At 44.2% G+C, this 72089-nt stretch overlaps 1 long non-coding RNA gene across 2 annotated transcripts; it reads right to left on the bottom strand.

Annotated features, from left to right (window-relative positions):
• Positions 1-40777: 40777 nt before the first annotated feature.
• Positions 40778-59708, bottom strand: LOC142435907 (uncharacterized). 2 transcript variants are annotated; one of them, XR_012781663.1, is made up of 4 exons: positions 59604-59708; positions 59265-59308; positions 41278-41541; positions 40778-40912 (listed from the first exon to the last, which is right to left on the bottom strand). It is a non-coding gene; the product is annotated as an uncharacterized LOC142435907 (long non-coding RNA). The 2 variants fall into 2 exon arrangements; XR_012781664.1 differs by having other exon boundaries at positions 40785-40902.
• Between the last annotated feature and the right edge of the window lie 12381 nt (positions 59709-72089).

Below are 72089 nucleotides of genomic sequence, written 5' to 3'. Positions count from 1 at the left end.
GCCCACTAGGGAACCTACATAGTACATGTGCCCGTTAGTTAACCTAGATAGTCCAAGTGCCCGCATGGTAACCTAGATAGTCCAACAGCCCGGTAGGTAACCTACATACTCCAAGTACCCGCTAGGTAATGCAGATAGTCCAAGTGCCCGCTAGGTAACCTACAATGTCTAAGTGCCCGCTAGGTAATCTATATAGTCCAAATGCCCGCTAGGGAGCCTACATAGTTCAAATGCCCGCTAGGTAACCTAGATAGTCCAAGGGCCCGCTAGGTAACCCACATAGTTCTAGTGCCCCCTAGTTAACCTGCATTCTCCAAGTGCCCGATAGGGAACCTACATAGTCCAAGTGCCTGATAGGGAACCTACATAGTCCAAATGCCCTCTAGTTAACCTACATAGTCCAAGTGCCCGATAGGGAAGCTACATAATCCATGTGCCCACTAGGGAACCTACATAGTCCAAGTGCCCGTTTGGTAACCTAGATCGTCCAAATGCCCGCCAGGAAACCCACATTGTCCAAGTGCCCGCTAGGGAACTTACATAGTCCAAGTGCCCGTTAGTTAACCTAGATAGTCCAAGTGCCCGCTTGGTAACCTAGATAGTCCAACAGACCGCTAGGTAACCTACATACTCCAAGAACCAGCTAGGTAACGTAGATAGTTCATGTGCCAGCTAGGTAACCTAGATAGTCCAAGTGCCCGCTAGGTAACCTACAGAGTCTAAGTGCCCGCTAGGTTTTCTATATAGTCCAAATGCCCGCTAGGGAACCTACATAGTCCAAGTGCCTGCTAGGTAACCTAGATAATCCAAGTGCCCAGTAATTAACCTATATCGTCCAAGTGCCCGCTAGTTAACCTACATAGTCCAAGTTCCCGTTAGGTAACCTAGATAGTACAAGTGCCCGCAAGGTAACCTACATAGTCCAAGTGCCCGCTAGGTAACCTAGATATTCCAAGTTCCTGTTAGCTAACCTAGATAATCCAAGTGCCCGCTAGGTAACCTACATAGCCCAAGTGCCATTTCGTTAACCTAGAGAGTCTAAGTGCCTGCTAGGTAACCTACATAGTCCAAGGGCCCGCTAGGTAACCTATATAGTCCAAGTGCCCGCTAAGAAACCAAGATAGTCCATGTGCCCGCTAGGTAACCTACATAGTCCAAGTTCCCGCTAGGTAACCTATATAGTCCAAGTGCCCGTTACCTAACCTAGATAATCCAATTGCCCGCTATGCAACATACATAGTCCAAGTGCCCATTCGTTAACCTAGAAGTCCACGTGCCCGCTAGGTAACCTAGACTGTCCAAGTGCCCGCTATGTTACCTACATAGTCCAAATGCCCGCTAATTAACCTACATAGTCTAAGTGCCCGCTAGGTAACCTAGATAGTGCAAGTGCCCGCTAGGTAACCTACAAAGTCCAAGTGCCCGCTAGTTAACTTAGATTGTCCAAGTGCCCGTTCGTTAACCTAGATAGTCCAAGTGCCCGCTAGGTAACCTAGACAGTCCAAGTGCCTGCTAGGTAACCTACATAGTCCAAATGCCCGTTCGTTAACCTGCATAGTCCAAGGGCCCACTATTTAACCTAGATCGTCCAAGTGTCTTTGGTTAACCTACATAGTCCAAGTGCCCGCAAGGTAACCTATATAGTCCAAGTTCCAGCTATGTAACCTAGATAGTCCAAGGGCCCGCTGGTTAACCTACATAGTCCAAGTGACCGCTAGGTAACCTACAATATCTAAGTGCCCGCTAGGTAATCTATATAGTCCAAATGCCCGCTAGGGAGCCTACATAGTCCAAATGCCCGCTAGGTAACCTAGATAGTCCAAGGGCCCGCTAGGTAACCCACATAGTCCTAGTGCCCCCTAGTTAACCTACATTCTCCAAGTGCCCTATAGGGAACCTACATAATCCATGTGCCCGCTAGGGAACCTACATAGTCCAAGTGCCCGTTTGGTAACCTAGATCGTCCAAATGCCCGCCAGGAAACCCACATAGTCCAAGTGCCCGCTAGGGAACTTACATAGTCCAAGGGCCCGCTAGGGAACCTACATAGTCCAAGTGCCCGTTAGTTAACCTAGATAGTCCAAGTGCCCGCTTGGTAACCTAGATAGTCCAACAGACCGCTAGGTAACCTACATACTCCAAGAACCCGCTAGGTAACGTAGATAGTTCATGTGCCAGCTAGGTAACCTACATAGTACAAGTGCCCGCTAGGGAACCTACATAGTCCAAGGGCCTACTAGGTAACCTAGATAATCCAAGCGCCCGCTAATTAACCTATATCGTCCAAGTTTCCGCTAGTTAACCTACATAGTCCAAGTTCCCGTTAGGTAACCTAGATAGTACAAGTGCCATTTCGTTAACCTAGATAGTCCACGTGCCTGCTAGGTAACCTACATAGTCCAAGGGCCCGCTAGGTAACCTATATAGTACAAGTGCCCGCTAAGAAACCAAGATAGTCCAAGTGCCCGTTAGGTAACCTAGATAGTCCAAGTGCCCGCTAGGTAACCTACATAGTCCAAGTTCCCGCTAGGCAACCTAGATAGTCCAAGTGCCCGTTACCTAACCTAGATAATCCAATTGCCCGCTATGCAACATACATAGTCCAAGTGCCCATTCGTTAACCTAGAAGTCCAAGTGCCCGTAAGGTAACCTAGACTGTCCAAGTGCCCGCTAGGTTACCTACATAGTCCAAATGCCCGCTAATTAACCTACATAGTCCAAGTGCCCGTTAGGTAACCTAGATAGTGCAAGTGCCCGCTAGGTAACCTACATAGTCCAAGTGCCCGCTAGTTAACCTAGATAGTCCAAGTGCCCGTTCGTTAACCTAGATAGTCCAAGTGCCCGCTAGGTAACCTAGACAGTCCAAGTGCCTGCTAGGTAACCTACATAGTCCAAATGCCCGTTCGTTAACCTACATAGTCCAAGGGCCCACTATTTAACCTAGATCATCCAAGTGTCTTTGGTTAACCTACATAGTCCAAGTGCTCGCAAGGTAACCTATATAGTCCAAGTTCCAGCTATGTAACCTAGATAGTCCAAGGGCCCGCTAGTTAACCTACATAGTCAAAGTGCCCGCTAGTTAACCTAGATAGTCCAAGTACCCGCTAGTTAACCTAGATCGGCCAATTGTCCGCTAGTTAACCTACATAGTCCAAGTGCCCGCTAGGTAAACTAGATAGTCCAAGTGCCCGCTAAGGAACCTACATAGTCCAAGTGCACGCTAGTTAAACCAGATAGTCCAAGTGCTCGCTAGTTAACCTACATAGTCAAAGTGCCCGCTAGTTAACCTAGATAGTCCAAGTGCCCGCTAGGTAACCTACATAGTGCAAGTGTCCGCTAGTTAACCTATTGTCCAAGGGACCGCTAGTTAACCTAGATAGTCCAAGTACCCGCTAGTTAACCTAGATCGGGCAATTGTCCGCTAGTTAAACTACATAGTCCATGTGCCCGCTAGGTAACCTAGATAGTCCAAGAGCCCTTTAGGGAACCTACATAGTCCAAGTGCCCGCTAGGGAACCTACATAGTCCAATTGCCCGCTCTGGAACATACATAGTACAAGTCCCCATTAGTTAAACTAGATAATCCAAGTGCCTGCTAGTTAACCTAGATAGTCCAAGTACCCGCTAGGTAACCTACATAGTCCAAATGCCCGCTAGGGAACCTACATAGTCCAAGTGCCCGCTAGTTAACCTAGATAATCCAAGTGCCCGCTAGTTAACCTAGATAGTCCAAGTGCCCACTAGTTAACCAGGATCATCAAAGTGCCCTCTAGTTAACTTACATAGTCCAAAGGCCTGCTAGTTAACCTACATAGACCAAGGGCCCGCTAGTTAATCTAGATAGTCCAAGGGCCCGCTAGTTAACCTACATAGTCCAAGTCCCCGCTAGGTAACCTAGACCGTCCAAGTGACCATTAGGTTACCTAAATAGTCCAAGTACCCGTTCATTAACCTACATAATCCAAGTGCCCGCTAGGTAACGTAGATATCCCAAGTGCCCGCTAGGGAACATACATAGTCCAAGTGCCCGCTAAGTAACCTAGATAATCCAAGTGCCCGCTAGTTAACCTACACAGTCCAAGGGCCTGCTAGGTAAACTATATATTCCAAGTGCCCACTAGGTAACCTAGACAGTCCAATTGCCCGCTAGTTAACCTAGACAGTCCAAGTTCCCGATAGGGAACCTACATAGTCCAAGTGCTCGCTAGGGAACCTACATAGTCCAAGTGCCCGCTAGGCATCCTACATAGTCCAAATGCCCGTTAGTTAACCTAGATAGTCAAAGTGCCTGCTAGGTAACCTAAATAGTCCAAGTGGCCGCTAGGGAACCTACATAGTCCAAGTGCCCGCTAGGTAACCTAGATAGTCCAATTGCCCGTTAGCTAACCTAGATTGTCTCAGTGTCCGCTAGTTAACCTACATAGTCCAAGTGCCCGTTGGTTAACCTAGATAGGCCAAGTGCCTGCTAGGTAACCTAGAAAGTCCAAGTGCCCGCTAGGTTACCTACATAGTCCAAGTGCACGTTCGTTAACCTAGATAGGCCAAGTGCCCGCTAGGTAACCTAGACAGTCCAAGTGCCCGCTAGGTAACCAACATAGTGCAAGTGCCCACTAGGTAACCTAAATAATCCAAATGCCCGCTAGGGAAACTACATAGTCCAAGTGCCCGCTAGTTAACCTAGATAGTCCAAGTGCTCGCTAATAAACCTGGATAGTCCAAGGGCCCGCTAGGGAACGTACATAGTCCAAGTGCCCGTTAGTTAACCTAGATAGTGCAAGTACCCGGTAGTTAACCTACATAGTCCAAGTGCCCGCTAGGTTACGTAGATAGTACAAGGGCGCGCTAGTTAACCTACATAGTCCAAGGGCCCATTAGTTAACTTACATAGTTCTAGTGTCCGTAAGGAACATACATAGTCCAAGTGCCCGCTAGAGAACATACAGAGTCTAAGTGCCCGCTAAGGAACTTACGTAGTCCAAGTGCCCGCTAGAGAATCTACATAGTCCAAGGGCCCGCTAGTTAACGTAGATAGTCCAAATGCCGTTAGTTAATCTACATAGTTCAAGGGCCCGCTAGTTAACCTTAATAGTCCAAGTACCCGCTAGTTAACCTAGATCGTCCAAGTGTCCGCTAGTTAACCTACATAGTCCAAGTTCCCGTTAGGTAACCTAGATTGTACAAGTGCCCGCAAGGTAACCTACATAGTCCAAGTGCCCGCTAGGTAACCTAGATATTCCAAGTGCCATTTCGTTAACCTAGATAGTCCAAGTGCCTGCTAGGTAACCTACATAGTCCAAGGGCCCGCTAGGTAACCTATATAGTCCAAGTGCCCGCTAAAAAACAAGATAGTCCAAGTGCCCGTTAGGTAACCTAGATAGTCCAAGTGCCCGCTAGGTAACCTACAGAGTCCAAGTTCCCGCTAGGTAACCTATATAGTCCAAGTGCCCGTTACCTAACCTAGATAATCCAATTGCCCGCTATGCAACATACATAGTCCAAGTGCCCATTCGTTAACCTAGAAGTCCACGTGCCCGCTAGGTAACCTAGACTGTCCAAATGCCCGCTCGGTTACCTACATAGTCCAAATGCCCGCTAATTAACCTACATAGTCCAAGTGCCCGCTAGGTAACCTAGATAGTGCAAGTGCCCGCTAGGTAACCTACAAAGTCCAAGTGCCCGCTAGTTAACTTAGATAGTCCAAGTGCCCGTTCGTTAACCTAGATAGTCCAAGTGCCCGCTAGGTAACCTAGACAGTCCAAGTGCCTGCTAGGTAACCTACATAGTCCAAATGCCCGTTCGTTAACCTGCATAGTCCAAGGGCCCACTATTTAACCTAGATCGTCCAAGTGTCTTTGGTTAACCTACATAGTCCAAGTGCCCGCAAGGTAACCTATATACTCCAAGTTCCAGCTATGTAACCTAGATAGTCCAAGGGTCGGCTGGTTAACCTACATAGTCCAAGTGCCCGCTAGGTAATCTAGATAGTCCAAGTGCCCGCTAAGGAACCTACATAGTACAAGTGCACGCTAGTTAACCCAGATAGTCCAAGTGCCCGCTAGTTAACCTAGATAGTCCAAGTGCCGCTCGGTAACCTATATAGTGCAAGTGTCCCCTAGTTAACCTACATAGTCCATGTGCCCGCTAGTTAACATAGATAGTCCAAGTGCCCGCTAGGGAACGTACATAGTCCAAGTGCCCGTTAGGAAACCTAGATAGTGCAAGTGCCCGGTAGTTAACCTACATAGTCCAAGTGCCCGCTAGGTTACCTAGATAATCAAAAGGCCGCTAGTAAACCTACATTGTCCAAGGGCCCGTGAGTTAACTTACATAGTTCAAGTGTCCGTAAGAAACATACATAGTCCAAGTGCCCGCTAGGGAACATACAGAGTCTAAGTGCCCGCTAGGGAACCTACGTAGTCTAAGTGCCCGCTAGGGAATATACATAGTCCAAGGGCCCGCTAGTTTACGTAGATAGTCCAAGTGCCGCTAGTTAATCTACATAGTTCAAGGGCCCGCTAGTTAACCTACATAGTCCAAGGACCCGCTAGTTAACCTAGATCGTCCAAGTGTCCGCTAGTTAACCTACATAGTACAAGTGCCCGCTAGGGAACCTACATAATCCAAGTGCCTGCTAGGGAACTACAAAGTCCAAGTGCCCGCTCTGGAACATACATAGTCCAAGTGCCCGCTAGGGAATGTACATAGTCCAAGGGCCTGCTAGTTAACATAGATAGTCCAAGTGCCGCTAGTTAATCTACATAGTCCAAGGGCCCGCTAGTTAACCTACATAGTCCAAGTATCCGCTAGTTAACCTAGATCGTCCAAGTGCCCGCTAGTTAACCTACATAGTCCAAATGCCCGCTAGTTAACGTAGATAGTCCAAGTGCTCGCTACTTAACATAGATAGTCCAAGTGCCTGCTAGTTAACCTAGATAGACCAAGTGCCCGCTGGGGAACCTACATAGTCCAAGTGCCTGCTAGGGAACTACATAGTCCAAGTGCCCGCTCTGGAGCATACATAGTCCAAGTGTCCGCTAGGGAATCTACATAGTCCAAGGGCCCGCTAGTTAACGTAGATAGTCCAAGTGCCGCTAGTTAATCTACATAGTCCAAGTGCCCCCTAGTTAACCTACATACTCCAAGTGCCCGTTAGTAACCTAGACAGTTCAAGTGACCACTAGGTTACCTACATAGTCCAAGTGTCCGCTAGTTAACCTACATAGTCCAAGTATCCGCTAGTTAACCTAGATCGTCCAAGTGCCCGCTAGTTAACCTACATAGTCCAAGTGCCCCCTAGTTAACCTACATACTCCAAGTGCCCGTTAGTAACCTAGACAGTTCAAGTGACCACTAGGTTACCTACATAGTCCAAGTGCCCGTTCGTTAACCTACATAGTCCACGTGCCCGCTAGGTAACCAATATAGTCCAAATGCCCGCTACGGACCCTAATAGTCCAAATGCCCGCTAGTTAACCTAGATAGTCCAAGTGCTCGCTACTTAACATAGATAGTCCAAGTGCCCGCTAGTTAACCTAGATAGACCAAGTGCCCGCTAGGAACCTATCTAGTCCAAGTGCCCGATAGGGAACCTACATAGTCCAAGTGCCCGCTAGTTAACATAGATAGTCCAAGTACCCGCTAGGAAACGTACATAGTCCAAGTGCCCGTTAGGTAACCTAGATAGTCCAAATGCCCGCTAGGAAACCAACATAGTCCAAGTGCCCGTTAGGTAACCTAGATAGTCCAAATGCCCGCTAGGGAACCCACATAGTCCAAGTGCCCGCTAGGGAACTTACATAGTCCAAGGGCCCACTACGGAACCTACATAGTCCAAGTGCCCGTTAGTTAACCTAGATAGTCCAAGTGCCCGCATGGTAACCTAGATAGTCCAACAGCCCGGTAGGTAACCTACATACTCCAAGTACCCGCTAGGTAACGCAGATAGTTCAAGTGCCAGCTAGGTAACCTAGATAATCCAAGTGCCCGCTAGGGAACGTATATAGTCCAAGTGCCCGATAGGTAACCTAGATAGTCCAAATGCCCGCTAGGAAACCAACATAGTCCAAGTGCCCGTTATGTAACCTTGATAGTCCAAATGCCCGCTAGGGAACCCACATAGTCCACATGCCCGCTAGGGAACTTACATAGTCCAAGGGCCCACTACGGAACCTACATAGTCCAAGTGCCCGTTAGTTAACCTAGATAGTCCAAGTGCCCGCATGGTAACCTAGATAGTCCAACAGCCCGGTAGGTAACCTACATACTCCAAGTACCCGCTAGGTAACGCAGATAGTTCAAGTGCCAGCTAGGTAACCTAGATAGTCCAAGTGCCCGCTAGGTAACCTACATTCTCCAAGTGCCCGATAGGGAACCTACATAGTCCAAGTGCCCGCTAGGTAACCTACATAGTCCAAATGCCCTCTAGTTAACCTACATAGTCCAAGTGCCCGCTAGGGAACCTACATAGTCCAAGTGCCCGTTAGGTAACCTAGATAGTCCAAATGCCCGCCAGGAAACCCACATAGTCCAAGTGCCCGCTGGGGAACTTACATAGTCCAAGGGCCTGCTAGGGAACCTACAAAGTCCAAGTGCCCGTTAGTTAACCTAGATAGTCCAAGTGCCCGCTTGGTAACCTAGATAGTCCAACAGACCGCTAGGTAACCTACATACTCCAAGAACCCGCTAGGTAACGTAGATAGTTCAAGTGCCAGCTAGGTAACCTAGATAGTCCAAGTGCCCGCTAGGTAACCTACAGGGTCTAAGTGCCCTCTAGGTTATCTATATATTCCAAATGCCCGCTAGGGAACCTACATAGTCCCAGTGCCTGCTAGGTAACCTAGATAATCCAAGTGCCCGCTAATTAACCTATATCGTCCAAGTGCCCGCTAGTTAACCTAGATCGTCCAAGTGCCCACTAGTTCACCTACATAGTCAATGGGCCCGCTAGTTAACCTACATAGTGCAAGAGCCCGCTAGTTAACCTAGATCATGCAAGTGTCTGCTAGTTAACCTACATATTCCAAGTGCCAGTTAGCTAACCTAGATAGTCCAAAGGCCTGCTAGTTAACCTACATAGTCCAAGTACCCGCTAGGTAACCTACATAGTCCAAGTGCCGGCTAGGTAACCTATATAGTCTAAATGACCGCTAGGGAACCTACATAGTCCAAGTGCCCGCTAGTTAACCCATTGTCCAAGGGACCGCTAGTTAACCTAGATAGTCCAAGTACCCGCTGGTTAACCTAGATCGTCCAATTGTCCACTAGTTAACCTACATAGTCCAAGTGCCCGTTCTGTAACCTAGATAGTCCAAGTGCCCTTTAGGGAACCTAGATAGTCCAAGTGCCTGCTAGGGAACCTACATACTCCAATTGCCCGCTCTGGAACATACATAGTCCAAGTGCCCTTTAGTTAACCTAGATAATCAAAGTGCCCGCTAGTTAACCTAGATAGTCCAAGTGCCCGCTAGGTAACCTACATACTCCAAGAACCCGCTAGGTAACGTAGATAGTTCAAGTGCCATCTAGGTAACCTAGATAGTCCAATTGCCCGCTAGGTAACCTACAGAGTCTAAGTGCCCTCTAAGTTATCTATATATTCCAAATGCCCGCTAGGGAACCTACATAGTCCAAGTGCCTGCTAGGTAACCTAGATAATCCAAGTGCCCGCTAATTAACCTATATCGTCCAAGGGCCCGCTAGTTAACCTAGATCGTCCAAGTGCCCCCTAGTTAACCTACATAGTCAATGGGCCCGCTAGTTAACTTACATAGTGCAAGAGCCCGCTAGTTAACCTAGATCGTGCAAGTGTCTGCTAGTTAACCTACATAGTCCAAGTGCCAGTTAGCTAACCTAGATAGTCCAAAGGCCTGCTAGTTAACCTACATAGTCCAAGTACCCGCTAGGTAACCTACATAGTCCAAGTGCCGGCTAGGTAACCTATATAGTCTAAATGACCGCTAGGGAACATACATAGTCCAAGTGCCCTCTAGTTAAGCTATTGTCCAAGGGACCGCTAGTTAACCTAGATAGTCCAAGTACCCGCTGGTTAACCTAGATCGTCCAATTGTCCACTAGTTAACCTACATAGTCCAAGTGCCCATTCGGTAACCTAGATAGTCCAAGTGCCCTTTAGGGAACCTAGATAGTCCAAGTGCCTGCTAGGGAACCTACATACTCCAATTGCCCGCTCTGGAACATACATAGTCCAAGTGCCCTTTAGTTAACCTAGATAATCAAAGTGCCCGCTAGTTAACCTAGATAGTCCAAGTGCCCGCTAGGTAACCTACATAGTCCAAGTGCCCGCTAGGTAACCTATATAGTCCAAATGCCCGCTAGGGAACCTACATAGTCCAAGCGCCCGCTAGTTAACCTAGATAGTCCAAGTGCCAGCTAGTTAACCTTGATAGTCCAAGTGCCTTCTAGTTAACCTAAATAGTCCAAGTGCCCGATAGGTAACCTACATAGTCCAAGTGCACACTAGGTAACCTAAATAATCCAAATGCCCGCTAGGGAAACTACATAGTCCAAGTGCCCGCTAGTAAACCAAGATAGTCCAAGGGCCCGCTAGTTAATCTAGATAGTCCAAGTGCCCGCTAGTTAACCTACATTGTCCAAGGGCCCTCTAGTTAACCTAGATAGTCCAAGTGCCCTCTAGGGGACGTACATAGTCCAAGTGCCCGCTGGGTAACCTAGATAGTCGAAGTGCCCACTATTGTATGTACATAGTTCAAGTGCCCGCTAGGTAACATAGATAGCCCCAGTGCCTGCTAGGTAACGTAGATAGCCCAAGTGCCCGCTAGTTAACCTAGATAGTCCAAGTGCCCGCTAGTTAACCTTGATCATCTAATTGCCCGCTAGTTAACCTACATAGTCCAAGTGCCTGATACGGAACCTACATAGTCCAAGTGCCCGCAGAGGAACCTACATAGTCCAAGTGCCCGATAGGGAACCTACATATTCCATGTGTCCGTTAGGGAACCTAGATAGTCCAAGTGCCCGTAGGGAATCAATATAGTCCAAGTGCCCGCTATGTCACCTACATAGTGCAAGTGTCCGCTAGTTAACCTACATAGTCAAAGTGCCCGCTAGTTAACCTAGATAGTCCAAGTGCCCGCTAGGTAACCTACATAGTGCAAGTGTCCACTAGTTAACCTATTGTCCAAGGGACCGCTAGTTAACCTAGATAGTCCAAGTACCCGCTAGTTAACCTAGATCGGCCAATTGTCCGCTAGTTAACCTACATAGTCCAAGTGCCCGCTAGGTAACCTAGATAGTCCAAGTGCCCTTTAGGGAACCTACATAGTCCAAGTGCCCGCTAGGGAACCTAAATAGTCCAATTGCCCGCTCTGGAACATACATAGTACAAGTCCCCATTAGTTAACCTAGATAATCCAAGTGCCTGCTAGTTAACCAAATAGTCCAAGTGCCCTCTAGGGAACCTACATTGTCCAAGTGACCGCTAGGTAACCTATATAGTCCAATTGCCCGGTAGCTAACCTAGATAGTCGAAGTGTCCGCTAGTTAACCTACATAGTCCAAGTGTCCATTGGTTAATCTAGATAGGCCAAGTGCCCGCTAGGTAACCTAGACAGTCCAACTGCCCGCTAGGTTACCTACATAGTCCAAGTGCACGTTCGTTAACCTGCATAGTCCAAGGGCCCACTATTTAACCTAGATCGTCCAAGTGTCTTTGGTTAACCTACATAGTCCAAGTGCCCGCAAGGTAACCTATATACTCCAAGTTCCAGCTATGTAACCTAGATAGTCCAAGGGTCGGCTGGTTAACCTACATAGTCCAAGTGCCCGCTAGGTAATCTAGATAGTCCAAGTGCCCGCTAAGGAACCTACATAGTACAAGTGCACGCTAGTTAACCCAGATAGTCCAAGTGCCCGCTAGTTAACCTAGATAGTCCAAGTGCCGCTCGGTAACCTATATAGTGCAAGTGTCCCCTAGTTAACCTACATAGTCCATGTGCCCGCTAGTTAACATAGATAGTCCAAGTGCCCGCTAGGGAACGTACATAGTCCAAGTGCCCGTTAGGAAACCTAGATAGTGCAAGTGCCCGGTAGTTAACCTACATAGTCCAAGTGCCCGCTAGGTTACCTAGATAATCAAAAGGCCGCTAGTAAACCTACATTGTCCAAGGGCCCGTGAGTTAACTTACATAGTTCAAGTGTCCGTAAGAAACATACATAGTCCAAGTGCCCGCTAGGGAACATACAGAGTCTAAGTGCCCGCTAGGGAACCTACGTAGTCTAAGTGCCCGCTAGGGAATATACATAGTCCAAGGGCCCGCTAGTTTACGTAGATAGTCCAAGTGCCGCTAGTTAATCTACATAGTTCAAGGGCCCGCTAGTTAACCTACATAGTCCAAGGACCCGCTAGTTAACCTAGATCGTCCAAGTGTCCGCTAGTTAACCTACATAGTACAAGTGCCCGCTAGGGAACCTACATAATCCAAGTGCCTGCTAGGGAACTACAAAGTCCAAGTGCCCGCTCTGGAACATACATAGTCCAAGTGCCCGCTAGGGAATGTACATAGTCCAAGGGCCTGCTAGTTAACATAGATAGTCCAAGTGCCGCTAGTTAATCTACATAGTCCAAGGGCCCGCTAGTTAACCTACATAGTCCAAGTATCCGCTAGTTAACCTAGATCGTCCAAGTGCCCGCTAGTTAACCTACATAGTCCAAATGCCCGCTAGTTAACGTAGATAGTCCAAGTGCTCGCTACTTAACATAGATAGTCCAAGTGCCTGCTAGTTAACCTAGATAGACCAAGTGCCCGCTGGGGAACCTACATAGTCCAAGTGCCTGCTAGGGAACTACATAGTCCAAGTGCCCGCTCTGGAGCATACATAGTCCAAGTGTCCGCTAGGGAATCTACATAGTCCAAGGGCCCGCTAGTTAACGTAGATAGTCCAAGTGCCGCTAGTTAATCTACATAGTCCAAGTGCCCCCTAGTTAACCTACATACTCCAAGTGCCCGTTAGTAACCTAGACAGTTCAAGTGACCACTAGGTTACCTACATAGTCCAAGTGTCCGCTAGTTAACCTACATAGTCCAAGTATCCGCTAGTTAACCTAGATCGTCCAAGTGCCCGCTAGTTAACCTACATAGTCCAAGTGCCCCCTAGTTAACCTACATACTCCAAGTGCCCGTTAGTAACCTAGACAGTTCAAGTGACCACTAGGTTACCTACATAGTCCAAGTGCCCGTTCGTTAACCTACATAGTCCACGTGCCCGCTAGGTAACCAATATAGTCCAAATGCCCGCTACGGACCCTAATAGTCCAAATGCCCGCTAGTTAACCTAGATAGTCCAAGTGCTCGCTACTTAACATAGATAGTCCAAGTGCCCGCTAGTTAACCTAGATAGACCAAGTGCCCGCTAGGAACCTATCTAGTCCAAGTGCCCGATAGGGAACCTACATAGTCCAAGTGCCCGCTAGTTAACATAGATAGTCCAAGTACCCGCTAGGAAACGTACATAGTCCAAGTGCCCGTTAGGTAACCTAGATAGTCCAAATGCCCGCTAGGAAACCAACATAGTCCAAGTGCCCGTTAGGTAACCTAGATAGTCCAAATGCCCGCTAGGGAACCCACATAGTCCAAGTGCCCGCTAGGGAACTTACATAGTCCAAGGGCCCACTACGGAACCTACATAGTCCAAGTGCCCGTTAGTTAACCTAGATAGTCCAAGTGCCCGCATGGTAACCTAGATAGTCCAACAGCCCGGTAGGTAACCTACATACTCCAAGTACCCGCTAGGTAACGCAGATAGTTCAAGTGCCAGCTAGGTAACCTAGATAATCCAAGTGCCCGCTAGGGAACGTATATAGTCCAAGTGCCCGATAGGTAACCTAGATAGTCCAAATGCCCGCTAGGAAACCAACATAGTCCAAGTGCCCGTTATGTAACCTTGATAGTCCAAATGCCCGCTAGGGAACCCACATAGTCCACATGCCCGCTAGGGAACTTACATAGTCCAAGGGCCCACTACGGAACCTACATAGTCCAAGTGCCCGTTAGTTAACCTAGATAGTCCAAGTGCCCGCATGGTAACCTAGATAGTCCAACAGCCCGGTAGGTAACCTACATACTCCAAGTACCCGCTAGGTAACGCAGATAGTTCAAGTGCCAGCTAGGTAACCTAGATAGTCCAAGTGCCCGCTAGGTAACCTACATTCTCCAAGTGCCCGATAGGGAACCTACATAGTCCAAGTGCCCGCTAGGTAACCTACATAGTCCAAATGCCCTCTAGTTAACCTACATAGTCCAAGTGCCCGCTAGGGAACCTACATAGTCCAAGTGCCCGTTAGGTAACCTAGATAGTCCAAATGCCCGCCAGGAAACCCACATAGTCCAAGTGCCCGCTGGGGAACTTACATAGTCCAAGGGCCTGCTAGGGAACCTACAAAGTCCAAGTGCCCGTTAGTTAACCTAGATAGTCCAAGTGCCCGCTTGGTAACCTAGATAGTCCAACAGACCGCTAGGTAACCTACATACTCCAAGAACCCGCTAGGTAACGTAGATAGTTCAAGTGCCAGCTAGGTAACCTAGATAGTCCAAGTGCCCGCTAGGTAACCTACAGGGTCTAAGTGCCCTCTAGGTTATCTATATATTCCAAATGCCCGCTAGGGAACCTACATAGTCCCAGTGCCTGCTAGGTAACCTAGATAATCCAAGTGCCCGCTAATTAACCTATATCGTCCAAGTGCCCGCTAGTTAACCTAGATCGTCCAAGTGCCCACTAGTTCACCTACATAGTCAATGGGCCCGCTAGTTAACCTACATAGTGCAAGAGCCCGCTAGTTAACCTAGATCATGCAAGTGTCTGCTAGTTAACCTACATATTCCAAGTGCCAGTTAGCTAACCTAGATAGTCCAAAGGCCTGCTAGTTAACCTACATAGTCCAAGTACCCGCTAGGTAACCTACATAGTCCAAGTGCCGGCTAGGTAACCTATATAGTCTAAATGACCGCTAGGGAACCTACATAGTCCAAGTGCCCGCTAGTTAACCCATTGTCCAAGGGACCGCTAGTTAACCTAGATAGTCCAAGTACCCGTTGGTTAACCTAGATCGTCCAATTGTCCACTAGTTAACCTACATAGTCCAAGTGCCCGTTCTGTAACCTAGATAGTCCAAGTGCCCTTTAGGGAACCTAGATAGTCCAAGTGCCTGCTAGGGAACCTACATACTCCAATTGCCCGCTCTGGAACATACATAGTCCAAGTGCCCTTTAGTTAACCTAGATAATCAAAGTGCCCGCTAGTTAACCTAGATAGTCCAAGTGCCCGCTAGGTAACCTACATACTCCAAGAACCCGCTAGGTAACGTAGATAGTTCAAGTGCCATCTAGGTAACCTAGATAGTCCAATTGCCCGCTAGGTAACCTACAGAGTCTAAGTGCCCTCTAAGTTATCTATATATTCCAAATGCCCGCTAGGGAACCTACATAGTCCAAGTGCCTGCTAGGTAACCTAGATAATCCAAGTGCCCGCTAATTAACCTATATCGTCCAAGGGCCCGCTAGTTAACCTAGATCGTCCAAGTGCCCCCTAGTTAACCTACATAGTCAATGGGCCCGCTAGTTAACTTACATAGTGCAAGAGCCCGCTAGTTAACCTAGATCGTGCAAGTGTCTGCTAGTTAACCTACATAGTCCAAGTGCCAGTTAGCTAACCTAGATAGTCCAAAGGCCTGCTAGTTAACCTACATAGTCCAAGTACCCGCTAGGTAACCTACATAGTCCAAGTGCCGGCTAGGTAACCTATATAGTCTAAATGACCGCTAGGGAACATACATAGTCCAAGTGCCCTCTAGTTAAGCTATTGTCCAAGGGACCGCTAGTTAACCTAGATAGTCCAAGTACCCGCTGGTTAACCTAGATCGTCCAATTGTCCACTAGTTAACCTACATAGTCCAAGTGCCCATTCGGTAACCTAGATAGTCCAAGTGCCCTTTAGGGAACCTAGATAGTCCAAGTGCCTGCTAGGGAACCTACATACTCCAATTGCCCGCTCTGGAACATACATAGTCCAAGTGCCCTTTAGTTAACCTAGATAATCAAAGTGCCCGCTAGTTAACCTAGATAGTCCAAGTGCCCGCTAGGTAACCTACATAGTCCAAGTGCCCGCTAGGTAACCTATATAGTCCAAATGCCCGCTAGGGAACCTACATAGTCCAAGCGCCCGCTAGTTAACCTAGATAGTCCAAGTGCCAGCTAGTTAACCTTGATAGTCCAAGTGCCTTCTAGTTAACCTAAATAGTCCAAGTGCCCGATAGGTAACCTACATAGTCCAAGTGCACACTAGGTAACCTAAATAATCCAAATGCCCGCTAGGGAAACTACATAGTCCAAGTGCCCGCTAGTAAACCAAGATAGTCCAAGGGCCCGCTAGTTAATCTAGATAGTCCAAGTGCCCGCTAGTTAACCTACATTGTCCAAGGGCCCTCTAGTTAACCTAGATAGTCCAAGTGCCCTCTAGGGGACGTACATAGTCCAAGTGCCCGCTGGGTAACCTAGATAGTCGAAGTGCCCACTATTGTATGTACATAGTTCAAGTGCCCGCTAGGTAACATAGATAGCCCCAGTGCCTGCTAGGTAACGTAGATAGCCCAAGTGCCCGCTAGTTAACCTAGATAGTCCAAGTGCCCGCTAGTTAACCTTGATCATCTAATTGCCCGCTAGTTAACCTACATAGTCCAAGTGCCTGATACGGAACCTACATAGTCCAAGTGCCCGCAGAGGAACCTACATAGTCCAAGTGCCCGATAGGGAACCTACATATTCCATGTGTCCGTTAGGGAACCTAGATAGTCCAAGTGCCCGTAGGGAATCAATATAGTCCAAGTGCCCGCTATGTCACCTACATAGTGCAAGTGTCCGCTAGTTAACCTACATAGTCAAAGTGCCCGCTAGTTAACCTAGATAGTCCAAGTGCCCGCTAGGTAACCTACATAGTGCAAGTGTCCACTAGTTAACCTATTGTCCAAGGGACCGCTAGTTAACCTAGATAGTCCAAGTACCCGCTAGTTAACCTAGATCGGCCAATTGTCCGCTAGTTAACCTACATAGTCCAAGTGCCCGCTAGGTAACCTAGATAGTCCAAGTGCCCTTTAGGGAACCTACATAGTCCAAGTGCCCGCTAGGGAACCTAAATAGTCCAATTGCCCGCTCTGGAACATACATAGTACAAGTCCCCATTAGTTAACCTAGATAATCCAAGTGCCTGCTAGTTAACCAAATAGTCCAAGTGCCCTCTAGGGAACCTACATTGTCCAAGTGACCGCTAGGTAACCTATATAGTCCAATTGCCCGGTAGCTAACCTAGATAGTCGAAGTGTCCGCTAGTTAACCTACATAGTCCAAGTGTCCATTGGTTAATCTAGATAGGCCAAGTGCCCGCTAGGTAACCTAGACAGTCCAACTGCCCGCTAGGTTACCTACATAGTCCAAGTGCACGTTCGTTAACCTAGATAGACCAAGTGCCCGCTAGGTAACCTAGACAGTCCAAGTGCCCGCTAGGTAACCAACATAGTCCAAGTGCCCACTAGGTAACCTAAATAATCCAAATGCCCGCTAGGGAAACTACATAGTCCAAGTGCCCGCTAGTTAACCTAGATAGTCCAAGTGCCCGCTAGTTAACCTAGATCATCTAAGTGCCCGCTAGTTAACCTACATAGTCCAAGGCCCTCTAGTTAACCTAGATAGTCCAAGTGCCCGCTAGGTTATGTACATAGTTCAAGTGCCCGCTAGGTAACCTAGATTGTCCAAGTGTCCGCTAGTTAACCTACATACTCCAAGGGCCCGCTAGGTAACCTTGATAGTCCAAGTGCCTTCTAGTTAACCTACATAGTCCAAGTGCCCACTAGGTAACCTAAATAATCCAAATGCCCGCTAGGGAAACTACATAGTCCAAGTGCCCGCTAGTTAACCTAGATAGTCCAAGTGCCCGCTAGTAAACCTAGATAGTCCAAGGGCCCGCTAATTAACCTAGATAGTCCAAGTGCCCGCTAGTTAACATAGATAGTCCAAGTGCCCGCTAGTTAACCTTGATCATCCAATTGCCCGCTAGTTAACCTACATAATCCAAGTGCCTGATAGGAAACCTACATAGTCCAAGTGCCCGCAGAGGACCCTACATAGTCCAAGTGCCCGATAGGGAACCTACATATTCCAAGTGCCCGTTAGGGAACCTAGATAGTCCAAGTGCCCGTAGGGAACCTACAGAGTCAAAGTGCCCGCTACGTGACCTACATAGTGCAAGTGTCCGCTAGTTGACCTACATAGTCAAAGTGCCCGCTAGTTAACCTAGATAGTCCAAGTGCCCGCTAGGTAACCTACATAGTGCAAGTGTCCGCTAGTTAACCTATTGTCCAAGGGACCGCTAGTTAACCTCGATCGGCCAATTGTCCGCTAGTTAACCTACATAGTCCAAGTGCCCGCTAGGTAACCTAGATAGTCCAATTGCCCTTTAGGGAACATACATAGTCCAAGTGCCCGCTAGGGAACCTACATAGTCCAATTGCCCGCTCTGGAACATACATAGTCCAAGTCCCCATTAGTTAACCTAGATAATCCAAGTGCCTGCTAGTTAACCTAGATAGTCCAAGTGCCCGCTAGGTAACCTACATAGTCCAAGTGCCCGCTAGGTAACCTAGATAGTCCAAATGCCCGCTAGGGAACCTACATAATTAAAGTGCCCGCTAGTTAACCTAGATAATCCAAGTGCCCGCTAGTTAACCTAGATAGTCCAAGTGCCCGCTAGTTAAGCAGGATCATCAAAGTGCCCTCTAGTTAACTTACATAGTCCAAAGGCCTGCTAGTTAACCTACATAGACCAAGGGCCCGCTAGTTAACCTAGATAGTCCAAGTGCCCGCTAGTTAACCTACATAGTACAAGTCCCCGCTAGGTAACCTAGACAGTCCAAGTGACCATTAGGTTACCTACATAGTCCAAGTGCCCGTTCGTTAACCTACATAATCCAAGTGCCCGCTAGGTAACGTAGATAGCCCAAGTGCCCGCTAGGGAACGTACATAGTCCAAGTGCCCGCTAAGTAACCTAGATAGTCAGTGATGTTTTCCTCTCAAAAGCTGTGGTTTCCCCACCTTGTCAGCACCTCTCTAGGGACCACCAAGCACAGATTCTAGGGAACCTTCATGTATCTGAACCTGCCATCTTTTCAGTGAAATAGGTTTTGTCTGTTTCACCTTTCAATAGTAATAGGTATCAACGAGATCTCAGTGTACAATTCAGAGGATTAGCAAGAGCTGTGTGTTGTCAAAGTTAGAAATAATAAAAAAAAAAACCTCACTGTCATCGAGTTGATGGCAATTTATGGTGGCACCCTGTGGGTTTCTGAGATTCTAACTGCTTATGGGAGTAGAAAACCCTGTCTTTCTTCTTTGGAGTGGGCATTGGCATGCAGATCTCAGCGCAACACATGACCACTATGCCACCAGCCTTGTTATAAAAATATTAATGCAGGAAAAATTCTCATGTGAGCCCAAAATTGTCTCCAAGCCATCAGGTAGATGTTCAATGTTTTCATTCCAGTGAATGCTCTCAAGTGTACATTATGTAATGATTTGAACTTACAATGATCTGGACCATAATTGTATACGTTGATATTGTTAGGCACCCTTGAGCTGGCTTCATATCACAGAGACCCGTGTTCAACAGGATGAAATGCTGCCCGGAAGTGCACTCAGAATCATTCCTCTGTTTGACTCATCGTTGCAGCCTTTGTGACAATCCGCCTCCTTGAAAGTCTCTCTCCTTTTCATTGACAGTCTAATCTACCAAGCACAAGACCATTCTCCGGGTTCTGGTTCCTCCTAACAACATGCCCAAATAAGTGAGATAAAGTCTTATCTGAATGCTTCCAAGAAGCATCCAAGATGTGCTTATTCCAAGATAGACCTGCTTGTCCTTCAGGCAGCCTGTGATATATTTAATATTATTCTCTAGCACCAAAACCCAAATGCATCAATTCTTCTTTGATATTTCTTATAGGGTAATTGGCCTTTATTAGAGTCACTCTTGGTTATCACAACTGTGGTTGCTGTTTCAGGCAATAGAGATAACGTTCAGGTTGTTACTAAAATCACACAATGTATAGCACAGCATCCTACAATAAATACTCAAGGATCAAAATTCAGTAGTAGTGCCGACATTGAAGAAATCTATATAATCTTAACTCTGGTCAACATGAAGAGAAATGTTCATCTTCAGAAAGTAAAGGTCGGTACGTGTAAATTATACTTAGGTGAACCTGGACCACAAAACTATGTAGCACAATGATTAAATGCTCAAGTTTTAGCCAAAAGATTGGCAGTTTAAAACCACCCAGTGAGTCCGTTGACCTGATAACTGTCTCCCATCAGTATTACAGAAAAGAAAATCCTATTTGGACAGTTCTTTTATTTGATTCAGGGTCTAATAACCACCCTGCACCCAAACAACCTTGGATGCTCATAGTCATATCATTACATAGACAAGACATTTACAAGAGTAATTACCCGAGACAAAGTGAATGGCAACATAAGAATTATTATAAAGACAGTGTATTGTTACATATTTCCCTTTGCTAGGTGTGTTTTCCAACATAAAATATATACCTTTTCCCCAGCACTGACATTCAACATGGGAAGAATGTGGTGTGTTTGAATATGTTAAGTCCCATAGAGTCAGTTCCAGTTCTCAGTGATGCCATGTAAAACAGAATGAAATAATGCCTTCTTCGGCACCATAATCACAATGAATATTTTTGAGCCCATTGTTACAGCCAATGTGTCAATCCATTTCATGATGTGCCTTACTCTTCATTGATCTCCTGCTTTATCATGGATGATGTCTTTCTCAAGGGACTGGTATCAAGAGTCTCACCATCCATGATTCTAAGGAACTTGCTGGCTGTTCTCCTTTCAAAACAGACCTGATTGTTATAGTGCCAGGTCTCCCCACAGCACTTTCCTCATTCTTTTTCAGCATCACAAGTCAAAGGCCATCATTTATACTATGGCCTTGCTTATTCATAGTGCAGAGTTCATATGTATATAATAATGTTGAAAATATTATGATTTGGATTCTAAAAGTGACATTTAGGAAACCCTGTAATATGGGTCTGTTGGTGCAGAGATATAAAGGGCTATGGTGGTGCTGTGGGATAAGATTTGGTTGCTCAACACAAGGTCAGGGATTCATACCAGCCAACAGTTCCCCTGAGTAAGATGACTTCTATTCCTGTATATAATTACAGTCAGAGAAAGCCTAACGAGCAGTTCCAATCAGTTTTCTAAGTTTCCTATGAGTCAGAATAGATGCAATAGATTGGTTTTGGAGGAAGAGATTGCTCATTTTGTCGCTTAGTTGCTTGGTCTACCAAGTGTCCCTCATCCAGACACATCCAAGAACCAGTTCTCCCTGCAGCTGAGCTCTGTGACCCCTGACAACCACTGTGGAAGGAGCCAAGGAGAGGGAAAGTCAGTGTGAGCCCCCACACAAACAACCCTGCAGGACAGCTGGGGTGTGTGGGGGGGTGGCTATTGGAGGGGCGACTGATGTAAAGATCAGCAGGGGGAGGTCAGGTCCAAATTAACAGGCCCAGGAACCAGAAGCAGGTGTGTGTGTGTGAGCACAGATGAGATTTTCTGCTGTATCTTGGTTTGGCTTTTTTCCCACCGCTAAGCAACTGATTGAGAGGAAACTCCAGTAGAAACTCTTCTATTTTGTCTTAACTTAGAAGAGGAAAAACTATTGTGAAAGCAAATATACAGAAAAACAGAAATATACTCCACTAAAATAAGTGATAGAAAATGGGTAAGGCTGCTGTTGAGTCAATGAAGACTCATAGAAATCATACAGGAGAAAACATAAGGTCCCTTTGGATTTCTGAGACTAAAACTTTCAATGATCAGAAAGTGTCATCTTTCTCCTGAGGAGTATATGGTGCTCATGAACAGCAGAACTTTCAATTAATAGTCGACTGTGTAATCCACAACACCACAGGATCTCTGAGGTATGACGGGTGGGTAGTTCTGACCTTGCTTATCATGGGTCTGTTTCATTTTTTTTAACTTGATGAGTATTTTCTTTTAAAATTTGGTCAGCAATTTCCATGCCCTTAAAGACCGACGCTGTATCTTGTTCAGAAGTGCATTATAATTATAGATCACTTAGAGTGTATTATTTTCACATACGTAAGCCTTCATCTTCCTGAACATGGTCCATTATTCTAATTATTTGTGTGTCATTTGGTACCTTGGAAGTGTTTTTCTTTTTCTTTTAAATTTTCTTTATTGTGGTGGTGTTGGGGGGGGGAGTAGTATTTTTCTTATAGTTTTCTTTATGTAAGACTTTTGTTTCTCTGCTTAGGTTTATTTCAATTTATTTTAACTTTTAGGTGGCTATTGTAAATTATATTATTTTTTAAACATTTTATTAGGGTCTCATACATGTCTTATCACAATCCATACATATATATATATATATATATATACATCAATTGTATAAAGCATATCTGTACATTCTTTGCCCTAATCATTTTCAAAGCACTTAAGCCCTTTGCATCAGGTCCTCTTTTTTTCTTCCCCCTCCCTCCCCATTCCCCACCCCGATGACCCCTTGATAATCCATAGATCGTTATTTTGTCATATCTTTCCCTATCCGGCATCTCCCTTCACCCACTTCTCTGCTGTCCATCCCCCAGGGAGGTCACATGTAGATCCCTGTAATCAGTTCCCCCTTTCCAAACCACTCACCCTCTACTTTCCCAGTATCACCCTTCACACCCTGGTTCTGAAGGTATCATCCACCCTGGATTCCCTGTGCCTCCAGTGCCCATATGCACCAGTGTACATTTTATTTCCTTTTCAGAACCTCTATTGGTATGTGGAACTCAAACTGATTTTCTATGTTGACCTTATAACCTGTGAAAATTTTTAATCTTTCAACTACTTTCAATAATTGTCTTCTATGGCTTTTGGCTTTTCTATGTTTAGAATGATGCCATCAGCAACTATAGAAGAGTTTTACTTCTTTGTTGCCGTTTTGGATGCCCTTGTTTTACATGTGTTAATTGATAGCTGTAGTTAAGAGTTTGTGTTAGTTAGGGTTGACTAGAGAAACATGTGTTTAAGAAAGAGCTTTATATAAAAAGAGCAAGTGTAAAGAAAAAGCTGAGAAAACATCCCAGCCCAGTCCAGATCAAGTCCCTAGGCCCGATATTAGCCCATATGTCTGATACCAATCTACAAATTCCTCTTCAGACTCATGTAACACATGTGATGACACCGAATGCAGAAAGATCACATGCCAGTGGCTGGGCAGTCTTGTGGATCCAGTGGCGGTGGGAGCATCTCAGTGCTGGCAGGCGGTCTCCAAGTGGTTCTCCAGTTGCAGGATTCTAGTGTAGCTCCATGTTTCTTATCAGCAGGAATGTCTCGCAGGGAGTGAGTGTGTATCCTGCCTCCAGCAAGCTATTTATCTCCATAGCGCCCCAAAATGAGGTAATCAGTCTACGATCTGATTGACTGGCTAAACTCCACGCCTTCACTTTTAATAGTCTTAAGTTGACACCAGATTATGTAACTATCATAGAGTTTCAGCACAATATGAAATAAGTTTGGTATTTAATGGTATCCTTATCTGGTTTCAATCTGAAAGGGGAATGCTTTCACTCCCTCTCCACTGAGTACAATATTTGTCACTGGCATTGCATTTTGCTGTTTAAAATCATATTAACTCAGTTTGGACTCACAGCAACAATCGAGAAAACAGAATGAAAAATGGGTCATGCTTCATTTTCACAGATGTCATGTATGAGGCCTTTGTTGCAGTTACTGTGCCAATCTATCTTGCTAAAGGTCAGTTTTAAAAATAACTTTGTGCTTCATCAACCATTATGTTCTTTTCCAAGTTCTGATTTTCCTGATACATGTCCAAAGTACTTGAGATGAAGTAATCACCTCCTCACTTCTTTCAAGTAAGCATTATAAGAGTACATCATCCAATATACATTTTTTTGTTTTTCTGGCTGTCCATCCTACCATCAAATTATTCACCATTACCATAATTCAAATACACCGTTTAATCTTTTATTTTTCTTTCTTTTTCTGAGTTGCACGTGTATATGAGGCAATTGGAAACCACATAGGTTGGGCCAGGTACATCTCAGTCCTCAAAGAGTCATCCTTGATCTTCAACCTTTCAGGAGTTCTGTGCAGCAGGTTTGCTCAATGAACTTCATCATTTGATTGACTGTGGCTTCCATGAGTATTGATTGTAGATACAAGCAAGATGAACTCCTTCACAACTTCAATATTATCTCCATTTATCTTGATATTTTCTATTGGTCCCTTAGTGGGGAGTTAATTTCTTTACAATGAATTTTAAACTAAAGTGAAATCAGCAGTCCCTGATCTTCATCAGTAAGGTTTACAAGTCATACTATCTTACAACATGTAGTACTATGTTACTTGCATGACAGATTATTAATACAGCTTCCTACAATCTTGATGTCATTGTTTTCATTTTGTACAGCTTCTCAGTTTATTTGCTCAGTATAGCATGTTGCATAAAGAACCTGCTGAAGTTTTCAAAGATTCTGTATTACTGTGATGAACAATGAAAATCAGTGGAAACAATAAACAAATCACACTATAGATTGCATTGAACATGTTTTTTTTTTAATTCTATGAAAGTACTTAAAATGTTTTCCAGAAAATATGGCCAGGCATTCTGTAACCATTCCAAGAAATGATCTCAAAACCAAACAAAGCCAACCGACCACACAATAACAGCACTAATAAATAATGGGAGTTAATATCTTTGTATGTGTTTTTTTGCAACTTGAATGTTTCCTTTGGTCAAGTTCATGTCCTTTACCCACTTTGAGTCTCAAAACTCTGTACATGTTTCACTCTCCAAACGGATGCTTAGTGAGATGTTAGGAAGAAGAAAGAGCAGAGAACTCTCAAGAGAATATGCAGAGAACTGAGAAAACATGGTAGAATAAATATCCATTATCAATTGCGGGTCTTAATATAATCCAAATTTCCTAACACTCTCTGTGCTTTCTGTGTCCCAATAGTTTCTCTGGTCTTCTGCTTAAGAATCTTGATTTTAAAATAAACAGCGGTAATCCCAGAGAAAAGGAAGGCATTAGACTTTCTCATTGTGATTTATGAGAAAAGATGGAAAATTTCTCTACTTTTCTCTCCTGGGATTCTAACATGTAGATCACCCCTTCAATTTCCAGATTAAAGTTCAAAACTTGGTGCAAGACACCACATAGTGGTCAGAGTTCTGTAGGAACTACATCACTTGTTCATCAGTTTTTATTTTCTTTTGGGTATTCTTTGGCCTGATAGTATCAAGAGATTCTAAAAATGGGTTGACATAAAAGAGGTTTGCATTAGTTGTCATCATGGATTTTTTCCATGCCCTGAGTGTCCTGTTACAGGTACAGCATCAGGATTTGAGCCCAGGAGTGACAAATGCACCACAAATCCTCCCCCTTAAGATTTTCTGTCTCTGGTGGCTCCATATTTTTGGAGCTGGATCTACTACAACCTGCAAAAAAGTTTTCAGTGGTTGTTATCAGTATGTCTGAGCAGCAGAAAACAATTACCCGCTTCAATAGAGTTGACTCTCAAGCGCCAAAAGAATGTCCACCAATCCGTTCTCCCGGCAGCTGAGCTCAATGACCACTGAGGGCACAGCTGTCCATTACTGTGTGAGAGGAACAGTGAGAAGACTCAGTACCATCCAGGCACAACCTATCCTGCAATAATGACCTCAGTCTATAGAGATCTCATGGCCTGCACAAAGCACAGGAGCCAGACATCTGGGCAAGGGCAATGGGGGAGGGATGGGAGCAAGGAGCTTCCTGTTAGTAACTAGGGTTTCCTTTCCCTCCAAAATATTTTCTCTGAAAATCTTGTCTTCCTAAATATTACAAAACACCACATCAATTTAAATATTAATTCATTTATATGTTGTATGCATAAACACATTTAAATACATGTATGCATAAATAAACCCTGGTGGTGTTTTGGTTACTCATTAAGCTGAGACCTGAAATTTCAGGAGTTCTTAAGCACTAGCTGTTCCACAGTAGAAAAACGGGTCTATTTTCTCCCATAAAGAGTTACAGTTTCAGAAGTGCTCAAGGACAATTCTACCCTGTCTATAGGGTCATTATGAGTCTGCACTGACTCATGGCAGTGAGTGTGAGTGATGAATATATGGATATATACTATTTGTATCATGAACATGTGTTTAATGATTTTCACATCCTGGATGGCTTACTGGATTAAATGAAAATTAAATCACAAGATCACAAACTGGGGTTCATCTGAAGAGAACTTAATGAGGAATTCATAGCAACACAGAATTGTATAGTATAGAAGTAAAACTGAGATGGATTAGTTCAGTTTCCAAGTAATGGAACTAGAAAAAGATGAGCATGCATAGGTAATATCCATGGCATAGGTAGCACAGGCCTGGGAGAGGCAATAAAAAAGTAGCCAAGATAAATGAAATAACAGGAACACAACCAGTAATCTGATTATATGAAAAGTGACTTTTTTAGAAGATGAACAAAAGTGATCAATAGCCAGGTTTCCTGATCATCCCAAGAGCAGGAGGGCAGGAATCTCAGATCAGAAACCAGAGAGGAGACACCATTCTGCATGTTTTGTGGACATGCTTTATGAAGAACTTCCTGTCCACACTGTACAAATATCACTGAAATATGGAAATGCCTTAGAAGGAAAGAAAAATCAGTAAGGTTCCCACACAAGAAAGAGGTAATAGAACGGTCTACTATCATGTGTATCCAGTCCATAAGGTGAACAAGAGAGGATGCATTGTGAATGCTCATACGACACAGGAAGTCTGTTATGTATGTAATATAAAGTTCACACATTGAAAACTATTTTTAAAAAGGTTGATAATACATAACAATTAAAGCAATGCTTGATAAACAACCTGTTTAAGAGCTGTTTTCTGTTGGAGGTGCTCGTGATTCTCTCAGTCCGAGGGAGAACTCTTGTCCATATTCTCTACTCATCTGCTTCTAAATATCAGGGGACATGCAAATGCAGCTCTCTGCCTGCTGATAAAACAACCACAACCTCTGATGTGGGACATCTCAGAGGACAGTGCCAGTTTCAAGGGTCTCTGCTGTTAATATTTTGAAATCAGGAGCTAGTCCAGAGGACACATAATGAATTTCGTACCAAACTTGGCTTTCATTTTGGCCATTTTACATGGTAATCATTGTAGAGCTTGCTGTGTGTGTGTATAATAGTGTGTGCGTGTGTTGGTGTGTAAGTCATCTAATCAGAGTGTCTGTTTGCAGGTGTCCAGTGTGAGGTGCAGCTGGTGGGGTCTGGGGGCGATCTGAGAAAGCATGGGGTCTCTGAGACTCTCCTGTGCAGCTTCTGGATTCACCTTCAGTGACCACTGGATGACCTGGGTCCGCCAGTATCCAGGGAAGGGCCAGCAGTGGGTCGCAGGCATTAGTACTGGGGGTAGTACATACTATACAGATTCAGTAAAGGGCCGATTCACCTACTCCAGAGCCAATGCCAAGAACACGCTGCATCTGCAGATGAACAGCCTGAAAGCCGAGGACACGGCCATGTATTACTGTGCAAGACACAGTGAGGGGAAGTCAGTAAGAGCCCAAACACAAACCTCCCCTGCAGGGAGAATACTGGTCTCCAGGGGGCACTCCAGATGCACAGAGCACAAGATTCAGACCCAGGAGCAGCTGGAGCTTCAAGGCTGATTTCCTGTGGTTATATGTGGATTCTTCTAAATCTCACAGTTCCTCACAGATCTCTAATTCAAAAAAAATAATTCTTCTGTGCCTACTCCTGGCATCTATGAATTAAAAAGTTATATTGTAACAAAAGAATATATTCTGTCCTACAGCAACAATCAGCTTCTTAACCTTTAAGGACAAGAAATGACTCTGCCAGTGGTCCCTGCATCAGAGTTCTCATGACGCTCAGATAAAATACTTTCCAGTCAGACTTCAGGAAAATGGTGCTTGAGTATTGGCTGACAGTCTTAACAGTATGTGCTTCCATCACACTCTGTGGGGAATTCTGGCAATGATCTAGCTAATGATTTAATTAAAAGGTAGGCAGTCTGCCTATTTTATATTGAATTTCTTCAAATGACACAATTTTTGTTGTTGCTGATTTTTGCTTTTGTTGTTTTTCCTTTTATTCCCCGCCAGGGGAGAGCGCAAACTCAGGGCCCCATTACCACAAATTTTGCAGTCAAGTCTCCAAAATTTGGGAATCTCAGGAGTCAGCACAGCTTTGGTTGTTTTTCCTAACATTCGTGGCCTAATGTTTCTGTGTGTGTGTGTGTGTGTGTGTCTTTTCTGCAATCCCATCTGAAAAACACATAAATTCACCAATTGCATTTTATTACCTGGGTGCTAATATCCTCTATCAGTCTATCCTTCAGAACCTGCAGGCCATGATAGTCCAGGAAACATACTAACTTTTGTGAAAATTCAGGATTCGGGGAGAATTCTAGGGCCAAACAGGATCATTCAGTTCTTCATGCTGGATGCTGTATCTTCATCTTCACAGCCGCACAAAATGTCGGACACTCTTTCTGGTTTCACCAAGAGAATCCACATTTGTCCTGTTAATCAGCTTCTCATCCTCCTGGTGGCTTTGCTAGTTAATTTGCTGTTTGTTACCGGTAACATTCCCAGTATGCAGTGACACACAACTGTAGGTGAGGAATTTCAGCTATTTTGGTATAAGATCCTGTATAAAATGTAAGATTATGTGTGAACAACTTTATCAATGATGACTTTGTGGACAAGAAATGTCTTCCTGTGCCAAAGGTAAATTTTACATTGTTGCAGGTACTCTTTTCACCTTAGAATGACTCTTGAGCAGATGTAAGAGTATAGTTGTCAAAGGAAAGCTCTTCCTTCTTAGTGACTTACAAAAGCCATTCCTATTTACAGCATACATTGAATGGGAGCCACTTTGGGCTGAATTCAATGAGATTTCTAGATTTAGCTGACCTTCAAACTTTTGAGTATCTAATGATTTTCCATAATCTATTGCAGAAGAGAAAATGTGTATCTGACAATTTAAGTATTCCTGGTTTTGTTCTGAGTGTCTTATAAAGATGTAAGTCCCCGAGAGAAGAATACAATTGCCTTTATTCCTAAAGTCATCCTAGTCATCCTCACCTTTCTCAACCATCTTCTTCATCACTTTCTGTGGCCTGAAAGAACAGGAGCTTGGTCTTGGAGAATGGAAAAATCATGGAAGGGAATGTGTTCTCTGAGGAAGCAGTCAAGGTTCTCATCCCAGATTGATTCCTTTTAAACTTTATTACAAACTTACAAATCGCATGCATACCAACATAGCCCATCAGATATAGTCTCATGATGTATTTATTCAAATTGAGGTCTTACTCACTCTGAATAATACACTTGGGATAATAGGCCTCATTGCCAGTATGTCAGTTTCTTCCTCTTCTTGGGGAAACTCTGAGGTGAAACGCTCAGGGATTGAAGCATGAGGTTTTGTGACTGCTTTATTTGTGAACCTGGCTCTTTCTCTCAAGGAGAAGCATATGCAAATAAAGGCCCTCCTTCTGCTGATAAAAAAAAAAACCCCAATCCCAACAATACAGTTCTTGGAGAAGATCCTCAGTACCATAATCTACAAGAGTCCCTATTATGCAATCTGTATGAACACAGACTCATCATGGAGTCTGTACTAAGCTGTGTTTTTCAGGCAGCTATTTCAATAAGTAATGTTATTGAGAGCAAGTGTGTGTGAGTGGGCATGAGTTACAGACAGTTGACATGTGTGATCGTTTTCATGACCGGCATATACTGTTTGAAAATGTCAACTGTAATGTGCAACTGGATGAGTGTGTAATGTGCAACTGGATGAGTCTGAAGGAGACTTGATTGAGCATAAGACATCTTTGAGATTCTAATGTGCAAACTCTGGATTTACATTTAGTAACTTTTCCATGACCTGTAGCAGCCAAGTTCAAGGCCTGCAGGGTATCTTATCAGTACTGCTTATATCACGTATTGTACAGATTCCATGAAAGCTGGTTTACCATCTCCAGAGACATTGCCAAGAACACACTGTATCCGCTAAAGGACAGTCTAAAAGTCAATCACACATCCATGTATAATGGTGGGGAAGAGACACAGAGAGAAGTCAGAGTGAATACAGACACAAACCTCCTATGCAGGGAGGGAGGGAGCTGTTTTGCAGGGCTCTGTAAGGGCATGGACAGAAGGAAGGATTCTGGATCATGAGTATTTGGAAAGGGAGTTTCTAGTCTGTGTTTCTATTGTGATCCAGGGTTCTTCATCTCATTATTTCACACTAGGAATTTATGTTTGTTTGTTTTTTATGATTCAGTGCCTACCCTTAATATCTGTGAATTCAAAGTTGTATTGTAAGAAAAGAAAACATTCTCATAGAGAGAAAAACAGCCAACCAAAATGAGCTTGTTCCATAGATAGTAGAAATTTTCCAGGGGTAATCAGCATCTCTTTTGAGAAGGTCAATGTGCTAGTCCTGGTAGACTGGAGAAACAAATTCATGGACACTCCTACCTGTATAGGAAAAAAGTTTATATAAAGAACAATGGCATATTGAGAACACATATCACTCCAGTCCAGACAAGCCCATGAGTCCAATAGTAGCCCATATGTCTGATACCGTCCTGTAATTCCTCTTCAGTCTCATGCAACACATGATACAACGCTGAGTGCAAGAAGATCACAGGTTAGTGGGTTGAAAGTCTTGTGGATCCAGTGGCATTAGAAGCATCTTACTGCTGGCGTGGGCCTCCACATGGCTCCTCCAGCTCCAAGGTTCTGGCTGCCATTAGCATAGCTCCATGTGGCTTGTCAACAGCAATGCCTCACAGGGAGAGAGTGTATCTAGCCTTCAGTGAACTATTTATCTCCTTCGTACCTCCAAATGAGGTCACTAAGATGCGACCTGATTGACAGGATAGACTCCACCCGTTCTTAAGTTGACAAGAGTTCATGTAACTGCCAGTCGAAGAATCTTTCAGGCAGACTCAGTGGAGTGCCTGGGTAGTGCTAACTCTTATGGCTTCAACTAATGGCTGTACAGTTGGTGGTTTGAAACTTGGTGTCATTTATTCAAGTATAATATAGTGTAAAAAGTTGCTTTTCACCCAAACTAAAATTCTGTTGACATTGATCAGTTCCAACTCATAGTAATCCTATAGGACAAACTAGAACTGCTCCCATAAGATTTCCAAGCCTGTATTTCCTTATGAGATTATTCTACCACTAATTCTCTCACAGAGAAGTTGTTGTTTCTGAAAGATTGAATTTTCATTTAACAGCTAGGCAAGTCACCACTGTCTAACTGGGGTTGGTAGTTCTGACATATTTTTAGTGAATTTTTAAGTATTATATTCTGTCAAAAATCATACTTTAAAATTATGTATTTCATGAAGCCTTGCTCTTTTTCATCCAGACTCTTCCCCTAGATCAGGGGTCAGTAAATTTTTTTTTCAAAAAAACCTCTGAAAACTATAATTGATGATTGCATTGGTCATATAGACTTGGAGACAAATATTCAACCTTACTGATTGTGTAAACAACAGCAGGCAGCAGAAAAGGGCATAGCAGTGTGATAATAGAATGCTATTCACAAAGACAGGAACTGGGCCATGAGCCTGTTAACCAAAGCCCTACACTGAGGGCCTGTGTAAGTAACAGATGATCTTCTGTTTCTTTTCTAAAAACAGTTTTATTGGAATTTCATGCACATATGATATAATTCAATCATACAAAGAAGAGGCATACACGTCAGTCTTCTCTGCAGTAGGAGCAGCTCGCCTGCCACTACCCTCATCCCTTAAAAATTTTTGTCAGCGCCAAATTCTTCTCCACCCCTCCTCTGGTCAGAAGCGCCTCCCAGCTGATGAGGTGACCCTTGTCTGTCGCGCAGAAACAGCACAGGCACTGACAGAGGAGCGCTTCAGCAGCTTGGCAGCCCCACATTCCCTGACCTCACTGATCTCTAGTCACAGCTTTCAAACCAGCATATCTCAATGGACTTTGACACAGCAACCAAGCTCATTGGGGCTGCCACAGTTGGAGTGGCATCTATGGAGCCCGCATTGGGACTGGGTTTGGGAGCCTCATCCTGGGTTATGCCAGGAACCCTTCTCTGAAGCAGCCACCCTTCTCCTATGCCATCCTGGACTTTGCCTTCTTGAAGGCCCTCAGGCTTTTCTGCCTGATGGTGGCCTTCCTCATCCCTTTTGCCATGTGAAGGAGCCATATCCACCCCCCACATTTCTCTGTCCCATGTCTGTCTGCCCAAAATTTCCCTTCTCTGCACCTCCCCGGGCAGTCTGGGGAAAATAATTGGCTCAGTGTTTGACAGAGGAAAGACAAATAAATACTTTATTAATAAATATGTTTCTTTTTTTAATAAAGTGGGGGGTATACAATTATCATCACTATCAATTAAAATTTTTTCTTCCTCTTTGTTCATATCATTACATTTTTATTTTGGCAAAATGTACACAGGAAAACATTCTCCAATTCAACCACTATTATATGTACAATTGAGTGTCTTTGATTATACTCTTCATGTTTACAACCATTATTGATATCCTATTCAAAATTATCCCGCCACCATTCATATAAACTGACTTCCCCCTAAGCAACAACCCTATCTCCTCCACCCACGGTAACCCTTGGTCAAGCTTTGTTTTTATGTAGTTTTAAAAATAGATGTATATAATATTCACATATCAGGCATCAAAGAACAAAAAATCATATCATTGTTTGCACACCTCCATGATATGATCGCCAAGGACAAACAAGTGCATAAGCAAATGTGGCAAAGAAAGCTGATGGTGTCCGGCTATCAAAAGAGATAGGGTCTGGGGTCTTAAAGCACTGAAGGTAAACAAATGGCCATCTAGCTCAGAAGCAACAAAGCCCACATGGAAGAAACACACCAGCCTGTGCCATCAAGAGGTGTTGAAGGGATCAGGTATAAGGCGTCAGAAAAAAAAAATCTTACCATAGTGAATGAAGGGGGAAGTGCATAGTAGAGACCCAAAGCCCATTTGTAGGCCGCTGGAGATCCACAATCAGAGGGGTCTAGGGGAGGAGATGAGTCAGTCGGGGTGTAAAGTAGCACAGATAAAGAATACAGCTTTTCTCTAGTACCTAAAAGCTTCCTCCCCCCCCCCCCAACTACCATGATCCAAACTCTACCTTGCAAGTCTGGATAGAGCAGAGGATGTACACAGGTGCAGATAGGAGCTGGAGGCACAGGGAATCCAGAGTGGATGATACCTTCAGGACCAAAAGTGTGAGGGGCGACACTGGGAAAGTAGAGGGTGAGTGGGTTGGAAAGAGGGAACCAATCACAAAGATCTATATATGACCTCCTCCCTGGGGGGACAGACAACAGAAAAGGGGGTGAAGGGAGACTCCGGACAGGGTAAGATAGGACAAAATAATAATTTATAAATTATCAAGGGCACATTACAGGGGGGCGGAGGAGCGGGGAAGGAGGGGGAAAAAGAGGACTTGATGCAAAGGGTCTAAGTGGAGAGCAAATGCTTTGAAAATGATTAGGGCAAAGAATGTACAGATGTGCTTTATACAATTGATGTATGTATGAATTGTGTTAAGAGTTGTATAGGTCCCTAATAAAATGTTTAAAGCCAGGAAGATGGCCAACCTGGACACCTGCATACTCTGAGAGCTCCTCCAAACAAAGCAGATTTGGTGTCCAGGTAGCTGAATAGTAGGGGTCTGGTGAGTGAAATATCCCCCTGGGACAGCACCCCAGTACCACCCCACACATTTGTCCTGAGCAGGGGTCTAGGTGAAACAGGACTGGACTCGTGGGACATCTCTGGTCACTAAGCTGCCACCATCTCACTGGCGACTAGCCTAAGCTCCATCCCCAAACCGGACCCCCGCCCAGAGTCGCTTGCCTGCCCTGCTTAGACCAGCGCAGCAGGTCACGCGCTCCCCTACACCAGCGGCCCACTCGCGGATCCCCACTAGGAGAGAAGTTTTCCTCTCCCGTGGTTCCCCTCTCCCTTCAAGGCAGAGATCTGCCCTGGGGCCATGTCCCTCCCTCCATTTATCCAAGCTCTGGGGGGCAGACCCGCAGGTTGTCTGGCTGGCGACCCCCACGGGTGACCACCACTCACACTGCTGCCGAGGACCTCTCCACCGCCCACCCCCACCCACCCCCTGCAGCCAAGCAACAGCTCCACTCCCGACAAGGACCCTGCGCTGAGCATTTCCCGCCGGCGGGAGCCATAGCCCAACCCGCGCCTGTCCCGGACCCTGCGCTTCCGCAGAGTGCCGTGGCCCGCGCTGCTGAGTCTGCCCGAGGGCCCCTCCCTGTGCCAGGCACAAGAGTGGGTGCCTTCCCCAGGGTGCTGCAGGGACCCCGGCAGCCACTGCTCTGAGCTCTGAGCCTGAGCGGAGGACAGGCGCCATTGCCCCCTGCGGTTTCGCACCAAGCCGCTGCTGTCCGCACAGCTCTGAGCTCTGAGTGGGGGCAGAGGACGGGCACCATTGCCCCCTGCGGTTTCGCGCCAAGCCGCCATTGTCCACACGGCTCTGAGCTCTGAGCCTGGGCGGAGAACAGGGGCCATTGCCCCCTGCCGTTTCGTGCTGCTGTCCAAGGGGCCTTCCCGTGCCCACTCACAGCCCGGGCAGATCAAACATTCCAACTGCGGTGCAGCCTAGGACTCAGCTTTGCAGTCCCTGCGGAGCCGTCAGTGAGCTCCAGCCGGCTCTCACCACCTGGGGGCCCTGTGGGGTCCCCAGTGCCAGCCCTAAGCCTGCTGCAGCCCTCCCCAGCCACCACAGGAGACGGGCACAGTGGCCTGTGCCCCCCCACAGTACCCTTAGCTGTCCTAGCACTTCCCAGCTAGAGCACAAGGACTGCCAGTGGGGAGCGGCTGGACCTAGAAGGGCTTGCTGAGCTGAAGAGCATTCCCACCATCACATAGATCAGCACCATATCTTGGGACAACACGAACTCACCCACCTCTGCGCTCTATTAGGCATCACCAGCGCTTAGAGGAAAAGGGGGAAATTTTCAGATATACACATCTACACATCCTCCATCTAGCATAGGTTTTTTTTTGCCTTTTTGTGTTTTTTGTTTTGTTTTTAATTTCTTCTTCCCGTTATTTTACTTTCTGTGCTGTACTCTCTCTCTCCTTCCTTCCTACTTTTTCATTAATGCTTTTATTTCTCTTCTGCCCCTTTTCTATAGATTCTCCTTCTCTCTCTTTTTTTCTTCTACTTCCACCTCTACTAGTATCACAGCTTGTCCCTCTTCTATTACAGATTCTCCTCCCTCTCTCTCCAATTTTTTTCTTCCTCCTTACCAATATTTTGTTAAAAACTATTTTTAAATCGTTAACCTTTTAAATCCTTTTTATTACTAACCTCCACTCCCCATAAAGGGGGTTGCTAAGGGTACCCTGTCACACCTGGTCAAAGCAGCCTGAGGACACTCACTGAGGCTCCAGCCCCCATTCCAGCTGCGGATACATCTCTGCACTGCGGGTTACCAACCCGACAGGGAACTCGGTCTACACAGCAGTCTGACCCACCCTTACAGTAGGTCATAGGCAATTGCCTGAAAGAATCCTTAACAATAACATAGATAAGGTTACCTCGGTCTCCCAGAAGCATGGGGCCTATGAAAGAATCAAGAAAAAATCAACAGACCACATCACTCCCAACAAAGAAAGAAGAGAAACGAGGCACTTAAACAGACCTAATGTCACTCATAGAAGAAACAGATATGGATCAGCCACAAAAGGAAATCTTCAGAACTCTGCTTGCAGTAATACAGGAGCTAAGAGAAGCAACCCAGAATAAGGATGCAACAATAGAAGGGATGAAATACACAATAGAGGGGATGAAGTCCACAATAGAGGGGATGAATTCTACCCACCAAAGGGAACTGCAGAAACTAACAGAGGAGGTAGCAGAGGCCACACAAAAGGTCACAGAAGCTACATCTAGGCTTGAGGAGGCTGAGAACCGTATCAGTGAACTGAGGACACTCAAACCGAACGAAGCAAGCAAGAAAAACAATCAGATGGGAAAATTAACGAAACAGAAGACAGCCTGAGATCAATGACAGATGCTATGAAGAGGAATAATGTTCGAATAATCGGTCTACCGGAACACAACATAACACAAAAATGGACAGCAAAGATAGCCACGGAATTTCTGGAAGAAGATTTTCCCAACCTAGCAAAGGAGAATCAGACTTTCATACAGGAAGCAGAGAGGATGCCGGCTAAGGTAAACACCAAGAGCAACACGCCAAGACATATAATAGTAAAAATATCCAACTTAGAGGAAAAAGAGAAAATTTATGAGCAGCAAGAGAAAGGAAGACAGTCACATACAAAGGAGCGCAGGTAAGAATATGCTCAGACTTATCAGCAGAAACCATGAAGGAGGAGAGAATGGAGCAACATCTTCCAAAAACTGAAAGATAAAAATGCCTCACCCAGAATCCTATACCCTGCCAAGTTATCCATTAAGATAGAGGGTAAGGGTCTTCCAGGACAAGGAAGAACTCAAAAATATGCTTCAAGTCACCCGACCCTGCAGAAGATACTGGCGGACTCACTATGGCCAGAAGATCAAGCTCCAACTAGAACCATCGGGAGGCCACCATATATCCCATCTCCATCTAGAAGTTAACATGCCAGCAACAAGTACCAGGACAACAGGGTCTCAGATGGAAAAGAGGACATGATAGAAACCCTCACTCAAACGCAGCACACTGATATGAAGGGAGATAGGTAAAGACCCAAAACACAAAACAGAGTATGGAAACTATGAAGCCAGAGATAGTAATAATCACTCTGAATACCAATGGGCTCAATTCGTACATTAAAAGTAAGAGGCTGGAGGACTGGATTAGAAAACATAACCCATCAATCTGCTTCCTGCAAGAGACCCACCTTAAGCTAGCAGACAAGCTGATGGTTCCCGGCTATCAAAAATATATAGCGTCTGGGGTCTTAAAGGCTTGAAGGCAAATAAGCGGCCATCTAGCTCAGAAGCAACAAAGCCCAAAGAGAAGAAGCACACGGCCTAAACGAATACAAGGTGTTGAATGGACCATGTAGCAGACACCAAGGAACAAAAACAATCATTGTGTGATCACCTTCCTCACATAATCACTGAAGACGAAAGTGTGCATAAGCAAGTGTGGTGAAGAAGGCTGATGGTGCCCGGCTACTGAGAGACATAGCGTCTGGGGACTTAAAGGCTTGAAAGCAAACAAGCGGCCATCTAGCCCAGAAGCAACCAAGCTCACACGGAAGCAGCACACCAACATATAGGTGATCATGAAGGGCAGAGGAGACCAGGTCTCCAACAACAAAGGTGGGGTGGTGGTGAGAATCATATCACCGTGAAAGAGGGGGAGTACATGATGGGGACCCAATGCCCAACTGTAGACAGCTGGACATCCCATCCCTTCCAGAGGGGTAGTGGGGAGGAGATGAGTCACTCAGGGTTCAGTGTAGCAACAATGAAACTAAAAACCTTCCTCTAGTTCCTGAACGCTTCCTCCCCTCCCAATTATCATGACCCCAATTTTACCTAGCGGGCCTGGTTATACCAGAAGATGTACAGCGGTGCAATAGAGATCTGGAAACACAGGGAATCTAGGACAGACAAACCCCTCAACACCAGCGGTGGGAGTGGCGACACCAGGTGGGAAGGGGGTGTAGAAAGGGAGAACCGATCTCGGAGACCTATGTGTAACCTCCTCTCTTGGAGATGGGCAATGGGGAGGTGGGTAAGGGGAAGACGCCGGGGAGTGTAAGATAAGATATAATAATTATTTATAAACTATCAAGGGACCAGGGGTGGCATCGGGGAGGGAGGGGGACAGGGGCAAAAAAGGGAAACCGAGCTGATTCCAGGAACCCAAGTGGAAGGTGAATTATGAGAATGACGAGTGCAACGAATGTGTAAGGGTGCTTTGCTCAATTGATGTATGTACAGATTGTGATAAGAGCCTTATGAGCCCCAATAAAAAGATTGAAAAATAAAATAAAATGTTAAAAAAATATTCACTGACTTAATGTTTACAGTGTTGTAAAATATATATGTATATATGCATATATATCATAATGAATTCTTATGTTCTTTCCCCCTCCCACATTCATTGTTTGCTCCCAAAATTTCCTCACCCTTGCTACTCCTCTACTCCCCTAGGGCCCTATAGACCATTGCATCAGTTATTGTCTCTAGGGATCCGTGTCTGTGCGTTACAACTTTGGAAACCCAATAGAAACAACCAAAACCAAAACTAAAATAAAGCTGCAAGAAGAAAATAATAATAATATAAAGATAAAAATGAAAATAAAGAATGAGAAAGGAAAAACTACCATCAATATTTTAAAGTTCAGCAAAAAAAAATACTGTTATGGAACAAGTGGGAAATACTTTACCTTAGAGCAAGTACAGGTTGGATCGAGAGGTAGGTCAACTGACCAATTGTCATATTATGCCATGGTCTGATCCACTGTGATCAAGTTCACAATCATCTCTGTCTGATGGTAAACCTTTTCAAGGGGATGTACCAGAGGTTTAATATGACTAGATATTCTTCAGATGGATTTTGAGTTCTCACTGTTCACCTACCCTTCGACAAGATGGATGTTCATCATTTGAGCTCTGGGACTTTTTCCTTCATTACATTTGAATTTAATTGTCACTATCTTTGGATCCCACATGCTGGTGTGCTTCTTCATTGTGGATTTCCTTGACTCCTGACTTAGATGGCTGCTTCTTTGAAGACAAGCCTTTTAGACCCCAGATAATTGATAGCCTGGCACCATCTGCTTTTTTTCACCCCACTTTGCTGTAATGCCCTTATCTTCATTCATTTTTCAATGAAGGTAAGTATTGAACAGAGCCATGTTAAGATCTTGTACCCAGAATATGATCACCTAGAGGATGGATCTAGCTAAATCTTGTCATAAACTATGGGCACCTCTACCTAGTGCCTGGAAAGTGAACATGTGAAACTCCACAACTGTGTTTCTCTGGGTTGACTAGGGAAAAATTTCATAGACATTCATATGTGTACAAGAGAGAACTTTATATCAAAGAGCAATTGTACATTAAGAAAGCATACCTGCCAAGTCCAGTTGAAGTCACTAAGTCTGAAATTAGCCCATATATCCAATACCAGACTATAAATTCTTTTCAGACTCACACAACATATACAATGATGTCGAATGCAGGAAGACCACATGCCAGTGAGTGGAAATTCTTTTGGATCAAGTGGAGGCGGAAACATCTCAATGCTGTCAAGGGTCTCCACGTGGCTCCTTCAGCTCCAGGGCTCTAGTGTCGCTTCATGTGTCTTGTTCACAGGAATGTCTCACAGGGCATGAGCTTGTGTCCCGCCTCCAGGGAACTATTTATCTCCTCAATGCCTCCAAATGAGGTCATCAAACTGCACCCGCACTGACAGACTAAACTCCACCCCTTCATTCTTAAGTCTCAAATTGACAACAGATTATGCAACTACCACAGCAACCAAGGAGGCAGATGAAGAGGAGGACAGGAAAAGAGAAGTAGGTGCCTTCTCTGTTTTATACTCTACTTAAATTTGTATCTTTATGTTATTATTATTTTTCTTTATGTTTCTTTTTTGGGTTTTTAATTGTTTTTGCTATTGTCTCCCTGTTTGGAAGCAAAAAAGAAGTGGATGCATGGAGACAATAACTGAGGCAATGGTTTATATGGAAGGGGGAGGGGAATTAGGGAGTAATTAGTGGATCTGTGAGGCACGAGTGAGCATTAAGCTTATTTGACAATGGATATACAACTCTTTTCTAGAAGTGTTTTAAGTATGGAAATCTGAATGTTATATCAGGAACATTACAAAAGAAAGGGGGGGGGGACTTGATCTATGGTTACCATGTGTGAAGGAGGAAGAGTTTTTGCTTAGGGGATAGTGAATTAATTTTAATTGTGGTGGAAAAATATGCAGGGTGATTAAAATAATGGTTGTACAACATGAAAAGAATACTCAGTGGCACTGATTTACACATGCAGAAGTTGTTGAACTGGTGAAAGTTTTGTTACATACATTTTTGCAAGTATGTGAAATATATTACATGAATAATGATTATGGAGGGGAAAATTGTTCCATAATTGACTGTGGTAGAGATTGTACAACTCTTCTTGATATGATTGAGGTATTGAATTATACGATAACTTGAAAAGTGCCAATAAAAGTGATTTGTTTTGTTTTGAAGAGAAGCAAATTCTCAGAAATGTTCATCATTTTACCTCCCACTTTAACCCTACAGCCTGCACGTTTCATGGGGTACCCTTGTACTAAGGGTAGAACTGGGCTGCCCAGAGAGAAAGTGAAACATTCCAAGAAAAATAGTATCCCCAGGAATTCCCTTCGTTATGGCTCACACCTCAGGCCAACTGTCTGCATTTCTACAAATCTACACATGGTTTTCAGGAAGAAATTGTTTGTCCATAGTGAGTGCAAATGATGAAGGGTAGAGATTGACCTCACAGAACAAAGGTCAGAAAAATTCCCTCTAGAGGCCATTACTCAGCTGCTCCTACTCAGAACCATCCTCCTTCTGCTTCCACATGCACAGCACATGTGAATCACCTAGAGTAAAATATGGTAACAGAGCTCCAAGTCACAAATGAAAGTCAGACTTCTTAGGTCTTCATCCTTACCATGTTGATCATAGATGCCTGTGGAGGTAACACCCTTCTGGATTCTTCCTGGTGACATGAATGTCCTACCCTGTAAGCACCTTCATGTCAAAAACAATGATTTTCATCTTAGAATGGTTTTAAATTATATCCCCCCTTTATTCCTAGGTGTGATTGTTCAGGTAGAGCTGCTACAGACCAGTCATGAGTTGGGAAAGCTATGTGCAATGTCTCAAAGTGCTATGTCTAACTTTCAGGTCTGCAGATATCAAGTTTCTAGATCTTTCAGGTTCTGGGAAACACAACCTGTGTTAGGTGGCAAAGAAGTCTTGTGATGAGAGTCTTAGCAATAACTCAGTTTTCACATATTGATACATTGAAACCACAACAGCTCAACCAGCTGGGTGTACTTTAACTGAACAATCTGAAACCTGAGGACAATGACATGTAAATGTAGGAAACTTACCAGGAGACACAGTGAAGGCTAAATGGTCAAACATCTCAAGCATCACAACACTAACTGGGCAGCAGAGGGAGCTCAGGGTACATGGGACACAATCTTTGCCACAGGAGCAGGTGCAGGGGATGCCAAGTTTGTTTCCTCTTGTGTCTGGAGTTTCTCAGTTCACCCACGTGGAGTACCTCTTCAAGGACACTTCAGCAACTACAGTTCTCATGTCTCTTATTTTCCTGAAGGGAAGATCCTAAAAATTAAAATTCCTTGTTCTTCCTGAGAAGACAGGGGAGAAAGAAATCACACTTGGGACAAGTTGAAATCAATCCCAGAAGGACCGATAATCTCTCTAGGCTGTTAAAATCTGACCTCCATGTGCTTCTCTCAACACAATCAGTTACTCTCCATCCTAATTCTTTTTTACCAGTTACTGTAGGTTGAAACTATATGTGTGTGAATCCCAGCCCAAATATCTCCTGTGAAGAGAAAACAAAAGCAAACCTGATTTTACCATTTCTGAAATAATTGACAGTTGCATGTATTTTTGAAACTTGGAGAAACTGACACTTTGAGATTCTTAATAAAGCATCAAAATGTCTCATAGTCATTAGAAATCATATAATGGCGCTTGCCCCAATCCCAACTATGTGGACTCTCCCCCTTCCCTTCCCCCCACCCCTACCTAAAGAAGGCAATTCAGAGAACAGAACTGAAGCTGAAGCTTGGGGACATGTGCATCTGTGATTAGAGCACACGGGAGAAGCGAAGAGGGTAGGAGTGTGAGAAGAACACATCCTGACCCACTAATCCCCAAGGACGATATTACTGCTCATAGCAGATAAGGCACAGTGAGGATCATAGGGCCAGTCACACCACAAGACATGATGTCCCTAACTGAACCATATCACTATGGGGGACAACACTGGAGACTCAGGGTGGGACTTGTGTCTGATCAGACCCCATCACATTGGGGCAAAATACTAAGGGCATGCAACAGCAAGGGAAGCAAAGCAATGAAGTCCCCGGGGAATGCCAAAATTAGATGTTGGGGACAGTGTGACACAGCACCCCTTCAGACTCGACTTGAAAGCATTCCTAAAAGTCAAAAACCAGCCTGCAACGATTTATATGCATTTCTTGTTTTGTCACTGGCTATCTTTTTGTTGTTATTTCTGTTTGTTCGGTTGGTTTTGTCTTCCTCTGTTGTTTTGGCTTTGCCTTGTTTTTGTTCTTATTAATGTCTCTGCATGTCGATCTAGATAGAAGACAGGATAAACAATTCAGAGAAGGAAAAACAGGACCAGTGGTCCCGGGGGGGCATGGGAGAAGGAGAGGTGGGAGAATAGAAGGTGGGGGTGAGGGGATCAACCAACCCAAGGTCAAGTTAACAACAAATGAACTAAAATCGTTGGAGAGAAAGCATAGGATGCCTAGTGGGGATTAATCGAGGGCAAAGTCAGAGCGAGGAATTACTGAAACTCAAATTAAGACTGAACATGTTAGTGGGACAAGAGGAAAGTAAAAGGAAATGGAGGAAAAATTAGAAAGCAAAGGGCATTTACAGAGGTCTAAATATAGGCATATACCTATGTAAATATATTTTTATGTAATGGCAGGGAAATAGATATGTTAGGTATTAAGGTTGAAGATGGAAACTGGACCTCAACTCAAGTACTCCCCAAATGTAAGAACACTTTGTTCTAAAACCCTGCATTCTGTGATGCTCACTTTCCCAACACGATGGCGGTCGACAAATTGGGTGCATAAGCAAATGTGGTGAAGAAAGCTGATGGTTCATTGCTATCAAAAGATATAGTGGCTCTGGTCTTACTGGCTTGAAGATAAACAAACAGACATGTAGTTGAGAAGCAAAAATGGAAGAAGCACACCAGTCTGTGTGATCATGAAGTGTCCATGTGATCATGTATCAGGCATCAAAGACCCAGAACAAAAAAAATTTTTTTTAATCATATCCATGTGAATGAAGAAGTGTGTGCAGTGGAGACCCAAAGCCCATCTATAGACAATTGGAAATCCCCTTACATATGGGTCACAAGAAAGAGAAGAGTCAGTCAGAGTGTACTACAGCACCAATGAAACAGACAACTTTCCTCTAGTTCTTTAATGCTTCTCCCCCCACTATCATGACCTCAATTCTACCTTACAAATCTGACTAGACCAGAGCACGTACACTTCTACAGCTAAGATCTCACAACAAAAGGAATCCAGGACAGATAAAACCCTCAGGGCCAATAATGAGAATAGAGATACCAAGAGGATAATGGGAAGATGGGAGTAGAAAGGGGGCATCAATCACAAGGACTGACATATAACTCCCTCCCAGTGGGACAAACAATGGAAAAATGGGTGAAGGGAGACAGTGGAAAATGTAAAATAAAAATTTATAATTTATCAAGGTTCATGAAGGAAGAAGAGTGGGAGAGGGAGGGGGGAAATGAGGAGCTGATATCAAGGGCTCAGGTAGAAAGCAAACACTTCCAACATGATGATGGCAGCATATGTACAAATGAGCTTGACAATGGACGAATGCATGGATGGTGATATGAGCCATAAGAGCCCCCAATAAAAGTATTTAATAAAAAAGAAAGCATTAGTATTGTAAAGCATAATACCTAGATTTGGAGAACAAAATCAACTCCTTAACCATGGGAGACTTCCTCTAGTTTTAGGAAGATGCCCTGGAAACGTCCTGATGTGTTATGCAAATTCACGAACAGCATTGGCTTCCCTGGGAGATGTAGAGATCTTCAGCATTTAAAGAACATCTAAGTGTAACTTGATACCTTAAAATTCTTGGTGTGCAAAAGATTTGTGAAGGGAAGGCAAGCTTGATTAAGGCAAGACAAACCTGCAGGGAAGGAGCAAAACTCAGGAGCCACTGTCATATTCAGCTCTAGTGGACAATTAGGGAAGGTCTAGAAGGTGATGATGAGGGTTTTACTTTTAGTATATGAATTTCCTTTCCAAAAGATAATTTAAAACAGAATTAGACAAGGGAAGCTTGTGTCAGATTAAATATATATTTCTACGGGGAATATTTAACTGCATCAAGAAAAGAATAAGCACCACACAGAGGGGTGGGGAGGAGTTGGGCACATTTCAAGGAAGTGTCTCTAACTGTAGGTTGACATTTCCATTAAGTCAATTCTTTCTCATAACAACCCTATAGGATAGAATAGGACTGCCCTTCTAGGCTTCTGCGTCTGTAAACCTTCATGGGTGTGGAGAGCATTCTTTCCCCTGCACAGCCATTGGAGATTTAAAATGATTGACCTTGCATTTAGCAGCCCATCGCATAATGAACTCCACACGCAGAGCTCTCCAAGATATCTAGAACATCCTTAGCTACTCTTGGAGTGACTCTCTTAGAAGTCATTCAACATTACTTATGACTATATAGGCAAAAGGTATGCAAATAGACATCTCCCCTGCTGATGAAAACCATCCAAGTCCCAACTCTGAAGTTCTTGGAGAGGTGCTCCAACTCTGGAATTCCCAGGTGCCAACATTCAGGACTGAACACATCAAGTCACCATGGAATCTGTATTGAGCTCAATTTTCCTTTTTGGAATTTCAAATGGTGCTTTGATGCAGATAAAGTGTGTATGAGGGGGCGTGAATGAGAGGCAGTGAATATGTTATGATTTTCATCATCAGGATGTCGGTGTGTTTACAGGTGTCCAGTGTGAGGTGGATCTATGGAATCTGAGGGAGACTTTAGGCAGCCTGAGCCTTCTCTGAGACTCTCCCCTGCTGTCTCTGCATTCACTGTCTGTGTGTATAATACACAGAGGGTCTGCCTAGGCCCAGAGAATGGGCGGAAGTGGGTTTCATACATTAATAGTGTTGGTAGGAAAAGCCACATAGATTCTCTGAAGGGCCAATTTACCATCTCCAGAGACAATAGTAAGAATATACTATAACTTCAAATGGACAATCTGAAATTCGAGGACATAGCTCTGTAATTCTGTGCAAAAGACTCAACAGTGTGGTAGTTATATAATCTGGTGTAAATTTTGGACTTGAGAGGATAAAGAGGGAAGGGTTGGAGTCTGTCAATTGGATCATAGCCAATGATGCCTATGTGTGGGCATCTCGATCTCCTGAGAATTCTGGGAAATCCCATATTCCATCTTTGAGGGGAAGACACTCTTTCTAATCCCTGGGAGACAGCCTACTGACAAGGGTGACCCCCTGTGAGACATCCCTGAGTAGAAGCCATGTGGATCTACCTCATGAAGCCCTGGGTGCTGGAGAATCCATGTAGAGCCCCCGTCAGCACTGAGAAACTTACAATGCCACTCGATCCAAAGACTTTCTGCCCACTTTCCTGTGATCATCTTGCATTCTGGATCATTGCATGTACTTCATAAGTCTGAAGAGGAATTTATACATTGGTATCCGACATATGTGCAAATTATGGACTTATGGGCTTGGACCTAACTGGGGTTGAGATGCTTTCTTAATGTACAATTGCCCTTTATATTAAATCTCTTATACACAATATGCGTGTGTCTATGGATTTGTTTCTCTAATCTACCCAGACCAACGCATACAGTTAGGGGAAGTCAGAGTTAACCAAGACACGAATGTACTCTAGTGGAAGAGGTTAGGCTGCAGGGGCCCTCAGGACCCAGAGCACAGGTCTCAGACCGAGGAGCAGGTGCAGATGGAGCTTCACCACTGGCTTCCTGTTGTGTCTGGGGATTCTTCTCCTTCTCGGTATCCCTCAGGCAATCAGTGCATCTCCTCACATCTTTCTCAAACACTCACCCAATCTCCCTGTGACGATAGGATGATTTTGAACTTAGTTTCTGTTTCGTTTTCCCCTTGAATCGCGCCACATTTCCCATATAATTGGTAATTCCTACATCTAGGATGAATTCTGTTCACATCATCTGCTTCATCAAGCTCTTTATGCCTTGCATTCAATACCCCTCCTGTATTCCCTCCTTCCCTGGGACAACAGTCCCTGCTGTGCAAAGCATCTCACTTTATTAGCTTGTGTGTATATATATTTTTCCAGACAACATATTACAAGAACTTATCACCAGTAGCCCAATCCTATATCAAGTCGCCTGTCTCCATTCATCCAATCGGAGACTTTCTTCTCTGAGTTCATTCATTTTATTAATTCACAGCTCCTGTCTGCCCTTGTCCACCACAGACTGATTTTAGAGTCCGTTTTTTTTTTTTTCTCCAAAGGCTGTTTGTTTAATTCAGTAGTTGTGAATATTGATACAAGAGTGGGAAAAGGGAGACAAGACACATTTTATGCTTAGTCTCAAGGTACCTCCACAGAACTCACCTCCCTTCGTGCCCTATGTGCCCTTGTGCATGGGCTATACACGTCCTATTCTGCACAGGGCACCCACAGGTTCCCTTCAAGTTCTGTGGGTGGCTATGCCTCCACATATTATTGAGAGCAGAATATCCTTCTCTAGAGACATGACCAGGAACTGATTTTCCCTCAATTAGCAGTGTGACTGCTGTAGTTACGATCGTGTATTTCTGAGTCGGACACACAGAGGGAAAGGTTGTGGGAACCCAGACACAAACACCAATACAGGGATATGGCTGGGCTCAGGGGTCACTGAAAGCCCACAGATAAAAGGGGCCCTCAGGGGAGAAATGTAGAGGAGCCTAAGAAGGATTAGTTAAATTAGGTACCTATTTCCTCTACCTGCAGAGAAAATGTCCCTACCACAGACCTCCACATTCTTGTAGCTCAGTGTATGTTCTTGTATGCACTTTATGTCTGTGTGTTTTGTGTGTGCTAGCACATTGCCTTAAGATGTTATACAATGTGACAGAACTTGTAGTCTGTTCTGCATTTATTTTATTATTATAATTCTAGTATATTTTAGTGTGTCTTTGTGGTTTTTCTTAAGTAAATGCATGTGTATTTATTAATCTCAGGGTATTATATGAAGATTTGTTAGTTGTAGTAGATGTGCTAATTTGTTCACAATATGCATGTGTATGTTAATATGACTGTTAGAATACAAATGTCATTTTGTGAGTTTCCTGCTAGTGTGTGTTCACTCCAACTCATCTGGGCTCTTCATCAAACTTTATGAGCTCGCATCTCCTTGAATAATCTACTGAGTGTTAAGAAATGACTTAGGCTGGGGGAATCCATTAGAGGCCCATAGTAATATGCACAGCAGAGTGTGCTAATCAGTGAAACTTCTTTTTGAAGTGGACAATAAGAGACAGAGGGACATGAACAGCAAATCCTAGAGGTGAGCTGGTCAATGTAGAGACAGCCTTAACTAGGAAACAGGCCAAGGGGGATGCTTATTTTCTCCTCTCTGCAGCTCTTGTGTTTACAGATGGCAATGATAAAGCCTTTGTAAAAGGATGCATGCTATACTCAAAGAATGCCTAGTTGTAGGTAAATGGGTAATGCCAAGAGCCAAGGTGACGGCTGAAGCTTGAAGGTAAATGAGATGGATCAAGGAAAGAGATAACTTATCTTCCGTCATCTTTGCCCAGAGCATGAGGTTCAAGCTCTCTAAATAATGTTCAACTGATGACAAACAACACAAACTGTTGGAAAGGGCTTATTCACTTGTATTCTAGGATGTCCCATCCATAGACTTGGGCTTCTAGGAAGAGGGTGGATAGCTAGTGTGTGGGCATGAGCTTGTAAAACATGCTCCACCAGGAGGCTGAAGGGGTAGGAAGACAAAATGAGTGTGGAGGGAAGAGGCTGTGCTGCGATCAAGTGGGGAGGCATTAGCCTGAGTGGCTACTTGGATATCATTACCATTGGCCTTTTGCAAGCACCAGTGAGTTTCTAAGGCAAGGAGGTGTGAAGTGGCAGTTATCTGACAGAGGTGTAGGTTAGTGCCCCTATAAAACTAATCTGCAAATCAGCCTACTAGAGAAATACACATTTCATAAAATTTCTCCTACCCACTCATCATGCATATGTGGAATATAAGGCTCACCATTCCCCTATGTTATAAGTCCAGGTTCCAATTTCAGAGCTCTGGGGCAGGCAGGTTGAAGAACAAGGTTGGATTCTAGGACCCTTGTTGAAGGCCATAAAGACTCAGCCTTGAAACGGCTGAGAAGTCTCAAGACCTATGTGTCACTGTTTGCTGATTTCTTCTGTGAGTTTACATTTAGAACAGACGGTTAAGAACAAGAACGTGTGCAAGCTCTGGGAAAATAGATCACAAGAGTTGCTATGTGTATCAAATATGCTTGCTTAACAATGAGATAATTAACCCCAGGTTGTTTCTGCATGGTTAAAAGGAGTATGAAAAATAAACGCGAGGCTTCAGTATTCACTATTGCCCTCCCAATAAATTCTGTCTCACTCCCTCTTTCAGGACTGTTCAACTCATTGGCTGGCTTGGACAAGAGTGGCGCCCAAACCAGGGACACTGAAAACGGGGGACAAAGTGAAGGACACCGTGGATTACAAAGGTGTACACAAAGAGATTGGTGGTGACGTGAGTAGCTATTGGGAGAAAAATGGGGCAAGGAAATAGCAAACAGATTTTTGTAAATATTTTTCAAGATATGTTAAAAGCTAGAGGAGCAAAAGTAAGCTACCAAAGAATAGAGAAGTTTTTAGATTTTGTGGTTAAGGTATGTCCTTGGTTTCCTGAGGAAGGGACTGTAAATATTGAAACTTGGCAAAAAGTAGGGAAATGGTTAAAAGATCACTACACCACTAATGGACATAGAAGGTTCCCATAGACACGTTTAGCTTATGGGATTTAGTTAGGGATAGCCTGTACCATAGGCATGAGGGACTCCAGCCTGAACACCAATTTGCATGCTCAAACAAAAGTGAAAGTAAACTTCCTTCTGCGCCTCTGCCTCCTCCTCAACCACTGAAGTCACTGAAAAGTTAACTGGAGGGCTTTGAAAGCAAGGATGAGGAACCCCTTGACCCAGGCGGTGTGGAGCCCTTAGAGGACAAGGTGGCACATTATCATGATGAGGATTTGGGTATTTTCGCTGCCTCCGAGGTACTTCAACCTGAGAATCAAAACCTGGTGCAAGATACTCAGAAGTCCTGCCCAGATTAAACAAAGGTGGTAGGCTGGGAGGAAGCTTATGCATCATTAGCAGCAAAGATGAGGGAAATGCAAGTCAAGTTAATAGAAAAGCACTCTGAGATAGAGTCCCATGAATGGGTGCCAAAACTTACTGGGGCCAAGGTATTTCAGAGGCTTCAGAGTGCATTCAGTGAAAGGAATCCTTTTCTAGAAGACTTGCCAGTTGCAGCACTGGTTGTGACTGGGGCTCCAGGAAAGGATCTATGCGTAGTGCTGCCGCACATGCAGCAAAACAAGGAGAAGATATAGGGGAGTTCAGTATGCAGTTCCCTGTAACTGAGTGACAGGATGCCCAGGGTAATCTGATGAGAGATCATACTCCTATTCCTTTCAAACAGCTAAAAGAATTCAAGGTTGCTTGTGACCAATATGTCCCGAGTACCCTTTTACTCAATCTTTATTAGATACACTTTCCATCGCGGTACTTGCCCTCACAGAATGGAAACAATTGGCTTTTGAAAATGCCAGGCAGTGCTGAGACCTTTTAGAAAAAAGGGTAACATGTCCGAATATATCAGACTATGCTCGGACATTGGACCTTTCTTTACTCAGGGGCTTGCGACAGCAGCTGCTTTGTAAGGAAAAACAGTAAAGGAGGGTTAATAATACTATGGAACTTATGGGAGCCCTGCAGGCTGGGCTCCCTTCCCCCTCTGCTATTCCAGCCAATACATATGAGATCATTTTAGATTTAAAAGATTGTTTTTATACCATGCCCTTGGATCCAAATGATTGTAAAAGATTTGCCTTTAGCGTCCCTTCCACCAACTTCAAAGAGCCTATGAAGAGATCTCATTGGCTTGTTTTGCCTCAAGGCTTGGCCCCGAACCGGTATTAATATGGGGACGAGGGCATGTTTGTGTTTTTATGCAGGATGCTGATGGAGCACGGTGGCTGCCTGAAGAGTTGGTGCGGTTTGCAAACCATGCGGATGGTAATTTGCCTCGGTGTGTTTCTGAGGACATTGCTCAGTGAGCAGTATAGGCTTCTGTTCCTGATTTACCCTTCTTACATCCTCCTGTCTGGGAAGGTCCGGAAATCAAGGTGTGAGTTAATGACTCATGCCCTCCCTGTACAAAGTGAAGGAAATGTAATCTCACCCACTCCGCAGTCTTTTTCCCCTTGTGGACTAGAGACTCAAAAGAATAAAAGCATATTGTAGAGATTGTGTCTCACAGACAAGCCCATCAGGTATAATATCTCAAAGGAATTATATATCATAGCTTGGTCTCGCAACCAGGACAATACTAAAAAAAAACACTGCTGAATGGGAAAGGGGGCTGTCTGTAGGACTTTGGTGGTCAGACTCGGGTTTTCCACAAATTCAATGGTGGAAAATAGGGGCTGCTTTAGTGGACACGAAGCTTATGGGCCCTTCCTCCAGACCGCAGGGAAACGTTACTGCCTGCGTACCATCGCCTTATGTACTTTTGGCAGGGAATATTACTATAGATCATGATGATTCTAAGTTTAACATGTCTTGTAATAATTGTAATTTGTCTACTTTTATTACCTGGTCCCCTGAAGATATTATCATCACCATTTTGTATCAATCTTCTTTTGTTATGCTACCAGTGAATATTACTGGGGCTTGGTGTTCAGAAAGAGGGTTACAGGTATTAGAAGAGATTGAAAAGCATTAACCAGACCCATGTGCTTTGTAGGTTTGCTTATAGCAAGTATTTTACATATACTAAGTTTAGGTGCTACTGCTACTACTGCAGCAATTGTACTTTCACAAATCATACAAACTGCCCACTGTGTAAATGAATTATCCAAAAATGTGACTACTGTGTTGGGAACTCAAGAAGATATAGACAGGAAGTTAGAACAAAAAGTAAATGCTCTTTATGATATGGTCATGTATTTAGGAGATGAGGTGCAAGGGCTTAAGGCCAGGTCTAGTCTACAGTGCCATGCTGTACGTACATGGATCTGTGTTACACCTAAATAGTACAATAACAGTCAGTATAGCTGGATTAAAGTGAAGAACCATCTTCAAGGTATATAGCACAATACTAATGAGTCTTTAGATTTATTACAACTCCATCAAAAAATATTAGCCATAAAATATGCTAAGTCTCTTGATTTTGATGCCGCTAAACTTGCTTAGGATTGGCTCCAGCACTTTTGAGTTGCTTTCCCTTCATTAGGAAATCTCAGAGGCCTACCTCACATGCTTATGTCTCTAGTCAGAGCGGGAGTGTGTGTATTGTTGATCTCATGCATACTCCCTATGATACTGCACAGGGTTATGGTTGAATTATTGGACTTAAGAACAAAGCTTCATGAAGTACACCTGTGCACTTTGCCCCCTCCCCAAACAGGGGTGTAAGACGGAGGCTGGTTAGTCAGAGATGCGTAAGATGGAGTCTGAGTTTCCCAAACTAAGACGGGTCATAGTCACCAACAGGACTGTGACTGATGACAGGTAAGGGTGATTTGAGGACTCCACAACCTAAGACAGGCACAGTCAGTTGCCGACATTTTGAGTAAAGACACCTTCAGTAAATAGAAAAGGGGGAGATGTTGAAGGCCATTAAGACTCAGCCTTGAAAGGACAGAATTCTCATGACCTATGTATCATTGTGTGCTGATATCTTCTGCGACTTTATGTTTAGAATAGACACTTAAAAACAAGAACAAGGAAGTATGCAAATGTATCAAATGTAGTTGCTTAACAATGAGATAATTAACCCCGGTTGTATCTGCATGGATAAAAAAAATATGTAAAATAAACTCCAGGCTTCAGTATTCCCTGTTGCCCTCCCAATACTTTTTGTCTCTCCTTTTTCCTTAATCATCACTCCCCCTTTCAGGACTGTTTGACTAGTCGGCTGGCTCTGACAGCCTCTCATTTATCAAAATTCTTAATCTAAAGCTTGAGTAAATTTTAACTCCTTCCAGAAAATTGGTTAGCTTATGGAAAAAAGACCAAACAAAAACCCTGAATACTGAAAATAATAGTCAAGAGATCAATAGTTACACTGCATTAGCTAAATCTGCTGCACTATGCTTCTTTAGAGTATTGAAAGGAAAAGATATTACCTCGAGGACTCGGTTCACCTGACCAAAACATGCTATTGTCAATTGATTTCATGTGCATTTGAAAGATGGACAAAGGAAGGCTGAGGAACAATGAATGCATTAGAATTGTGGTTCTGGTCAAGAATATCTCACTTACCATGGACAGGCAAAGGACAAACAAGTCTGTCTTGGAAGAAGTAATGACAGAGTGCTACTTAGAGGTAAGGATGGTGAGAGTTCATATTATATACTTTGGACATATTATCAGAAAACATCATTCCTTGAAAAGGATATTCTGTTTGCAAAAGACGAAGGGCAGTGAAAAACATGAATCCCTCTACTAAATGGATTAACAAAGTGACTGCGACAATTTGTTCACCCTCACATCACGGCCCACCAAACCCCAAGCATGATATTCTTGCTCAAATTGGCCAATGCACAGAGAGGACCATAGGCCCAGCCACACCACAAGACACAACATCCCTCAATGACCCATAGCACTATGAGGGACAACACTAGTGGCACAGTGTGGGAAATGTGCTCGATCTGACTCCACCACACTGGGGCAAAATGCTAAGGGCATGCAACAGAGCAGCAAGGGGAGCAAAGCAATGAAGTGACCGGGAAATAAAAAAATAGAGTGTGTGGCCAAGGCATGGTACCACATCAAACTCAACCGATAGTAAAATACTCTTAATGGTCAAAAAACAAACCTGGGACGATTTCTAGTCTTTTCTCTTTTTCTCCAATAGTTGTTTTTTGTTTGTTTTGCTCTGTCTTGTGTTTGTGCTTACTATTGTCTTTGCATGTCTATCTAGATAAGATAGGCAAGATAAACACACCAGAGGAGAAAACAATGGGGCTGATGGTTCTGGGGGGGGGGGGATACAGGAGACGGGGAAGCGGGGGAAAGGAAGTGGTTGTTAACCTGGGGTCAAGGACACAAGTAATCTAAAATCCTAAAATCGATGTCGAAGATACTCTGGGATGCCTGGTAGGGCGTGATGAAGGGCAATGTAATGAGAGGAATTACTGAAAACTGATGAATGCCAAACATGATAGTGGGACAAGAGGAAAGTAAAAGGAAATAGAGGAAAGTACTAGGAGACAAAGGGCATTTATAAATTTCTAAATACAGTCATTTGCATATTTAAATATACATGATGAAATGGAAATAAATCTATGTATATATATTTAAATGTTAAGTATTAAGGTAGCAGACGGACATTGGACCTCTATTCCAGTACTCCCTCAATGAAAGGAGACTTTGCTCTAATAACCTGGCATTCTGTGATGCTCAGCTTCCTGACACAATCAATTAAGACAAAATGGTGCAGAAAGTTGATGCTGTCTGCCTATCAAAATAATAGCATCTGGGGTCCTAAAGGTCATCTAGCTGAGAAGCAACAAACTCCACATGGAAGAAGCACACAAACCCGTGTGATCATGAGGTATCAATAGGATCAGGGATCAGGCATCAGAGACACAAAACAAAAAATCCTATCAATGTCAAAGAGGGGGAGTATGGAATGAGACATACAGTCCATCTGTAGGCAAGTGGACACCCCCTTACAGAAGGGTATTTTATAAACTAAACCAGGACACTTGTAAATATATATACATATGTATATATGTATATATATTTATGTGCTGTATACATCTATTATATATATTATATATAATCATGATATATAAAATCATTCTATATAATATATATATAATCATTATATATTATTATGTATTATATATAATGGATAGACATATAAAGCACAAAAGAATATAGCAGCTAATTAGTCCACACAGCTGTACAAAGTGCTCAGTTCATCTCACTTCCATGAAACATTTAATATACTGGAAATCCTTCAACTCATGAGAGCCCCTGGGTCCAAGGTCAAGGAAGCAGACAGGTGAGTCTTATGTAGGGCAATGCAGGCAGTGTGGACACAGGAAGCAAACAGAAGGTCAGGTCATCAACAGTCAGCAAGACAATAGGATCCAACAGTCCCAAGCTCAAGTGATGTATAAACCAGCAACATGATGAACCACTTCTCGAAGGAATCTCAAGTTCTAGCGACATGATCCACAGGTTGGCAGACCCACTGTTAGTGTAGCTCACAAGTTGGGGCAGAGAACTAGCAGGCACACCCTGATCTGATCAGAAGGGAGCAAGAGAGAGAGAGAGAGAGAGAGAGAGAGAGAGAGGCAGGATTTGCCTAGCCATTTATCTATTTGCCCTCCAATCAAACTGCAACATTATTAATACCATGTTCCTATTGCCCAAGTTGGCACAATAAACCAACCTATCAGAAAAGGTGAAAGGATGAGAAGAGCCAGTTAGGGTGCAGTATAGCCCCAATGAAACATACAACTTTTCTCTACATCTTTACTGCTCCCTCCCCCCCCACCCACCCCTCCCCGCCCCACTATCATGAACCCAAACCTACCATACAATTCTGGCTAGACTAGAGAAAGCACATGGTTACCGATAAGAGCTAGAAACACAGGGAATCAAGGGCAGATAAAACCCAGCAGGACCGATAATCAGAGTAGCAATACCAGGGGGGTAAGTAGTAGGTGGGGGGTGAAGGAGGAAATAAACACAATGATCTACATATAACTCCTTCTCAGGAATGGACAACAGAAAAGGGGTGGAAGGGAGACATCGGTCAATATAAGACACGAAAAAGCAATAAAAACATAAATTATCATGGCTTCATGAGGGAGGAAAAAACGAGGAGCTGATACCAAGGGCTCAAGTATAAAGAAAATTTTTAAAAAACAATTGATAGCAACATATGTACAAATGTGCTTAACACAATGGATGTATGCATGGATTGTAATACAAGCTGTATAAGCCCCTAATAAAATGAGTTAAAATAAATTAATTAATTAAATTTTAAAAAACATACATTCATCCTCAATTGTGAGGATGGCACAGGAGAGTGCAGTGCTTTGTTGTTGTGCAATGGGTCCCTGTGAAATCGAATTGACTCAATGACAGCTGACATAACAGTCTCAGAATCCACAAATATGCATCCAGCACAAACACAAAGACATTAGTGTGTGTTTACATAAGGTATTATTTCTCTCATTAAAAAAGGGAAGAGGTTTCTTCAGTTAATAAAATTGGAACAAACAAGGTGACAACGAAATCACTGAGGCATTCCTACCCCTCATTAATCCATTCTTTTGGTGAGCTGAAGGCAGTTCTCTAAGGGCCTCACAGCATGCCAGATGGCAGAGTATTTTCACAAACATGAGCTCTAGTCTAAGGGCAGCACAGTCACTAAGTTTTTTTTTTTTTTACAAACCCTTGTGTGTAGGGCTGACTTTCAATAGATCGCAGCGAGGGAGCTGCTCTGCTATGTACAAAACCCTGGCCCAGAAGCAGGTCGTCTACGAATGGTTTAGCACCAGGCTCCCCACGAACGTGCGGTGCGTGACGGGCGAGGGGGCGGCCGCCTTTCCGGCCGCGACCCGTTTCCCGGGACGTGGGGCACTCTGTACCAGACCCCGGTTCCGAAGCACAGCGGGGGCAAGCGCGTGGCCCGCCGAGGCGGATGCGCTCGTGGCCCGCCTGCCGGCGGGGACGGCAGAGCACCAGCTATCCGAGGCCAACCGAGGCTCCGCGGCGCTGCCGTATCGTTCCTCCTGGGCGGGATTCTGACTTAGAGGCGTTCAGTCATAATCCCACAGATGGTAGCTTCGCCCCATTGGCTCCCCAGCCAAGCACATACACCAAAGTCACTAAGTTTTGAGTAGCTATTTGTCTTTCAAGGAAACTGTGAATCATGTAGTCCTGTACACTGAGGGTTCAGCTGGAAGATCAGAGATCTAGCAGAGCAAGAGACTGACAATAGTTAACTCACTGGATTTCAGTATGTTTAGAAGGTCTATAATCAATTGAATCAAAATAAAATGTCATGAGAAACTTCCAGCCTAACTGTATGATACATGAAAACTAAAAATTTTGGCAGAGTATTCACAAAAGATGAATAAACACTTTTTTTTACTGTTTTGTTGTTTAAGTTCAACTTATTGGGTTCCAACATAACAATAGTTTTGAGAGAGTACTTAGTAACACCATCTATGAGACCAGAAGTAACCTGAGACCAATGTCAGATAATGATACTTTAAGAAAACTGTAGACCAGTGTTGATAAGGGATCTGAATGAAAAAGTTACATTAAAAGCAGGAAACTGAGACAGATAATATATTAAAATAAGTATGTATCATGATTAATTCTAATTCATCCCAGAACTGAATTAACACAAGAAAATAAACACTCAGATATGTCTACTGATGGGGGGGAAAGTCAATTATCTAAATAGACACAGAGTACATACTAAACAAAGTCAAAAGCTTTTCACGTTAAAAACAACTACAAATCTAACATGAAATAGGTCAAATCCAATATGCTAATACACATTCATGAAAAAAACTGCAAATTTCACATGTAGAAGAGGAAAAAATTCACACTACCTCAGAATCAGCATAAACATACGTGTCCATTTCCACCACTCATATTAAAAATTGTACTAGCTAGATTAATCAGAAAAAAAAGAATTAATAAAAGGAAGAAAAACTTCCAGAAACAAATGAAAATTCCTTCTTCATCATAAATTGATGATTTCATATAAAAAGATGCCAAATAGGTGATAAATGCTATAGCTAGTAAATGTAAAAATGTTGTAGGCTACATTTCAACACTCAAAAATAATTTGGTACATAAATCCCTAGTGATTAACTGCTAATCTCCAACTCCCAAACTATTAACTCTTATATATTAAGATGCTGACCATCTTTCCAACACACCGATACCCTCCTAAAACACAAGAGGAGGAGGAGGTGATGCTGTTTGCTAGCGAATAGTGAGCTGGCCAGCCCGGCTGCAGGGCTAAAATGGGCACAAACAGGAATAGCGGATTTATATACGCACTTGGCAGGTAGCACACATATTTCCGAACAAGACTACTGGTCGACCTCCTTAGTGGTGATCCAAAAGGATACTACAAAAACATGTGCATGGTACACACACATGCACTTATGTACACACAAAAATCACGTAAGTAAAATAATAGAATTGAAAATAGACATTTTGTGAAACATTTTGAAACAATGATAAGATCTAAGAAACTAAAATGGAATCCAACTCAACTATTTAAAAGTTTGTGAGAACAGGAGGGAGAGCCTGGGGACCCCAGGGTTGGAGAGCGCCGACAGTGGGCCAGGGATCCAACTGGCATGCTGACACACAGTGCACAATGTGAGCATCTCCAACGTGTTTTCCTAATAGGATCTACCAGTCGACCACCTACGTAGTGTCTAGAAAAACAATTAAGTCCCCACTCAGTGGCTGGTATACCCACCTTGTTGGGCAGGGGGCAGCCTGGGAATCCAGATTAGGGGCCATCAGGGTGTGTGGAAGCTGCTCCAATCTCTCTCTTTCTCCTCCTTCCGCTCCTCTGTCCTCCCTCCTCTCTCCTCTAACCCAGCCCTTCTCTCTCCACCCCCATCTTACAGGGGAGATCAGATCAAATCATTCCAACATTGAAGGATTAAAAAGTGACATCACTATGAACACTTGGCCACCACAAGCCAGTTATCCCTGTGGTAACTTTTCCAGCAATTCCTGCTGAAAACCCAAAAGGTCAGAGGAATCTGGAGGTCCTGCTTTCACAGTCTATATTCCTGAAAATCAAGATCCAGCAAGCTTTAGCCCTTCTGCTCCAGGGGAGGTTTCTGTCCTCCCTCAGCTCACCTTAAGACACCTACATTACCTTTGCCAGGTGTACTGTCCCAGTCAAACAACCCACTTGACCCTGATAAGTCCATGGAGACTCTAGCTAAGGCTCAGAGGGAGCACTGTAAGAAATGCCAGTGCAGCAGCAGAGGCTTACTCTTGTGTATGTGCACAAGGTGCTCCAGTAAGTCCCCTTGGACTTCAGCATCTCATTCAGGGCCATGGACATCGTGCACTCGTTGATCGACAACTGTGGGCTCATCGCCTACCAGACATCTCAACTGGCACATTCCAAACTGCTCCACCATCAAAGCCTGGGACATCCTGGCAACTGTGCGCCTGCTGTTGCCCTGCAGGCAGGCTGGCCAGCTCTCGCTGCACTCTGGTAAAGTAAATTGTCCTTCAGCCTCACAACGTTCATAACCCAAGGGCCCATTTCAGGGTCACTTCCATTTTCATCCCCAAAATAGAAGTCAAGTACTTTAGCATTACTTTTTTTGTTTCTTTGTTTCAGTTTGTTTTTTTTGATTCTTCTGTGCATAGTTTAGTTAGATTGCTTTTATGATGGAGAACTTTCTTTTTTTCTTTAACACTTTTTGGGGCACTGAATCCACATATCCCACAAATTCCCACAATTCCATAGTTCAGCCATCTTAAGCACTGCAAAATCATTACCACAATCGATTTCATATTGTCTATTTTCCCACCATGATTCAATCGCCTTTAAAAAGGCTTATTAGTCACTTTCAGTTCTAGTGTTCAGTCCCCTCAATCCTTCATTCTTAGTCCCCAACTCCGCCAGCCACCCACCCCGACCCCACCCAGACATCCTTACAAACCATCGCATGTTATTTCATCTCCAGATATCCACTCCTTCTGTGCTTCACAAACTGAACCCAACAGAAGCAATAAAGAATACCAAGGAAAGGAAATGGGAATGGTTTAAAAAACCATAGTAATATATAGATAGAATTCTAAACAAGGGGTTAAGAAAAAAAAGGGCCGCGACCAATATTTTAAAGCCAGGGAAGACGTTTCTGTCACGAACTCAGCAAGAAATCTTGTGCCTAGAACAGACTCTGATCGGGTCCAGAGGGAGGTCAGCAGAACAAGACCCCGGGGCTCACCTTTGAGCTGAGGAGGTGCAAGGAGTCTCGGGGAGCAGGCATCGCTGTGTGGAAGGAAACAAGGGAGGGGGGTTAGGAAACTCACAAAGCAACAAATCTGGGAACCCGGACCCCAAAACCCCAGCCGTGATCCCCTTTCTCCAACAGGGACTCCCACCATGAACCCCACCCAATCCGAAAGCGGGGGAAATAGGACTGGCCTTAGGGACACCCACCCACCTCTCACCAAGAGAAGCGCTGGCAGGGTTCCTGGGGGAGAGAAAGGGCGCTTGCACCCTAGTCAGCTGGACTAAAATAGCCTCCGCCCACATACATGTCCCGGAGCCCAGAGCCTCCCACCTGGGAGCGCCGGCAACAGGGTGCTCAGGCTGTGGGCGCTTCTCTGGCACCCCAAGCAGAGTACCGACAGTGGAATCCTTGCAGTGAGTTGCAGTTCAGAATAAGACACCACCACTTCCGGCCCTGTCTGGGCGTGACCCGGGGTGGGAGGAGCTGGCGGGGTCAGAGAGGGGTAGGGGTCTGCCTTCACTTCCTCTCAAGGCAGCTCTTTCCCCGCCCATTTCTGCTGAGATGCCAGCACAGGCGCCTGGTGAGGGGGTGGGCGGGGCCTGGCCGGCTTGGGGCGGGGCTTGGGGAGGAGCCAGAGAGGAGAGAGGTGGTCCACGCCAAAGGGCCCACACCTGTGGCTGAAACTCCAGCGGCAAAGACTCAGATAACAATGGCTGAGGCACCAGTAATTTGGCCCTTTGCAGAGGGAGTGCATGGGTGACATGGTTGAGATAGAACCATGTACATTGGGTGTGGATGTGCATCCTCCTAACAAACTGGAAACACCCAACCCCCCAACTCTGCCAAAGTGTTAATGGGGCTGAAGCAAGAACTGAGGGTCCCTGCTTAACCTATGAGTTCAAACAGTTACCGTACCATGGGCTCAGAAGATAAAGGGGGGGCCTGGCCTCTATCACTTTCTGTTTATAAGGACAGGACTCCCTCATATGCAAATTATCTTTCAGGCACTAGGGTACAATTTCACCCTTGGGGTGGGAAAACTATCAGTTCTCTTCAGACAGGGCTGTGGGTCTCTTGGGAAACAGAGCTGTGGTCTAAAGATGCTATTGCTGTGTGTTCTGCTGTGCCTGGTGACAGTTCCCCAAGGTGAGAGATTCAGATATCCGACCTGGGTCTATGGAGATAGTTATGACTTCAAGTGACTGACATGGAATATATTTTTTTTTAATTTGCAGGCGTCCTGTCCCAGGTGCAGCTTCAGGAGTCGGGTCCAGGATTGGTGAAGCCCTCCCAGAAGCTGTCCCTCACCTGCATTGTCTCTGGTTTCTCCATAACAAGCAGTGGCTACTGTTGGAGCTGGATCCGCCAGACCTCGGGGAAGGGGCTGCAGTGGATGGGGTGCATAGATTATGGTGGTAATACAGGTTATAACCCATCCTTCCAAAGCCGACTCTCCATCACCAGAGACACATCGAAGAATCAGTTCTCCCAGCAGCTGAGCTCCGTGACCGCTGAGGACACGGCTACGTATTACTGTGCAAGGAGCACAGTGAGGGGAAGTCAGTGTGAGCCCAGACACAAACCTCCCCTGCAGGGAAGACACTGGGCAGCAGGGGGCGCAGAGAACCCAGCCTTAGACAGGCACAGATGGATGACAGGGAGGATTTCCTGTTGGAATTAGGGCTTTCTCACTTAACTCTTAGCCTCCCCTGGCACAGGTTTTCATTTTGCCATCTTTTTATCTATTTTACATTGGGATGCAAAGTTCAATGTCAGTAGTTTGAAATCACCAGCTCCTCCAAGCGAGAAAGATGAGGCTGTTTGCTCCTCCAAAAGATTAACAGTGTCTGACGCCCTACGGAGCAGTTCTACTCTGTCCTAGAATCACTGTGATTCGGGATTCAACGGTGCCAATGGCTTATAGTTATCGAATTTCTGAATTTGCATCTTGTTTTGTTTATTTATGTCCATTAATTTGTTTTCTGTGTATTCTGCATTGTGTTTAATCATACTTCATATTATTATCAGGAATTGTTCTATTTTTTAAAATTGTTCTATTTTTTCCATCATCCTGGTCTCCACAAAACTTCATATATCGTATTCTCATTTTAATTATATCATCCTTTTCTGTGACATCTTTTATATTATTTTAAAAATCTTTATTAACATGTTAATGGTTTTCCTTTTAAATATATTTTTCCTGATTGGGCTTCAATTTACAAGGTTCTTTTATAAAAATAACCTTATTCTCCCTTCAAGTTGAATTACTCCCCTTCTTGTGTACTGCACACATATAACTGTTGATTTCTGTTAAACCAGTGTCGTAAGTCACTGACAAAAGCTCAGCTCACACACAGGCTCTGTGTGCAACAGTAGTTTGCTCACAGAGAAGAGACAGAGCCGGCTCACCATCAGAGTAGGCAGCAGTCCTCACAGCCAGTGGTTTCACTCTGTGGCCAGTGCAGGGAGGGAGGTTTGCAAGCATCCCTCCTTTGTGCTGCAGTTGAAGAACAGCAAACATAGAGAAATAAGGCTGTGCTGTGAGCTGAAATCTCCTTGAAGGCAGGGAGTAGGTGTTTTTTGTTGTTTCTTGCTGTATTCAATATCATGCATATGACAAGCAGTTTGCGTGTTCAGCATGAGCCACAGGGCGTGTTGCAGGACACCAGCTACTAAAGAGTGCTTTTGGATCCAGAATATCCTGAGAAAGGCAGTCAACTGACAAGATCCTCACATTGCAGTAGCCAGACTGACACATCCGAAGCACACCTAGGTCTGTTATGGATTCCGAGGAAGGGCTGCTGGCTGCACTTGGACTGCCTGCTTCCTCAATTTAAATTCTTATTGGAGTTTATCTCATGTATTTTGTCATTGGGGGATAGCATTCTTGAATTTCAGCGATATGTTTTTCTTTTTGATGGTAGATGAAAGCCAGAATTGATTAACATAAAGAGACAGCAAGTAGAATAAGGGTTTCTGGGACTACAGTGGAGTGGTGGTGGTGGTGGAATAAAGGGAGATGGTGCCACTAGTTGAGAAAGGAAGATGATGTTTTCAAGCTAATTGGGGTAGCAGTTGTATAATACTGCTTGATGCACTTGAACTACGGATGGATATGACAACTGCATTTGCTCCCAATAAAACAGTTTTGGAGGAAAAGTGAGACAATAAATAAAATATTAAATAAAGAATATTTATTCCATTGCTAACACTTTTTATAAATTCAAATTTCTGGCTTATATCATAATCTCTTTTCTGATTGAATATTTTAGCTAGTCTTTTGAAATGTTGTACCAGCAACACTCTCCATCAGTTTCTAATTGTGAGTAAAAAATGAAAACTATGTCATATTCTAAGTTATTTTTATCATATATGTGCTACAAAATAATATTTTCAACATTCTTCTCATACATAATTCAATGGAGAGGTACATAGTTTATTGTGCCAACCTGGCCGATAAACACTTATGGGGTCAATTGAAGGGCCGAGGGATAAATGGCTTGGTGAGCCTCGCCTTTCTAGTTCTAGGGTCACTTGTTTTCTGATGGTCAGACAAGGGTGCAGCTGCCTTAGACAGTTCCCTGCTTCATCTGGCAAGGCTCACTTCCTACAAGAACATCCCTTAAGAGAAGCTGCATGGACCTACCCCCATGAAGCCCTGAGTGCTAGAACAGCTGAGGGGTGACCCTGCCTGTGCTGAGATGCTTACACATTCTCTTACTTGGCTTTCTTCCTGCCATCGACCTCATTGTGCATGTTTTGTGAGATGGAAGAAGACTTTGTGGATTGGTGTTGGGCATATGGGCTAATGTTGGAGTTGTGGGCTTGGGTACCACTGAGTTAGGATGTTTTCTTGATGTGCACTTAACCTTTATATAAAACTCTCTTATACATATGAGTTTCTGTGGATCATTTATCTAATGTACCCAGACTAACACAAATGGCATTAGATTATTATTGTGTTCAACAATTACCAACAGCTGCAAAATTCCCTCCCAAACGCATCACAGAAACCCATAAAAAGAATTCTCACTTGACAATTTCTTCCTTAACATGGAATAAATAACTCTATAACTCTCTTGCTTGAATTACTTTGAATAGAAATCTGCTTTAAGTATGGTTCCTATTTCTGTGGACAGAATGAACCCTAACCTCTGTTTAATACTTTGATTGTCTTTCAGGCAAATGTCTTTCTTGATTGATATTTTATTGTGGCATATATCTCATAAAAATATCTATATAAATATCTACATGAATCGATCTCACTTCATTTCACTGCAACCAATTCAGAGTGTTCGCAACTTGTATCATTCTCTATGGCCAAAGCTTTTCACGGTGAGTGAGAGTCAGTGTGAGTCCAGACAGAAAACCAATCTCAGGGAGAAAGCAGACTTGCATGGATGCTAAGGACCCACCAGCTCTGGACCAAGAGAAGATAGAAGTGAAGACAGGAGTCTGGGTAAGGACTGCAGTGCCTGGTCAGCTAGAACTGCTGTGCTGACCACTATGGTAGCTCTACTGCCCATGGCAGGAAACCTGCAGAGACAACTCCAGGTAATACTCCTGACCAAGAGTCTGAAAGCTCAGTACCAGAAAAGAATGTTGCTGAGGTACCCACAGATGTGGAAGACAGTGTAAGTCCAGGAAACGCCTCTCGCTGTTAGCAGGCGCCTCTCAAAATACACTGAGCCCAATGCCCACCCTCGGTACTAACTCATGAGAAGATAAATGCACTTTTTCTTATTTCTGTGGTTTCTTTTAACCACACAATAACCATATTGTTAGGAAACCTTTTATTCCAACTCTAAATCTAGAAGATAGGGTTAAAGCATTTTTACTCCTTTCTAAATATTCTGAAATATCATAGGGCCAAGGAGCTTTATGGATGACATACTCTTGTTTCCCTATGTGTTCAGATGTATGGAAAGATTCAGGTAGGCCTGGTCTTGTTACCTAAATATCGTGAGGATAGAGATTGTCTTTAATTTCAATAGAACATCTGGGTATTTTGATGGAAATGACATAAAGCTACATTAAACATGAAATCTGCACAGATGTTTGTATGATTGCTAGAGTGAAGACCTCAGGGAGAAGACTGTATTCTCCCATGGCTGTCAGGGTAGCCAGCGCCTCACAAATCATCCCAGGTCTGGTAGGCACAATTGTACAGTGATAATAATTAAAGATTATAGTAAACTCATAGAGAAATACAGGCGATAGAAGAAAGAGTAAAATGATGGAATCAGACAAATTTCATGTTAGCATTCTCACCGTAGCCCCGCATGGTGATTCCCATAGAGATGGAGACCTGAGGGCAGGAGAGTGAGGGGAAGGAGAACAAGGGGAGAGGGGACACGGAAGCGAGGACCGCAGAGGAGAGCACCACGGGAGAGAGATTCTTTATTTCTAACCAAGATTTATATACCTTTGAGGGTGTGCAAGCCCCCTAATTTCAGGTAAAGACACACATCACAGGGAGGGGTCATACTATAGGTAATACAGTAATGAGAGGATGAAAATCTAGGGGTATACAGGCAATAGGAAGGGGAGGGATTGGGGTATACCTGTGGCAAGATGGACGGACCTCATTTCCCCACTTCCATCCTCCTCCCCCTCCCTCATAAATCCTTGGTAATATATAAATTATTTTGTCATATCTTACACGTCAAACATCTCACTTCCCCCACTTTTCTGTTGTCCGTCCCCCAGGGCAGAGATTTTATGTAGATCCTTGTAATCGATTCACCCTTTCTACCCCACCTTCCCTCCACCCTCCTGGTATTGCCACTCTCACCACTGGTCCTGAAGGGATCATCTGTCATGGATTCCCTGTGTTTCCAGCTCCTGTCTGTACCAGAGTACATGTTCTGGTCTAATTCTACCTTATAAATCCAGAGAGAGAGTTTTATATCAAACAGTAATTGTACATTAAGCAAACGTCCCAGCCCAGTGCACATCAAATCCATAAGTCTGGTATTAGCCCATATGTCTGATACCAATCTATAAATTCCTTTTCAGACCCATAAAACATGTGCAGTGATGCTGAATGCAGGATAATCACAGGCCAATGGGTGGAAAGTCTTGTGGATCCAGTGGCATTGTAAGCATCTCAGTGCTGGCTGCGATCTCTCTGAGGCTTCTTTGGCTTCAGAGGTCTGGTCGCATCCATTTGGCTTGCCTTCTGCAATGTCTCCCAAGGAGTAGCAGAGAGAGAGAGAGAGAGAGAGAGAGAGAGAGAGAGAGAGAGAGAGAGAGAGAGAGAGAGAGAGAGGTGTCTTCCACCTCCAAGGAGGAAGTACCAGATTTCTCAGAGTTCTCAGAAGGAGGCTATGCCCACATAAAAATCTCACTGACTATCTCCAGATTGGCAGCCTAAACTCCACGCCTACACTCCTAATCCTTAACTTGACACAAGATTAGGTGACTACCACAGGCTCCTAATCCATTACAAGCCCATTTATTTTTTCCCTGCATACCGACACCAATCCAATACCCAAAGCTTTACACAATGGGTGGAGATCTACTTCTAAAACATGAATATAGAAAAATCGCTTTTGCTTGAAGGCTCTCAAGGAAATGCTCACTGAAAACTCCATTCCTATTATCTCACCTCCCCCAAATTAGTCTTCTTCTGGGCTTTCAGTCACACCAAGATCTCTCCTGCCCCAAGGCCTTTACATGCACTGTCACCTCTTCCAAGCCCTGAAGTGCCAAGTTCAAAGTTCCAGTTAATCTCCCTGATCCTGAATTTTAAGAACGGTGTGTGTGGGAGGGAAGGGGTTGGGCTGTTTGTTGAACTGCTGGGTTTTGGAGCCATTTGTCATGCAACCTCATTTTGTCAATGACTGGTTAATTAATGCAGCATTCATTTGCCCTTCTTCCACTCACAGCACATGGCTTGTATCTTTGGGATCACTCTTCCACCATGCTCCATCTCCATGCTTCTGCTGGCATTGACCCAATCTGCCAGCTCCAGGCCTGGCTAGTCAGGGCATGACTTTCCTCTGTCCAAAGGGACTGGGTCAGACTCAGTATGAGACTCATGCTAGGTTAATGATATCTAACCCTAAAAAATGCCCCAGAAACAATTTCCCCATTGCCAATGAGTCCATTTTGAATCATAGAAGGTCCCTGTGGGGTTTCTCAGACTGTAAATATTTATGTGAGCAGAAAGTTCCATCTTTTTCCCTATGAGGTAGCTGGTAGGGTAGCACTGCCAACCTTACAGTTAGCAATCCAATGCTTACCTGATAGTACCACCAATGATTAGAAAGGAAAAGAGCCTCTCTCTAATAGAATTCCTGAGCTTCTAGATAAAACTACAGCTGTCATCAGGAAGCCTGCGTGAAACTCAAAAGGAAACAGCTCTGAAAGTAAAAGGTTCAAACTCTGATGATATCAACTGAGTGCCAGAACCCAGCTATTCCTGATGCTCTGTCTCCAGACTTACAAATTCCATAAACCTACCCATTAATTCCTTCTCCTGCTCCTTCCCTTCTCACGCCCCAAGGTACTTTGACTTAGCTTTGAAGGCACTCACAATTTCATACTGGCATACTTGAATAAAAGAATAACTGATAGACACAGACTTGAACCCTGGCCTGTGTGATCTGGGGTGTGTCACTGTTTTTCAATCCATTTCTCATCTGTGAACTGGGGATTACACATGTAGCCCACAGGGTTGTTTTGGAGATTCAGAGTAATGTGTGTGTCTTGGATTGACTGCCCTTGCATACCGAGCTTATTCCTCAGGCCTGGGTGCAGGGAGTCTATTTGAGATCTGATGGCAGGGAGTGGGAATAGGAAAGCAGACGCAAGACTGAGTTAGGGGGAGAAGCAATCACAATGGGAACGGGGTGTTGAGGCTTTTAATTTAGGATACAGGGGCTTGATTCCCCCAGGACTTCTGAGCAACATGGGTTCTGTCCTAGAATTGTCTACCAGAAACAGGAGGCTGGGCTCTTCTTCGCCTGTAGTGGTGTTGAGCATTCCTCCTAGTAAGGTGACCTCTCCTACCTTCCTGGGTTTGGCTTTCCATGCCTTTGAAAAGGCTTCGAGGCAGAAGGACATGGAGAGCTGCGTGCTGCACAGTTGTGATAAGACACCATTTCAGCAGGAGCCTGCACTTACATAGAGCCGTTCGTCACTGCTATGATGGATATCAGGAGGAGCCCTGGAAGTGCAGTGGTTACAAGTTGGTTTGCTAACTTCAAGGTCAGCAGTTCAAAACTACTAGCTCCAAGGAAGAAAGATGGGGTTTTCTACTCCAATAAAGAGTTGTAGTGTTTGAAACTCGCAGGGGGCAATTGTACACTGCCCCACAGGATCGCTATGAGTCGGTATTGACTGGAAGGCAGTGAGATGGTGTCAGAGATGGGTCAAAGGAATGTGGCATGGCAACCCTAAGAATCTGCTACAGAACCATAAAGTGCCTGGGATAGATGAGTTTATTGTGCTTGACCTTTTAAAACCATCAAACGGGCAACAGTTAGAAAGACAAACATACCAAGTGTCATTGGAGATCCGGGGAAAGCAGAGAAACACTGCTAATGATGCAGGTTTGCTGCACAGCAATCTGGCAGAGCTTAGTGAAAGCCCATTGAATGGACCCTAGGACCTAGTGAGCCCCTCCTGGGCGTACAACCAAAGAAGCGCAATCACTGAGTTGACTTTCATTCCTCATGACCCTATCAAACAAAGCTGAATGGTCCCATGATGTTTTCAAGGCTTCTATTGGGAAGTAGACAGCCATGCCTTTATCCCACAGTGTGTGGAAGACGGCTTCAAACTACTGACCTTTGGGTTAGCAGCCAAGCACTTAATATCTCCCCCATCAAAGCTCTCTCCTGGATGGATAAAAACAAACAAAACCCCAGTTGATTCTTCCTCATTAGCAACCCTACAAGGCACAGTAGAATTGCTGCTATAGGTTTACAAAACTAAATTCTTACGACAGCAGACAGCCTCTCTTTGCTCCATGGAATAGCTGGTGGGTTGGAACTGCTCACCTTGGGGTTAGCAGCCCAACGCATAATTCCTGGGTATATAGGCCAAGCTATTTATCCAATTCACAGGGCCCTTGGGGCATTTTTAAAAGAATGGTCACCACGCTGATACCTGCAGTAGAGAAGAGTTGGAGCCGAATTGGATGCCAATCAACAGACAACTGAAGAAGGAAAAAAAAGAAAGATGATGATTGCTCATGACCAAGTGGCATGCAGCAGCACATGCAATTGATATGCAGCATGGCAATAACTCTTAATGACATTGCAAGGAGTTGAAAAGGTCAGAAACTGAATGAGATTTATATTGCAGTACCATTCATGGAAGCTGAAAGCCCATTCACCAAGCAGCATGGTCTAGTGCACATGGCTGTATGCCTATAAGGACACACACACACCAAGCACCCAGCAGGGGGTACTTGTCTGAAGAGGGGAATGGAAGTGATGTGAATGTGGAAAAGGAGGGACAAAACACAAGCAGGGCCTGACATTGATCAGGGTTCACTGTGTGCTATAAAGTAGGCATGATTAATCACTTCCCTGTACCAGAAGGCTGAGCTAGATTTTTAAAGCAAATCGAGTGCCTGGAACACAATGGTTGTTAGCTGCTGTTGAGTCAGCCTCCAGTCCAACTCACTGTGACAACCAGCTCCCAGTGACTCCATGGGCAATATTCTCCCTGGTCCTGCACCATCTCTTTGGTTGTGCATCAGATTGTGATTCACAGGGGTTTTCGTTAATTGATTTTCAGAAGTAGAATACCAGGCTCTTCTTCATCGCTCATCTTAGTCTGGACACATCACAGAAACAGGTTCAGTCTCATAGCCGCACCCAACCAAGCTTCCCCATTTCAGTATCATAGCAACACAGAAATCAGTTCAGTACCACAGCAATAACCACGCATCCCCCTGACAAATGAGTGTTGGATGCACATGAGTTGCATTGTCTTGGACTCAAACCCAGATCTCCCACATGGAAAAGGAGAATTCTACAACTGAACCACAATTTACCCTCAGAATATAATAAGTATCCAGTAAATGGTTATTAAGAATGTGGCTGCCAGGAAAATCCACCAATTTCCTGCCAAGGCTTAACACTAATATCTTCCCCCACACACTAGAAGGCTGCAGAGGAATGACTTTCTCCATGCCAGCCCTGGTATCTAGACAAGGGACCCTAACACTGAACCACTGAGCCCCAGCAGGCTGGGGAGCAATGTCAAATTGGATGAGGGACAATCCTGGTTGAGTTAGTTCCCCTAAGCTCCTAGGGCAGTTTAGCATGTCCACAGCTGTGTTCTGAATAGCCATGCGATTACCACCGAGAGAAATTCTACATGCTTTCACACCCCATGCTAGTCGTTGCAGCCATCGTTGAGTACAGTTCATGCTCATCACTATCTAGAACTCACGGTGACGCTGTGGGTGAGCCATTGGGCAGGTAACCTCAAGGTTGGCAGTTCAAAGGCACCAGTTGTTCTCTGAGAGGAAGGTGAGATGATCTGCTCCTGTCAAGATTTAGCCTGAGGAATTTTATATAGGGTCACAGTGAGTCAGGATCAACTCAATGGTGTGGGTTTGGTTTATTAGACCCACCATCAGATCATATTTAATGTATTTATTAACATGTATATTTGCCACAAATCCAATGTCTTATTTTTATCACTGCATTTCAATACAATTTGTGCCTTTGTGATTCTGTATTTCATTGGAGGTATTTGGAAATATTATTCTGGGGAGTGGGCAGGTGTTCCATAGCCTTTCCTAAATGCCAAAAGGATCCATGGGGTTGCAATGGTTAAGACCCTCTGATAGAGTTTATCAAAGAGCCCTGGAGGCACAATGGTTAAGTGCTCAGCTGCTATCCAAAAGGTTGAAGGTTTGAACCCACCAGTGGCTCTGTTCTTGGAAGAAAAACCAGGCAACTCATTCTTGTAAAGATTACAGCATAGAAAAGCCTAGAGCAGTGGTTCTCAAACTTCCTAATGCCACAACCCTTTCATACAGTTCCTCATGTTGTGGTGACCTCCACAACCATAAAAATATTCTCATTGCTGCTTCATAACTGTAATTTTGTTACAGTCACCCTGTTCAAGGGTCCCACAGGTTGAGAACCATTGGTCTAGAGAGCTCGGCACGGATGCATTGAGTCACTATGAGTTGGACTGGACTAGAAGGTTCCTAACAAAAACACCAACAATCATTTTTTACCATGACCTTGTTAACTCAAAAAGATTAATAAGCAAATTCACAAATGAGGACATCCAGTTGCCCCTCCAAACTGGAGAAGCATGAGTTAAACGGTGACCCTGACCCCACGGTGTCCTCCAGCTGGTGCCATGCTGCCTTTATTCCTTCTGCCTCTCAGTTCTGTGGAGAAGAAGGGGAAAGGGAGGGAAAGAAAAAGAAAGAAATGAAAAGATAATTTTCCCAGCTTCTTCACATCACTGAATTGAACTTTACTTTTAATAAAAGTATTATGAAATGGAAATGGTGCTTTCACTATTTTGCTTTCAGGTGATATTCAGAGACATGGTGCTGGTAATTATTTGAGCCGGGGAGGTTAGTGTGCAGATTTTCTGAATATGGTTGAGCCACATGCCCCCTTCCAGGCCTAGCATTTCCCTGGGCTATGAGAAGTTATAGACAGTCTACCCTCTTCTTCCTCTGACTTCGCTGCAAACCATGGACACACTGGTTCTGACTTGACCTGGCTCCAGTACAGAAAAAAATATCCTCCTTGCATAATTGTAGTGCTTGAATTGGAAGGCACCCAGATACAAATCTCTCTTCTGGTGGCATAATGGGTTATGTGTTGGGCTATTAACTGCAAGGTCAGCAGTTGGAATTCACCAGTCGCTCCTTTGGAGAAAGATGAGGCTTTCTTCTCCCATAAAGAGTTATAACCTTAGATGAGTATAAAAACTCAAAATGCATTGGCAGAGATTCCACAGAGAATAAGCCTCCATTAAATCCCCTGGGACCATTCACCAGGGATGGGATTAAACCCTGCTCAACATCAGTACATCAGAAAGTGTATTGTTGCAGATATGATTAGGTTAAAAATTAACATCTTATCATTTGTCTTTACTCTTAACACGTTTTTCATTTGTTCTTTTTTTAATTTTCTGCTTTCCTTTTTATTGAAAAATTAACTAATGTCACTAAACAAGTAGAGAATTTGTTAAATGAAAATCTAATCGGTTATGTAAATTTTCACTGAAAACATAACACAATTTTATTTTTACAATGAGTTATAGCCTTGGAAACCCAGGAGGCCGCAGTATTTTCTCTCGATAGGATTGTTATGCACCCAATGGCAATGAGTGTTGTTGGATTTTGTTTCTTTATTGTTTTCTGTAGCTATGGTGGGGTATAGGGGCTATGTGTTGGGCTGCTAAACGCAATGTCTGAAATGGCAAATTTGAAATCCCAAGCCACTCCAAGGGAGAAAGATGAGGCTTTCTACTCCCCTAAAGAGTTCCAGTCTCAGAGCAGCCAGTCCACAAAGAGAACAACATGGCTGGCCCCACTATGAGACAAGATGCCCCTCAGTTACCAAGGGTGATACAGGGGACAGCACTGGAGACACAGTGTGCGAATTGCACCTAACCTGATTCCACCACACCGAGGCAAAGTGTGGTGGAGTGCAGTGGAACAGCAAGGGAATGGAGGGGCAAGGTCCCCAGGGAATGCTGAAAGTGGACTTTGGGGCCAGGTTGTGGTGCCTCAACAGACTGGATTGGAAAACACTCCTAAGGTCCAACAAATGATCCTTGAACTAACTACAAGCTTTTCTTTCTTGATGTGTTTTG

Source organism: Tenrec ecaudatus, assembly GCF_050624435.1.
Source record: "Tenrec ecaudatus isolate mTenEca1 chromosome 7 unlocalized genomic scaffold, mTenEca1.hap1 SUPER_7_unloc_4, whole genome shotgun sequence".
Lineage (NCBI taxonomy): Eukaryota > Metazoa > Chordata > Mammalia > Afrosoricida > Tenrecidae > Tenrec > Tenrec ecaudatus.
The sequence above is the reverse complement of the archived record's forward strand: the minus strand, read 5'-3'. Positions and strand labels throughout refer to the sequence as shown.